Below are 72089 nucleotides of genomic sequence, written 5' to 3'. Positions count from 1 at the left end.
AGATACCCAAATACGCACCTATGACTCGACTCTACTCCCAGAAGCAGAAGGTAAGAGATCAGGTTATGAGTCACGTGGTTGCAGAGAGGAGGAGGAAGGAAAGAGTGTCTCCTGGACAAGTCGCTGCCACAGCCCCCTCTGGGGCAGCCCCCACCCCGGGGCTTACACGGTGCTGCACGGAAGGCTGTGTGGCTGCAACCGCTACCGCGGGCTCCTTGAAGAGCACCCCCTAGTGGCGGGGTCACTCTGGCCCGCCGTCTCCCAATTTCTTGGGATGGGCCCCCTGACGTGGCACACAGCGCAGAGGACGCATCCAGGCCGCCCCAGTCTGAACTAGCCTGCAGCCCGTGGCCCTGCCCTGCCCTCGGCCGCTGGCTCCTGGGTAAGCCCCCCACCCCCACCCCCACCCCGGGCGTTTGGGACACTGCAGAACCCTGCCCCTTCAGCTGTGCTCCCGCACCTCGGCCAGGGTGCCCCCAGCCCGAATGGCCCTGGGCTTACAGGGACCACCCTGTTGCCGCCCCACCCAGCAGGAGGCTCCGGCCTTGAGAGGTAACTCCTTTAGAGGCACCCTCCTCTGGCTCAGTGGGAGGAAGGGGATCCCCTCGACGGAAACACCAGGTTCACACGGGCCGCCACCGCGGGCTTTTCCCTGCCTGCTCCCTCCTCTGCCCCTGGCCTGGAGGGAGCGGCTCAGCGGGAGGGAGGCCACTTGTGCCGCAGGCGCAGTGGTGGTTGTCCTCGGTGGCTCCCCCAGGGTCCCGTGCCCTGTTTGTCTTCAGCTCTAGGCGTTTGGCTCCAGTCTCAGGAGAAGGGGAAAGGGCCCAGCAACTGCCCCTGGGGGCGGGGAAGCCCAGTGAGAGATTCCCGGAAAACACTGCGGACCCTGAGGTCCTGAGTGCCCCAGACAGAGGAAGGGGAGGAGAGCCTCAAGGAGAAGGTCAGTGCCAGAGGGGGGCAAAGCACAGTCCCCTGTGCTGTCCAGGGTATCCGGAAGTGTCCCCAGATTCTTTCTGTGCCTTTTGTCCCGGAGGTGGCCCGTCTCACAGAGAGCACACAGGCGACCCAAGGGCTGTGCTTCACAGGTGAAGACAACGCTGCTGATTTCTGAGCCCAGGGCCCACCCTCAGCAGGAATAGCAAATACGTGCTCCAAAGTCAGAGACTCAAGCCGTCTGACTCCTTGGCCATCCCCACCCCCACCTCATCCCCCCAGCCCCTTGGATAAGAGTTCTGTCCAGAAAGATTGTAAATTGCTTTGAAAGTCCAAGACGTGTATTAATAACCCTATAGTGCTCCCTGGAGCTATATAAATGCTAAGTAGAACAGAAATTACTCTGCAGGATCCTCTCACCCGAAAGATCAGATATAGCTTCTTTTGATAAGTCATCAACACAACTTTCAAAATAAAGCAGCCTCAGCCCTTTCAGTTCTGACCACAAGACAAAGTGTATCGAACCAAAGGTTAAAAACTCCAATTGATGCAGGGCTTTCTCTAGCTTGTCCCTCTTCTACATCCTCTTTATGGCAATGAATGAAGATGAGCCCTGGGCTGCCTTTGTTGAGATGGTCATCACTGTGATTGTTTATGAAGTGGTTGTTGTGGTTGTTGGCACTAGTATTCATCCCCTCACCTATTCCTGGTTGAACAGAAGTGTAAATCCCAGAAGTGGATTTACATTTTTTATTTGAAATGCCAATTGGGCAAATAAAATATAACTCTCACCCACTCATGCTGTCTCTCAGAGTAAATTGGGACATGCAAGTTTCAATTAAGTTTCCTGTGACCTCATGTTGACTAAATATAAGGGTTTTATTTTCCAACTCTACTGGGTCATATATAGTCAGTCTTTGTCCTTAAGATGGTTGTATGCACTTTATTGAAGGGATTTCTATTTTGTTCACTGTGTTGCCATGCCCCTCCCACCCCCACCTACTCCAGTAGCCTGTAGAGCAGACAGGAGTCTGCACAGAGTCCTTTTTGCCCAGGATTTCTTGTGCTCTTGATCTGGTGTTCCTCTTAATACCTCACCCCCTTCCTTTTCACCCTAATTAATCCTCCATCTCTTGCCTCATAGGCCCTGCCTCCTTCCTCATGTTCCCATGGGGTCACATGGTGAAGCCTAGCTGTTGCCATGGCTCCAAGCTGTGCTTTCTCTCTGGTGCCCTGTTGGTGCCTCGTTCTAAGTCTGGACTCTTTACAATGATATCAGACTCTTCATAGTCAAAATGGAATTTCTTTCTCATCTCTTTTTTTCCATTCATCTCTCTCTCCTGAATTCTATCTTGAATGGTAATGGTAATATCTTTAAACTTCATAAACTTAAAGGAAAGGAAATTTGAAACCCCTTAGCTAGTCTTGCTAATGGCTCTAGAAATTGAAGATGTGATCAGAAAAAAAATGCTACCTGAGGCTTACATCTGACAAACAAGAAAAATTGGGTCAATGAAATGGAAATAGCAAGAATCTTAAAAGGAAATGACCATCTAACTTTTAACTAAAATAGTGCTGTTATTGATTTCATGAAATAAACATTGAATCATTATAAAAAATTCAGGCAATAAGGAAAAATAGAAGAAAATAATGAATTACTCAAAATCATAATACCCAGTAATAATCAGTGTTAACATTTGGTGACATCACCACATACACCTCTTTGTGCTTATATAAAAAGGCAGTTTGATGGATAAACAGGTGGATAGACGGTTTGAAGATGCTGTTCCCAAGATGTTAGTTCCTTAAATATCTCATTATACTGAAGAAAAATGACTACAAAAATTGTTTAAAAAGTTAGAGCCATTTTTTTAAACTACATGTTTCAGTTTCAGAGAATATTGATTACCTGCTATGAAAAATAAGACATCCAGTATTCTTAAGCTTCTCTGCAACACCCCTTGCCCCACCCTTCCAAGATCTGTTCTCTGCATTATCATTACTTGCAGAGGCCTCATGACACATGTTCTGATGTGCAATTCTGACCTACCCTCCCACCCCCGCTCCAGTTGCTTAATCTTAGTTCTTAATTAAGCAGCTTAATTGAATGAATTCAGCAGTCAGGATCAGGGTTTGCCTGGTAACCACAACTTTTCCATTTAAAATTTTTAACTTTGGTTCACCTCTCAAGTTGTTGAATTTTATTACTGGGAAATGTTTAATCAAGAAGCTTATGAGGGTCTCATACTGTCAGTGTTTTACATTTGTGAGTGTCCATCTGCTGTCTCTATATTTAAATGACAACTGCTAGAACAGTGTTCTCAAATAGCTCTTTCCTTTAGAATTCTATGGATGTTGTTCCATTTCCTGTCTATGCTCTCCTTTTAAAATGTTTATGTTCTTAAGTTCACATGTAGTTTGAAACACTCATGAAGAAGATGTTTCTGGTTTAAGAATTATGTTTCCCTCCAGGCTGGATTCTTCTTCTGTATTTTGAATGCAGTATAAACACCCTTCTTTTTAATTCTGTGTGTATGGTGGGAGTGTGTCTGCAGAGTTGCCAGACCATTTCTTTTCATCTTGCTCATGCTGAACAAGAAGAGTTCTATCTAGACCTTCTATTTTTTGGAACATTAAATGTGAATTTTCCTTAGTACATGCCTCACCTTATCTGGGACCAGTTTGTTTCTTCTTCCCCATAGAGTCACAATTTCTAGATTGAGTATTGTTTTCTACCCACGTTTCTGAAGCTTGAGGGAACAGGAGTGGGGGGCGCGGAGATACTGCTACTGGGGGACAGAGACTCTACTCTCTTTCAACATCTCACGACATGCCCTGTGTTAAATGCCCACTTCATTAAGTTAGAGATGTGTCCCATATCTATGAGCTCTGCTCATCCCTCCTACTCCACCCGGGTCACTGGGAAGTTTTTGAGCTCTGGCTGCCTACTCACATCATTTTCATGTGTTAAATGACAAGAATGTTAGGCATTTCAGACTAGTTGTATCTTCATACATTCAACGAAAATTTATTAGGTATTTTCCTCTGTAAAAAGACTCCAACGTGCATGACAGAGGGTCCGTAGTTTCTCCATTGCCTTCAATCCTAACCCCTTCTCCCTTTTCCCCCTACATTCCCCACCCTGTGAACCTTGACTGACCAACAAACTGCAAGACTTGCAAAAACAGGTCTTCAAAGTACTGCTCTAACTGGTACCAGGATGAGACCACCCAATCCTGAGCAAGATGCAGGAAAACCAGGGCAGCCGTCAAAGGGCAAATTTCACAGCAGTAAAAGACAGAAACTTTTACCTGACCCAAAAACCAGGTGTGGCCGCCTGTCCTTCCCTCACTATACAGAGTTCCAGCCCTGCTGGGACTGGAGAGTTATGTCAGTGACCTAACATGTACCCGCTGAATAAAGCCTTTGACCTCTGCTATAGTCCCTTGAGATATTTTGTCTAGACAACTCATGGGAGTCCCAATGTCAGGCACTGGATATGCAAGTGTGTATAAGACATACTGTACATGAGGAATACAAACATCAGTGAATAAATACAATACAGAAATAAGGACATAAGCCTTTCCCTTTCTTTGAGAGTTGTCATCTGAATAAGCCAAACAATCAGGAAAATGTGACATCTTCACAAAATAATTTCCAAAACTCACAAAACACACAGGGGAAGACCTCAGAGACAAGGCCTGGGATGCAGCTGGAATCTGGGCCATCCGTGGGCTAAGTCTAAGGCATCCATATGTCCAGGCAAGGTCCCTGGAAATACTCCTAAATTCTGTAATTCCTCATCATTAGAAGAGAAAATACGATCCCTGTTTCTGTCATACACGGAGCACACCATGAGAGAGTTTCCCTATTGAAACAGCATTTCTTTCCAAGGTATCTTACTGAAGTGTCCTCAGAAAGGCAGTAGCATGCTCCTTGGCAGTTCGGCAATCAACCTCGCAGAGAGTCTGCCGCAGTGGACAAGCCACAGTGCTCCTTAGAGGAATTACATACTAAGCAAGAGAATGAGACAAGGTTGATCCTTCTGAAGCCCCATGAGAATTCCCCCAGCTTATTTATGGGTTGACTGGTTTGTTTTAATGGATGGTTCTGCCAGCTGTTGCTCACTTGATGCTGACTTGATCTCAGCTCACAAATCTGCTGAGATTTGCCAACGGGAGTGATTGGCTCACAAGAGGAACAGAGTCTGATTGTGTTTCTGTTGTCATTGATCTCGGTAGACAGAAGCCCTGAACAGGTTTAGAGGTGCAGTGGCTTTGGGCAAAGGAGCAGAATTTGATTTTCTTGTGTAATAAGAAAATAAGCAAAATTTTACCCAAACCAACTCTCAGCAGGCTCACAGTAGAAGGAGCTGTAACTGCTGAAAGAGAGGCTTAGAATTCAGTGACACAACTGGTGAGTGCTCCAGCAGAGAGGAGGCAGGGGCAGAGTCTGCTTTTCTCTGGCAGGGTAACGACTTTGGCCCAATTCCTTTCTATGTAAGAGAGAATGGCAGTTATCTTGGAAACTTTCAGAATAGCTGTGCTAACTAATCTGCTGATACTGGTTTCAGATTGAAAGAAAGAGAACTTAAACACAGAAGTGGAATTAAGACCAGCTGGTGCTTAGAGCTCAGCTGACTTCCATTCAAAACTAAATAATAGCTTGTCCTCCTGCCTCTCAAATGCCATATAACCCACATACGTGAGGTCCCCTGATCACAAAATGAGCCCTACCCGGGGAGCCCACTCATAGAAGCTTCCTACAAATGGCTGCCTACTGTCATTCCCAAGTAATTCCTTGCAAAATATTATTTATGGTGACAAGCAGTGAGGAGGACTTCAGATAGGCATGTGTTGTGGGGGTACTCACACCATCGTGGGGCTCTTACATAGTTTGTCAGCACCCAAGAGAGACCCTGTGCTGTGCTTAGTCGATCATCGTGTCTGACTCTTTGCAACCCCATGGACTGTAGCCCGCCAGGCTCCTCTGTCCATGGGGATTCTTCAGGCAAGAATATTGGAGTGGGTTGCCATGTCCTCCTCCAGGGGATCTTCCCAACCCAGGGATTGAACCAAGGTCTCCTGCATTGCAGGTGGATTCTTTACCATCTGAGCCACCAGGGAAGCCCAATAATACTGGAGTGGTTAGCCTATCCCTTCTCCAGGGAATCTTCCTGATCCAGGAATCAAACCAAGGTCTCCTGCATTGCAGGCAGATTCTTTACCAGCTGAGCTACCAGGGAAGCCCAAGAGAGACCCTGCAGTTCCTCAACTCCTTCCAGACATTGAGCAGAAATTCACCAACCAGTTCAAGCAAAGGAGGCAGGGGTGTCCTTGTGAAGACAAAGAAGGGGCTCTCTGGGGTCCTGTTAATATCAAGACCGTGGGGGTGTCCACATTCCCATCAGCCCAGTGAATACAAGTGACATTATATGGGGCACTCACAGCACTTTGGAGTGTGGGGGAGTTCTGCATGCTGCCTGTGACTCGAGAGCCAACATCTGTGGTGGGAAGAAGGAGAGAGATGTGAAGAAGTCCTGTGTTTGGTGTAGAAGGATGAGCATTGCATCTCTGAACAGAGAAGATGGCTGCTCTCTTTATGAGCTCTAGGGAGCATAGTAAGCGGCAATGGAATCAGCCTGGAAATCTATCTGTAAACTCAGAGATGCTCCAGTGTTCACTCTTCTCCTGGTGGGACATCCCTTTTGTAGGCAACATTCATTCAAAAGTGCGTTCTCTCATGTTGATATTTGGCAGAAAACAGAAAAATTCTGTAAAGCAATTATTCTGCAACTAAAAAAAAATAATTTTTTTAAAAGTACATTCTCCTAGACCTCTCTTCTTTTCCCTTCTTTTTTTCTCTTAGACCTCTTGCTTTCTTATCTTCCTTACTTCTGTTTCTCACTGTTGAAAATTAGTGCTTAGTTTTGAAGGAGACACCAGAAAATATAATGTCATTCCTGTTCTTAATCTTCCTACAACCTGGTTTGGGAATCAAGAGGATTATCCAAGTGAATACATGATTGAGTAATCAGTTTGGGGATTCAGAAGGAAGTGCTACCAAGTATTAGAGAAGGAAGAGGCCACCAGAAATTTGGCTGGAGAAATCAGATCACTTTAACATCACACCCATTTAGCGAGCAATTTACATGTGACAGGGACTTTGCAATGTAATTTTTTTTAAATATAAATCTTCCCAACAACATCTGGAGATAACTATTATGATCCTCCTTTTAAAGAGAAGAATATTGAGACACATGGAGTAGAACTCATCTTGAGCAAGACAGATTTTATTTAGATAAGAGAGAGAGTGGTCACCCCTAGTGGGGAAATTTCTGAGCACTGCATTTACATGCACATGTGCCCACCTAGGTACTCAAACCCCCAGGAATCCAGGGCACTAGACTAGCAGGCCAGCTTGGTCCTGGGCTAGGACATGGGGCCCTGTTAGAGGGAATCAGAGCAAAGGAGCCAGATAGTTAATCCCTAGCCGAAGATCCCCGGGGACCGCTAAGGGATGAACTGGAATACAAAGTTCAGTTAATAAAACCAATGTGTAAAAACAAACAAACAAACAAGAAACAGGAGAAGAGACAGAAACTGGATATAAGACAAAATGGATCAGAGAAAACTGGAATGACGCAGGGGTAAGGTGTGAGCAGGAGATTCACAGTGAAGCTTTTCAAACAGCACAGACGGGTGGATGCTCACAGGATAGGTCACTGGGGAGCAGTCTGCTTGTCTTGAATGTGAAGATGGTCAGAGGGACCCAACAGAGACCAAGACACAAGACCAAGCTGGACCTGGCTGCAAACAGAATAGCCTACATGAGGCAATGTGTGTGTCCACCAGGTGTGAGGTTACAAAGTCAAAGGCAAGGCCAGGTCAGGAGGAGCTTTGAACACTAAGAGTTTGGACCCAAAGCACACAGCTATCAGAAGCCAATGGAGAAAAATAAGGTTTTAATTTCTCAACTTAAAAAAAAAAATCCCACATCTATCTTTTTGATAAAGTAACCCCCAAATGTGAAAAAATTGCTAATACTTTCAGATTGTTTGTTTTGCGATTTGATCGGTGACCATGAGACAGATCATTTATAGGCATCAAAATCCAGTTTCAATGTGACTTACTTCTCCAAGGATTAGAGACAGTCAAGGCTTGGTATTCAGATGAGACTTCCACAGCTAATCACTGTCACTCTAAAAGTAATTGACTCTGAAGTGGATAAAACTCCATATGTTTTCCAGTAGGAATTTAAATTGTCAGATTCTCTCTTTGTATAGTCACTCAAAAACTACTCGTTTCTAATTCCATAATGCCATCTCTACTATCATGAACCAATATTCTATCCTTTCATCCACACAAATACACTCAATGTAAAATATAGAAAATATTAAATATATCCAGGTTCTGGATGAGAAATTCCAAAAAGAAAGACTATGTCTCTCAACCACATAACTGGTGCTGCTGAGAGCTTGTAGCTACATATTTACAAAGAGTCACAGATCTGTCCTGGGTCTCCTTGCAGAGCATTCAAGGATATTAAGATTCATGCCTTTGACCAGAAGTTTGTATTGTGAGAGATGTCCATGTTGGCTTACTGGAGGAAGAAATACTGCTTTTCTTCCTTTCTCCCCCAGAAGAGGAACGTGGAAATGTGGGCTTCGTGACTAGCTAAGGCTCAGATGGCCATTAAACACACCACTAACAAGGTCTTCGTGGCACTGTACTTTATAGCACCCTCCTCCCTACACACAGTTCTCTTTGTTTTTCCCTTCAAAGCATTTCTTAAAATGTAGGCTTTCTGCAAATCTATTTTCTCACCACTTCCTTATGTCTTAATCTGTTCAGTCAGACTTTTGGCCATGATTCAATTGTGCCAGTGAAACTAACTAGCAACCTGTGGTCACCGTGCCACTGTGCCTCCTGCTCCTTCTACTCCCCCCTCCCCCCATCCTTCCCACTTCTCCTCCCCTTCTCCTCCTCCCCACCCTCCTCCCACTCCCTCTCCTCTCTGCTCTCTCTGCAGCATTCGTCACTGTTCACTGCTTCTCCTTTGAGAAACTGTCTCCTCTCCTAGTTTCCTGGACCCCGCCATTCCCTTTGGTGCTCCGTGGCTATTCTCCATCATGCCACCCTAGGTTACTTTATGACCCCCTTTCTTCTCCTGACCTCGTAATTGCCCTGAAGTGATCTCCTTGTCCTTCTCTTGCCACCAAGTTTCACTCTCTGAGTGATTTAATTCCTGCTCATGCCTACAGTTGCTTCCTTCCACGAGGATCTCTCCTGAATCAACACTACTCACCGTCCCCACTTGCAGCAGCTTCCAACTTCCTGAATGACTGCCACATGCCTTGATGTGATCACCTGTGGAGCCTCACATTGGTGACACCAGCATGGACCTGATTACAACCTCTGTGGGGCTCACACTGGTGACTCCCATCTTGACCTGATTACAACACACTCGGTAAGCTCACCTTTGGAGGAAAAAGGGCCCTTCCACAACAAGCATGGCGTGAGGGCTGGGAAGTTGGGTCAGCTTAGACAGGGGTCTTCCTCAAAGAGAATGGGCACTCTTAAATGAGATCAAAGCCAGCACAGAAGACTCAGGTCTGATCCAGACCTGGATTCCTAAACAGGAAGGTCTGTGATGTAACTGATCAACATTCAGTCCATTCAGATCCTAAACCAGGGAGAATTATCTGGGATGAAGTGACAGAGTCCAGAAGCAAAGCCCAGTTCAGGGGAAGTGGGGGTGACAGGAACCCCTCCAGAGGGCCAGGGCTCCATGGAGATCCAGGGCAGAAGAGTCCCAGGTGCTACACAGAGATGAAGGTTTGTATCCACATTAGGACCTGGCACCAGGATCACAGTGTGCAGGGGCAGATCAGTTCTCGGCACAACTCACTGCAGAGGAGTTGCTTCAAGTGGACACCAACCCACTGTGGATTCTCATTGTTCCAGAGCCCAGAGCCCAGAAGCAGGCATTATTTGGGCAGCTGGGATTGGCAGGATCTGGCAGAGCTCACTCTCTTAATGATTCATTTTCAGAGTCATTTCCAGACGGGCCAGAGACCAGTTTTCCTTTCTCCGGTGAAGGCTTGGAATCATTCTGGACCCCAGAGTGGGTCCCATCCATTTTCCAGTCCAATTGGTTCTTAATCTATGACTAATCTATCTGTGCTTCATTCCAAAGAGGAGTTGCAGTAACTTGCAGAAGTTGCTGTTCAGTCGCTCAGTCATGTCTGACTCTTTGTAACTTCACGGACCGCAGCATGCCAGGCTTCATCAAAATAAGATTTAAGTAAATGAGATAAGGAAGGAAAGAAAAAGAGGACAAGAGGATTAAGATAAAACCAAAATATGACACAAAATGTGTGCCGTGATACCCTGCAATAAACTCTATTTCCAAGTATGGCTTCAAGCTCAACAAACTAAAAGAGGAAGCACTACTCAGTGTCACTAATCACAATGACCCAAGACTTGTTCAAGAGAAGCATGGCCATGCCTGGTACCAAGACAAGAAACTATGTGCACTTAAAGTTTCAGACTGAGAGCTTGTGATGCTGTGGGAAGACATGGAAGAATCTCACGGCTGCTTCTGATGTCCCTCAGGGTAGGAGAACTGCATAACACCAGAGCACTGTTTGGTTAAAGCTAGTGCACTTGTAGTCTCCCTTCAAGTTGTCTCTTCCCACCACCTCCACCTTTCATGACTTTCTTCCTCAAACCCCTCCCATAGCCTCCCCCTAGCCTATCCTGCACCAGTACCAATCATCCTCTCCTGTTGCCCCGCTTCCTAAGCCTTGCTTCAAAAGGCACACACTTCCTAAACCTTGCCTCAAAAGGCACACACTTCCTAAACCTTGCCTCAAAAGGCACACACTTCCTAAACCTTGCCCTCAAAAGGCACATCCACCACTCTCCTCCCTTGCAGGCCTGGTCCCCTCACCCCATGCATAGACCACTCTCTCTCCCCACACATGCCCACACTGTCCTGCCTTCCAAATCTGCTTTCTGTGGTTGTTGAGTTTACATGTCAGTGTGATTGGGCCACAGTGCCCAGTTGTTGGGTCAAACATTATTCTGGATATTTCTGTTAAAGAATTTTTTGGGGTAAGGTTTACATTTCAATTGGTGGACTTTGAGTAAAGCAGATTGCCTTCCGTAGTGTGGGTAGGCCCTCTCTAATCAGTTGAAAAATCTTAAGAAAACGATGGGTCTCCCACTGAAGACAGAATTCCACCAGCAGATGGCCTTTGGACTTGAACTTCAACTGTTCCTGGGTCTCCAGCCTGTCGGCCTGCTCTGCTGACTGTGGGCTTCTCAGACCCCACCATCATGTTAGTTAGTTAAACTAACTTTAGTTAGTTAAAGTTAGTCTCTCTCTTCACATATTTACATGCATCCTATTGATTCTCATTCTCTGGAAAACCCTAGTATACTCTCCCGTTCCTTCTTTACCCAAGACTCTCTTCCACCATTCCTGTTGGTCAAAATCTGATCCATACTTCAAGGGTTTTTCTGTGGAGCACCCCAGCTCCACACTTGTGTGGTCACTCCCCTTCTCTCCCCAATTAGCAGCCACACCCTGTGGGTCTTATAGTTTTAAGTATTTTTGGATCTCCACCTCTTTGGATAATCAGCCCCATGAAGGCAGAGATTCTTGGCCTGGACTTAGGCACCCAATAAATATATAAAGACACTTGGAGGATTTTCCCAGCAAGAGTCACTCTGAAATGTGTCTTCCCAGAGTACACATCACTGTATCAGCCACTCCATTTTACAAGGAAATTTAGAGCAAGACAGGGCCATGTACCTATAGTGAATCAGCCACAAAAATGCATACAGGAGCAGAGTTTCTGATGTCTTTTTCTTTAATGCTGGGTCACTATGCGTGTGTGCATACTCAGCCACTCAGTCGTGTCCAACTCTTTGTGATCCTGTGCTGTAGCCCACCAGGCTCCTCTGTCCATGGGACTTCCCAGGCAAGAACTGTGGAATGGGTTCCCATTTCCTCCTCCAAGGGGATCTTCCTGAGCCAGGGATCGAACTTGCATCTCCTGGAGCTACCAACATTGGTAGGAGGATTCCTTACCACTGAGCCAGCTGGGAAGCCCCGGGTCACTATATACATGGGGGCATTTCTTTTCTCATCAATTTGTAAAATCCTATATGGCAAGAAAAAGCTGGGACAATCCACAGCTGACTGCTCCTACCAGCAGCCCAGTCAAGGTCCTGGTGGGGTAATTAAACCTCTTGCAGGTGCAACCATCTAATAGCCCATGACCGCTCAGGTGTGGCCCCAGGAGTGCTTGCTGGGCTGTGCCCTCCACATGCCAACCCTCTCCTGGAGGAGGGGTCCCAAAGCAACACTCAGGCACACAAGTCCTTGAAGCCCCGAGGATTCCAGCCCTGCTCTGAGCTCCTTTGGAAGCGATGACTCGGGCACCTCGTGGAGTGCACAACCTGCCAGCAAGGGAGTAAAATTAACCATGCACACTTAGCATTTAGGTACCACTGTCTGGCAGGCCTCATCAGTAGTCCTCGCATTTCCTGCTTCTCCCAGGAATTGCTTCTCAGAGAAATGATTGTTACCTTGCTAGTGGCATGGGTCACACTCCTGTCTGGCCTTGAGACTAAAACCCAGCCAGAGATCAGCCCCAGAGACACACAGGCCTGCCAAGGATGCAGTTCTTGCCCTGCCACCTCTGGTCCAGCAGCCTTAGCCACTCACGTGGCCTAAGCAGGCCTAAGCTTCTTGCCTGCAAGCGAAGGGAGTGGGCCATAGCATCTCTAAGTCCCCTCCAGCCTAAACATCCTATGCCAGAGGCAGTCTCTTTGGCTGAGAGGCAGGCCCAGGCAGAGGCTGCCAACCTAGAGAACTGTTTTCCATTCCTGGCCATCCTCAGCAGTGGGGTTGCCATGTCCTTCAGGGCTCTGTGTGTCCGCTTCCTGGGGGATACAGAATTCTAGTACAGACTGCACCCTTTAATTTGCTGTCAGCTTGGTAACAGACAAAGTGAACCAACAGTTTTTGATGTTAGTGTTGGTCTAGTGAATGGGCTCTGTTGATTCTTCATTCAGGTCACTGAGCATGTCTCAGCCCCTGAGCTGAGCATGGACATTTAGCTGCTGGAGAGTAGTAGCATTTAGATCCTTTACAGAGGGGGCCATCTGTGATGCCCCATCTGCCATTCAGGGTAAGTTCACACTTCACAGTCTGCACTTGCGGCTTCCACTGCCTCTCACTTTCCAGGTGGAAACAGGTAAGCCTGACAGGTAAGACTCAGCAATGGATGTGCACACACAAGATGCACTCAGTCCTGTTGGGAGAAGGTCTATGGAGTCTTTCCCACATACCCCTTTGCCATCTGAGAGAGAGACAGTCATTACTCAATACCCACAAACTGGCAAACCCCTACCTCATCAGGACCCACAAGGCTCATCCCATGAGTGCGTGTGGTGTGGTGGGGCTGTGAGACTCAGATCGAGGAGTGAGACTTGAGTGCGCTGAGAGGCTTTCTGAGGCTCTGTATGGGACAGGCAGATGGACAGGAAGGCTGCTTTGCCCTTTCCTCTCCCTGGAATGCGCATGGGATGCTGAAGGTCCGGAGGCCCTCTGAACCGTGATGTGACCTGAAGAACAGAAGCCCACGATGAGCCGGCAGGCTGGGGTGGCTGGTATTGCTGGTCAGTCACTCCAGCCCCACTCCGTCCACCCTGCACTTATAGGAGAAGAAAACAAACTTCTTTCCACTTTGAGAAGGTTATTTTTTAATTTTTATTTCTAACTGGAGGATGATCGCTTTACAATCCTGTGCTAGTTTCTGCCATATATGAATCAGCCACAGGTATATATATGTCCCCTCCCTCCAGTCTCCCTCCCCATCCCACCCCTCTAGGTTGTCACAGAGCACTGGGATTGAGCTGCCTGTGTCACACAGCAAACCCCCACTGGCTATCTATTTTACAAACGGTAATTTATATGTTTTGCTGTTGCTCTTGCAATTTGTTCACAGCGCATCTGAGTCTTCTTTTGAACATTGACAGTGTAACCCTAACTGCAGAGCCACCCCAGGCAACAGTCCCAGTTGTGGAGAGGCATGCTGGCCCATGTCTTCTGTGACCTGGAGCAATTTTCAGGGGCAGCTGAAGGGCACCATGGGGGCTGGGGCCGGAGCCACCTCCATCCCTTTCTCACAGGCGGCAGACGCCACCCTGGAGCAGAGCCCGGCCTTTGTGTTTGTCTGTTTTGTCCTCAGCAGGGGGGATTACCAGCCCCTCCTGCAGGTGCTGAGGTCAGAGCTGGGACCAAGGTGTCCCTGAGCTCAATAAGGAGGCCGTGACAAGGGGTGAGATTGATAAATAAAGCACAGAGGCCCTTTCAAGAAAAGGCACTGAGAATGCCAGGAGGGCAAGACTGTTACCATGGCAATGCAGGGCTGGGGCTGGGACAGCAGAGACGCTGCGTGAACAAGCAGCCAGAGGGCCCCGAAGCCGTGGGAAGCCCAGTTCCCTTCTCTCCCAGCTCTGGTTCAGGCGCCTCTGACCTCCAAAGAGGGAATACGCCTTTCAAAGCCAAGCAGGGCACCACACGGCCCTGGCCTTGCCCCTTCAGACAGCCTGCTCTGAAGATCACTGTATGGAACCAGGTCTGCTCCTCTGCTACAGGCAGGGGAGAAAAATCACAGCCTCCTGCCTTCCGGTCCATCTTATTCTCTGTCAGAGCCCCTAATTCAGGAAGATTGTATAGGTGGAGCAGTGAGTAAAAAAAAAAAAAAAAACTGTCTGCCAATGCAGGAGATGCAAGAGATGTAGGTTTGATCCCTGGGTCCAGATGATCCCCTGGAGTAGAAAATGGCAAACTGCTCCAGTATTCTTGCCTGGAAAATTCCAGGGACAGAGGAGCCTGGAGGACTACAGTCCTTAGGCCACAAAGAGTCAGACACGAATGAGTGCACACACACACACACAAGTGTCTGTGTGTGTGTGAGACAGGGTAAAAACTTTCCATACCAACCCCAAGCTCTCTGGGCATATCAGTAAGAAATTCACTTGCCTGAAATGGAAACCTAGTTAAAGGGACTTTAAAAACAAGTGTTTATGGTTCTAACATATCACAATGTCTGAGTCTGGGCAGTCCAGGGCTGGAGAAGCTGTTCAACTACTGGAGGCCAAGCCTCACTCTCCCTCCCTGTCTCACCACTCCCTGCATGTTGGCATCAATCCTTAAGCTGTCCCCTCTTAGAACAAGGTGGCTGCAGCACCTACAGATCTCACACTCATGTTTTGGACAGAAATATGAAAGAAGAAGAAAAAATGAAGGGGAAACATACAAGTCAGCAAAGCAAACATTTCCAGAAACCCTCAAAAAGGTTGTTTCCTTTTTTAAATAAAAGAAACATTTTTATTTGGTCCATTGGAGCTCAAGTCTGGAAACCACCCATGGAGAGTCATCCTAAAGAGATGGGGACTGAAAACTGATGAAATAGAAGAATCAAAAAGAGAAGGAGGCAGTCCTAAGATGGCAGAGGAATAGGATGGGGAGACCACTTTCTCCCCCACAAATTCATCAAAAGATCAATTTGAATGCTTAGCAACTTCCACCAAACAACTTCTGAATGCTGGGGAAGGACACCAGGCACCCAGAAAGGCAGTCCATTCTCTTTGAAAGGAGGTAGGACAAAATATAAAAGACAAAAAGAGAGACAAAAGAGTTAGGGATGGAGACCCATCCAGGGGAGGGAGTCATGAAGGAGGAGAAGTTTCCAAACAGCAGGAAACCCTCTCACCGGCAGGTCTGTGGGGAGTTTTGGAATCTCAGAGGGCAACATAACCAGGAGGGGAAAACAAAACCCCACAGAATATGCATCTAACTGCAACACCCAGCGGAGAAGTAGCCCAGATGCTCGCGTTGGCCAGCAGTGAGCAGGGGCTGGACAGGGAGGCGCGGGCTGCATTGCTTAGGGTAAGCACTGGGCCTGAATGCCCTGAGGGCAATCTGAGGGAGCTAACCTGAGATAGCAACCCAGACTGCGGGATAGCGGGGGGGGGGGGGGGGGGGGGGGGTGCGGGGAGAAAAAGAGAGAGACGAAACTTTGCTGGAAAAGCCCTAACCTAAGGCGCTGCCAGCTCGCTCACAGAACAAAGGACTGAGCGAATACCAGAGGAGAGCTAGCCGGCTATGGACCAGCCCATCCTCCGCCAAAGGCAGAGAGGCAGGCTGGTGACAGCCAGAGCCAGAAGGCAAGGGGCAAACTCAGCCCCAGAGACGGTGTCCTCTATCAAACTGTGAGCAGGCTCCCAGTTGCTAACCAAGTCTTCTTGGTATACTGGATGGTTGACATCTGCTAGGAGGGTCGCAGCCAGAGGTCAGCTCCCCAGAGGAGACACACGGCACAACTGAGATGGTGCTACCGCTGCGCACCCAGGAAACTGAGAGGCTGTGACCGGGGAGGTGATTAAGATGCACGGCCCACTTGGGACAGTGCACTTGCCAAGCACCTGGTCGCCTGAGCTGCTCAGAACTGGGCACAAAATGCACACCCAACTGAGTCTGTGCCACTGTGGAGTACCTGAGAACCTGAACCTGAGCAGCTCGGACCTGGGAAGTGCACAAAACCCAGGGCCTGCTTTGGACAGTGCCCCTGCAGAGCAATCCGGAGCCTGAGCAGTGTAGTCCAGGAAAGCACACACGCCCTGAGCAGGGGCAAACCCAGTGTGGCCCACACACTGCGAGTGCTCCCCACACATGCCAGTGATATTTGTTTACAGTGCTCCTCCCTCCCCGCACCACGACTGAACAAGTGAGTCCAAATAAGTGACCACCTTTGCCCCCTTGTGTCAGGGCAGAAATTAGACACTGAAGAGACCTGCAAACAGAAGAAGCCAAAGGAAAAAAAAAAAAGAAAGAAAGAAAGAAAGAAGAGAATACCACTCTGGCAGTGACAGGTGCAACAGATTAAAACCCTGTAGTTAGCATTGACTAAGCATTGGAAGAGGCCTATAGACCTTGAGAAGAAATATAAGCTGGAACAAGGAACTATCTGAAACTGAACTGACCCCACACTGCCCTCAACAGCTCCAGAGAAATTCCAAGATATATTTTACTATTATCATTTTTTACTTAAAAAATTTTTTTTATTTTTAAGTTCTTTATTACTCCTTTAATTTTCATCTTTATAGCCTACTATTACCTTGCCCAAAAAAGACCCTATTTTTTAAGCAAATTTCATATATATTTTTAAAATAATTTTTGTGATTGATTTTGTTTTGAATTTTTTTTTTTTTTTGTATTGTATTTTTCAAAGTCTAACCTCTACTCTAGATTTTTAATCTTTGCTTTTTGGTATTTGTTACCAATTTTGTACCTTTAAGAATCTAATCTTCAGTACCCAATTTTGCTTAGGGGTGTGATTACCAGCTTGATTGCTCTCTTCCCTTTTGACTCCCCCTCTTCTCCTCCTGGTCACCTCTGTCTCCCTCCTGCTTCTTCTCTTCTCCATGTAACTCTGTGAACCTCTCTGGGTGTCCCTCACTGTTAAGAATCTTTTCACCATTAACCTAGATGTTTTATCATCAGTGCTGTATAGATAGTGAATCTTGAGGCTACTGTAAGAATAAGACTGAAAGCCAGAGGCAGGAGGCTTATATTCAAAACTTGCGAACACCAGAAAACTCCTGACTCCTGGGGACATTAATTGACAAGAGCTCAATCAAAGTCCTCCATACCTACACTGAAACCAAGCTCCACCCAGAGCCAACAAGTTCCAGAGCAAGACATACCAAGCTGATTCTCCACCAACTCAGGAACATAGCCCTGAGCATTAAAATACAGGCTGCCCAAAGTCACACCAACCCCACAGACACTTCAAAACTCAATACTAGACACTTCATTGCACACCAGAGAGAAGAGATCCAGCTCCACCCACCAAAACTCCAACGCAAGCTTCCCTAACCAGGAAACCTAGACAAACCACTCATCCAACCCCACCCACAGGGAGGAACCTCCACAAAAAAGAGGAACCACAAGCTTCCAGCATACAGAAAGGCCATGCCAAACACAGCAATCTAAACAAAATGAAAAGGCAGAGAAATATTCAGTAGGTAAAGGTACAAAATAAATGCCCACCAAACCAAACAAAAGAAGAGGAGATAGGGAGTCTACCGGAAAAAGAATTCAGAATAATGATAGTAAAGATGATCCAAAATCTTGAAAACAAAATGGAGTTACAGATAAATAGACTGGAGACAAGGATTGAGAAGATGCAAGAAATGCTTAACAAGGATCTAGAAGAAATAAAAAAGAGTCAATCAATAATGAATAATGAAATAACTAAGATGAAAAACACTCTGGAGGGAACGAAAAGTAAAGTAACTGGGGCAGAAGATAGGATAAGTGAGGTAGAAAATAGAATGGTGGAAATAAATGAAGCAGAGAGGAAAAAGAAAAAAAAAAGAAATGAGGACAACTTCAGAGACCTCTGGGACAATGTTAAATGCCCCAACATTTGAATCATAGGTGTCCCAGAAGAAAAAGACAAAAAGAAAGGCCATGAGAAAATACTTGAGAAGATAATAATGGAAAACTTCCCTAAAATGGGGAAGGAAATAGCCACCCAAGTCCAAGAAACCCAGAGAGTCCTAAACAGGATAAACCCATGGTGAAACACCCCAACACACATATTAATCAAATTAACAAAGATCAAACACAAAGAACAAATATTAAAAGCAGTAAGGGAAAAACAACAAATAACATACAAGGGGATTCCCATAAGGATAACAGCTGATCTTGCAATAGAAACTCTTCAGGCCAGAAGGGAATGGCAGGACATACTTAAAGTGATGAAAGAGAAAAACCTACGACCCAGATTGCTATGCCCAGCAAGGATCTCATTCAAATATGAAGGAGAAATCAAAAGCTTTACAGACAAGCAAAAGCTGAGAGAATTCAGCACCACCAAACCAGCTCTTCCACAAATGCTTAAGGATCTTTTCTAGACAGGAAACAGGGCAAAGATTAATAAACTCAAACCCAAAACAACAAAGTAAATGGCAATGGGATCATACTTATCAATAATTACCTTAACTGTAAATGGGTTGAATGCCCCAACCAAAAGACAAAGACTGACTGAATGAATACAAAAACAAGACCCCTATATATGCTTTTACAAGAGACCTACCTCAAAACAAGGGACACATACAGACTGAAAGTGAAGGTCTAGAAAAAGATATTTCATGGAAATGGAGACCAAAAGAAAGCAGGACTAGCAATACTCATATCAGACAAAATAGACTTTGAAATAAAGGCCGTGAAAAGAGACAAAGAAGCACACTACATCATGATCAAGGGATCAATCCAAGAAGAAGATATAACGATTATAAATATATATGCACCCAACATAGGAGCACCGCAATATGTAAGGCAAAGGCTAACAAGTATGAAAGGGGAAATTAACAGTAACACAATAATATGTATCTGTAATACACCTATGGATATATCAACTAAACAGAAAATTAGCAAGGAAACACAAACTTTATTTTTTTTTTCTTTTTTTTTTTTTTTTTATTAGTTGGAGGCTAATTACTTCACAACATTTCAGTGGGTTTTGTCATACATTGACATGAATCAGCCATAGAGTTACACGTATTCCCCATCCCAATCCCCCCTCCCACCTCCCTCTCCACCTAATTCCTCTGGGTCTTCCCAGTGCACCAGGCCCGAGCACTTGTCTCATGCATCCCACCTGGGCTGGTGATCTGTTTCACCATAGATAATATACATGCTATTCTTTCGAAACATCCCACCCTCACCTTCTCGCACAGAGTTCAAAAGTCTGTTTTGTACTTCTGGGAAACACAAACTTTAAATCATGCAATGGATCAGTTAGACCTAATTGATATCTATAGGACATTTCACCCCAAAACAATGAATTTCGCCTTTTTCTCAAGTGCACACAGAACATTCTCCAGGATAGATCACATCCTAGGCCATAAACTTAGCCTTGATAAATTCAAAAAACTGAAATCATTTCAAGCATCTTTTCTGATCAGAATGCAGTAAGATTAGATGTCAACTACAGGGGAAAAAAACTATTAAAATTATAAACATATGGAGGCTAAATCACACTTCTGAATAACCAAAAAATCACAGAAGAAATAAAAAAAATAAATCAAAATATGCATAGAAATGAATAAAAATGAAAACACAAAAACCAAAAACCTATGGGATTCAGTAAAAGCAGTGCTAAGGGGAAGGTTCATAGCAATACAAGCTTACCTCAAGAAACAAGAGAAACATCAAATAAATAACCTAACTCTACACCTAAAGCAACTAGAAAAAGAAAAAATGAAGAACCCCACAGTTAGTAGAAGGAAGGAAATCCTAAAAATTAGGCGGAAATAAATGAAAAAGAAACAAAGGAGACTATAGCAAAAATCAACAAAACTAGAAGCTGGTTCTTCGAGAAGGTAAATGAAATAGACAAACAATTAGCCAGATTCATCAAGCAAAAAAGGGAGCAGAATCAAATCAACAAAATCAGAAATGAAAAATGGAGAAATCAAAACAGACAACCCAGAAATACAAAGGATCATAAGAGACTACTATCAGCAACTATATGCCAATAAAATGGACAATGTGGAAGAAATGGACACATTCTTAGAAAAGTATAACCTTCCAAAACTGAACCAAGAAGAAATAGAAAGTCTTAACAGACCCATCACAAGCATGGAAATCAAAACTGTAATAAAAAATCTTACAACAACCAAAAGCCCAGATGGCTTCACGGCTGAATAATACCAAAAATTTAGAGAAAAGCTAACACCTATCCTACTCAAACTCTTTCAGAAAATTGCAGAGGGAGGTAAACTTCCAAATCCATTATATGAGGCCACCATCACCCTAATACGAAAACCAGACAAAGATGCCACAAAAAAAGAAAACGACAGGCCAATATCACTGATGAACATAGATGCGAAAATCCTCAACAAAATTCTAGCAAACAGAATCCAACAACATATTTAAAAGATCATACATCATGACCAAGAGGGCTTTATCCCAGGGATGCAAGTATTCTTCAATATTCACAAATCAATCAATGTGATACACTACATTAACAAATTGAAAGATAAAAACCATATGATTATCTCAATAGATGCAGAGAAATCCATTGACAAAATTCAACATTCATTTATGATAAAAACCCACCAGAACAGGCATGGAAGGATCATACCTCAACATAATAAAAAGCCACATGTGATAAACCCACAGCAAACACTATCCTCAATGGTGAAAAATTGGAAGCATTTCCCCTAAAGTCAGGAACAAGACAAGGGTGCCCACTCACACCACTACTATTCAACATAGTTTTGGAAGTTTTGGCCATAGCAATCAGAGCAGAAAAAGAAATAAAAGGAATCCAGATTGGAAAAGAAGAAGTAAAACTCTCACTGTTTGCAGATGACATGATCCTCTACATAGAAAACCCTAAAGACTCCACCAGAAAATTACTAGAACTAATCAATGACTATAGTAAAGTTTCAGGATTTAAAATTAACACGCAGAAATCCCTTGCATTCCTATACAGTAACAATGAGAAAACAGCAAGAGAAATTAAGGAAACAATTCCATTCACCATTGCAATGAAAAGAATAAAATACTTAGGAAAATATCTACCTAAAGAAACAAAAGACCTATATATAGAAAACTATAAAACACTGATGAAAGGAATCAAAGAACACAAATAGATGGAGAAATATACCATGTTCATGGATCAGAAGAATCAATAGAGTGAAAATGATTGTACTACTCCAAGCAATCTATGGATTCAATGCAATTCCTATCAAGCTACCAACGGTATTTTTCAGAGAACTAGAACAAATGCTTTCACAACTTGTATGGAAATACAAAAGACCTCAAATAGCCAAAGCAATCTTGAGAAAGAAGAATGGAACTGGAGGAATCAACCTACCTGACTTCAGATTATACTACAAAGTTATAGTCATCAAGACAGTATGGTACTGGCATAAAGACAGACATATAGATCAATGGAACAAAATAGAAAGCCCAGAGACAAATCCATGCACATATGGACATCTTATCTTTGACAAAGGAGGCAAGAAAATACAGGGGAGAAAAGACAATCTCTTTAACAAGTGGTGCTGGAAAAACTGGTCAACCACTTGTAAAAGAATGAAACTAGAACACTTTCTAACACCATACACAAAAATAAACTCAAAATGGATTAAAGATCTAAATGTAAGACCAGAAACTATAAAACTCCTAGAGGAAAACATAGGCAAAACACTCTCTGGTGTAAATCACAGCAGGATCCTCTATGACACACCTCCCAGAGGAATGGAAAGAAAAGCAAAAATAAACAAATGGGACCTAATTAAAATTAAAAGCTTTTGCACAACGAAAGAAACTATAAGCAAGGTGAAAAGACAGCCTTCAGAATGGGAGAAAATAATAACAAATGAAGCAACAGGCAAAGAATTAATCTCACAAATATACAAGCAGCTCCTGCAACTCAATTCCAGAAAAATAAGCGACCCAATCAAAAAATGGGCCAAAGAACTAAACAGACATTTCTCCAGAGAAGACATACAGATGGCTAACAAACACATGAAAAGATGCTCAACATCACTCATTATCAGAGAAATGCAAATCAAAACCACAATTAGGTAACCTACATCTCACGCTGGTCAGAATGGCTGCTATCAAAAAGTCCACAAACAATAAATGCTGGAGAGTGTGCAGAGAAAAGGGAACCCTCTTACACTGTTGGTGGGAATGCAAACTAGTACAGCCACTATGGAGAATAGTGTGGAGATTCCTTAAAACACTGGAAATAGAACTGCCATATGACCCAGCAATCCTGCTGCTGGGCATACACACTGAGGAAACAAGAACTGAAAGAGACATGTGCACCCCAATGTTCATCGCAGCACTGTTTATAATAGCCAGGACATGGAAGCAACCTAGATGTCCACCAGCAGACGAATGGATAAAAAAGCTGTAGTACATATACACAATGGAATATTACTCAGCTATTAAAAAGAATGCATTTGAATCAGTTCTAATAAGGTGGATGAAACTGGAGCCTATTATACAGAGTGAAGTAAGCCAGAAAGAAAAACACCAATACAGTATATTAATGCATCTATATGGAATTTAGAAAGGTGGTACCTGATGCTGGGAGGGATTGGGGGCAGAAGGAGAAGGGGACGACAGAGGATGAGATGGCTGGATGGCATCACCAACTCGATGGGCATAAGTTTGTGTAAACTCCGGGAGGTGGTGATGGGCAGGGAGCCCTGGTGGGCTGTGGTTCATGGGGCCGCAAAGAGTCGGACATGACTGAGCGACTGAACTGAAGTGAACTGAACTGAATGATGACTCTATATGCAAGACCTCAAAAGAGACACAGATGTAAAGAACAGACTTTTGGACTCTGTGGGAGAAGGTGAGAGTGGGACAATTTGAGAGAATAGCACTGAAACATGTATATTATTATATGTGAAACAAATCACCAGTCCAGGTTCGATGCATGAGACAGGGTGCTCAGGGCTGGTGCACTGGGATGACCCTGAGGGATGGGATGGGGAGGGAGAGAGGTTCAGGATGGGGAACACATGTACACCCATGGCTGATTCATGTGAATAATGGCAAAAACCACTACAGTGTTGTAAATTAGTTAGCCTCCAATTAAATAAATAAATTAATTTTAAAAATGAAGTTGCAACAAAATTCAAACATAAAGAATAAACAAAATAATTAATTAATTAATTTACAAAAAAGGAAAAAAGAGGAGCTTCCCATATTTATAGGGCTAAAAATATCTATAGCTCAAATAAAAGAGAAAATAAAAAGGGGATTTCAGGAGAGAGTGTAGCATCTCTCAGTGTTTCTCTAAGTGTAGCCTCCTGCAAGCCCCACAGGGAGTGAGGGGCTCTGGGCTGGGCCACTGGGCAGAACTGTATTGAGTGGCTGTTCCTAAATACAAGGGAATCTAAGAAGACAAGCATTTTCAGCTGAGCACATCATTGCCCTGAACATAGCCCAGGTTATGTAGCAAAAAAAAAAAAAAAAGAGGGGGCGGGGGGTAGAGGGATGGAAATGAGTGTTGGTTGAGAGTTAACACTGTCCTCCAAGCCAGGGGATCAAGACAAGGTCTTTAATCTTTCTGGCTTCAGTTTCTTCACTCATAAAATGAGTATTGGACTAGATACAATAATTCCAAACTTTTTAATATTAAGAGCCTCTAATAGCAGATGATAGTCAACTCCTTACCTTATTTCCATTTCAGAGGCCCACAAGATCTCATTGAAGTCTCATATTTAATCTCCTGTTTTTCATGGAAAGTCATAATATGTTTGGTTTCATGTAAAAATAACTTTTTTAAATCTACAAGTAAAATGCCTACATGTTTGTCCTGTGTCCTTCCCCACACCCGCTCCTCAGGGTGTGTGTTCCTCAGTTTGAGAAACTCTTAAATTCAGTGCTGAGCACTGAACTTCTAGCTTCCACAGCAGAAGGACATGCTGTGAGGACCGATCAGTACCGGTGGTTAGGGCAGTGTCCAGTCTTACTGAAGCCTGAGTTTGCACTTTCTTGAAAGACAGGCCAGTTAGACCTGCTGGACATGCGCCGACAGAGCACAGCTGTCCTCTGCACCCAAGAACTTGGAACTCTGCCTCCTAATCACAGTCGCTTTGGCTAATGTGCTATTGGCTGGGGAGTCCTTGAGTGAATACTGGAAATAATCATTGGCCTGGTCACCTGATAATGTAGGAGGATCAAGGGGCTCCTGGGGTCTGTTTCTTCCCAAGCTCCATGGGCAATGCCCAAGAAACAGACATGCCTACAGGTCATCAAGCCAAGGGTCAAACAAGCCAGCCTGCAGCAGCAGCCTCTGCAGCGGCCTCCTTAGTTCCCACCTCTTTATCCACATATCCTGTAAGAAGAGAGACTGTGCTCCTCCCACCTACATTCCTCACTAGACGTGTCTACATCAAAACTTCATCCCCTTTGCCCAAGGCTAAAGTTTTCAAACACCCCTTTTCTGTATTGGTGATGATAGAAAACCATAGATTTTGAAGAGAGGTGTCAATGGATAAACATTCCTTTACACTGTTACACAGAATATTCTGAAGATGCTAAGTGAATGGTGGGGTGGGTTGTGAGGTGCTCATTGAGGAGACACAGTGTCTATGCCCCTCCCCAGGCAGATTCTCAGTGGGTACCTTCTAGAGGAAGCAGACCTATTTAACGGCATCAGGCCCTGAATCTCCTAAACACATATGCATGTAGAACTGGCTTTCATCCCTCACCTGTTAACCACAAAAAGGTGTTGTTTCCTACAAGGGGGTTTGAGGAGATGCACCCCAGACTGACTGACCTATGGACAGTCACCCAGTGGCAATCATTTCTCACCAGGGCTATCAGAAAACTTCCTTGCCTCATCTTCCTGCACCCATGGGGCTTCCCTCCTTCCACAGTGAACAATGTAGCCACAATGAGCTGATCAGGACATAAACTGATTATACTTTACACACAAACACACATATAGAAAGGCTCCTTTTTTAAAAAAATTGACATGCAATTGACATATTAAAGTAGTTTCAGATGTACAATATGATGACTTGATATGTGTATATATTGTGAAATGGTCAGCACAGTAAGTGTAGTTAATATCCAGTCACCATACATAGTTACCAAAAACTTTCTTGTGGTGAGAACTTCCAAGATTTACTCTCTTAGCAACTTTTGAAGGTACAATACAGTATCATCAACTTAGTCACTGTGCTGTGCATCACATCCCCAGGACTTATTTTATAACCATCTTTTGGTGTATCTTTTGATTCCACCTATTTCGCCAGCTTCCTCCGTTACCCCTACTTACACCTCTGGCAACCACCAGCCTTTCTCTGTATCTGAAACTCAGTTTTTGTGTGTTTTGTTGTTGTTTTTGTTGCACATATAAGTGAGATCACATGGTATTTCTTTCTCTGTCTGACTTATTTCACTTAGCATAATACTCCTGAGGTCTATCCATGTTTATACAAACGGCAAGGTTTCATTTTAAGATCAATCTTTATTCCAATAGCAATAGGTTCTGATTATCAGAAAAATTCCTAACAGGGCCTGAAGAGTTCAGTCCCTGGAAGCACAGACCCTTCCTTGGGATTTCTTTCTCACCATGCCCCTAACCTTTGGCACTGTGCACCCAGTGGGCTCCTTTCAGCTCCTCCAACCAGGAGTGTCGTTTCCCAACTCGTTGTGTTCGCACCTGTTTCTTCTCCCACCTACACAGCATTCTCCCCACCTTCATACCCTTAACTGAGGCTGCCCTTCCCTCCCGGATCCCTGAGGAAGCCCTCCCCATCTCCTAGATGGGTTCAATTACTCCGTTTTATACTCTTCCATGGGCTTACCTTCATTCTTTCTGGAGTTATTTCTTCACTGATCTCCAGTAGCATATTTGGCACCTCCTGATCTGGGGAGTTCATCTTTCAGTGTCCTATCTTTTTCCCTTCTCATACTGTTCATGGGGTTCTGAAGGCAAGAATACTGAAGTGGTTTGCCATTCCCTTCTCCAGAGGACCACATTTTGTCAGTGGAGATCAGTGGAGAAATAACCCCAGAAAGAATGAAGAGACGGAACAAAAGCAAAAACAACACCCAGTTGTATGTGACTGGTGATGGAAGCACGGTTTGATGCTGTAAAGAGCAATATTGCACAGGAACCTAGAATGCTAGGTCCATGCATCAAGGCAAATTGGAAGTGTTCAAACAGGAGATGGCAAGAGTGAACATCAACATTCTAGGAATCAGTGAACTAAGATGGACTGGAAAGGGTGAATTTAACTCAGATGACCATTATATCTACTACTGTGGGTAGGAATCCCTTAGAAGAAATGGAGTAGCCATCATAATCAACAAAAGACTCCAAAATGGAATACTTGGATGCAATCTCAAAAACAACAGAATGATCTCTATTCGTTTCCATGGCAAATCATTCAATATCACGGTAATCCAAGTCTATGCCCCGACCACCAACGTTGAAGAAGCTGAAAGTGAACAGTTCTATGAAGACCTAAAAGACCTTCTAGAACTAATACCCAAAAAAGATGTCCTTTTCATTATAAGGGACTGGAATGCAAAAGTAGGAAGAGAAGAAATACCTGGAGTAACAGGAAAATTTGGCCTTGGAGTACAAAATGAAGCACAGCAAAGGCTATTAGAGTTCTGCCAAGAGGACGCACTGGTCATAGCAAACACCCTCCTCCAACAACACAAGAGAAGACTCTACACATGGGCATCATCAGATGGTCAACACCGAAATCAGATTGATTATCTTCTTTGCAGCCAAAGATGGGGAAGCTCTATACAGTCAGCAAAAACAAGACCGGGAGCTGACTGTGGCTTGGATCGTGAACTCCTTATTGCCAAATTCAGACTGAAATTGAAGAAAGTGGAGAAAAACCACTAGACCATTCAGATAAGATGTAAATCAAATCCTTTATGACTATACAGTGGAAGTGAGAAATACATTTAACGGACTAGATCTGATAGACAGAATGCCTGATGAACTATGGATGGAGGTTCATGACATTGTACAGGAGACAGGAATCAAGACCATCCCCAAGAAAACAGAAATGCAAAAAAGCATAATGGTTGTCTGAGGAGGCCTTACAAATAGCTGTGAAAAGAAGAGAAGCGAAAAGCAAAGGAGAAAAGGAAAGATATACCCATTTGAATGCAGAGTTCCAAAGAATAGCAAGGAGAGATAAGAAAGCCTTCCTCAGCGATCAATGCAAAGAAATAGAGGAAAACAATAGAATGGGAAAGACTAGAGATCCCTTCAAGAAAATTAGAGATACCAAGGGAATATTTCATGCAAAGATGGGCTCAATAAAGGACAGAAATGGTATGGACCTAACAGAAGCAGAAGATATTAAGAAGGGGTGGCAAGAATACACAGAAGAACTGTACAAAAAAGATCTTCATGACCCAGATAATCACGATGGTGTGATCACTCACCTAGAGCCAGACATTCTGGAATGTGAAGTCAAGTGGGCCTTAGGAAGCATCACTATGAACAAAGCTAGTGGAGGTGATGGAATTCCAGTTGAGCTACTTCAAATCCTGAAAGATGATTCTGTGAAAGTGCTGCACTCGAAATGTCAACAAATTTGGAAAACTCAGCAATGTTTTCCACTGGACTGGAAATGGTCAGGACTGGACCGGAAAAGGTCTGAACTGGACTGGTCAGGACTGGACCGGAAACAAGAAAAGGTCTGGACTGGAAACGGTCAGGACTGGGCCAGAAACAGGACTGGAAAAGGTCAGTTTTCATTTCAATCCCAAAGAAAGGCAATGCCAAAGAATACTCAAACTACCACACAATTGCACTCATCTCACATGCTAGTAAAGTAATGCTTAAAATTCTCCAAGCCAGGCTTCAGCAATATGTGAACTGTGAACTTCCAGATGTTCAAGCTGGTTTTAGAAAGGCAGAGGAACCAGAGATCAAATTGCCAACATCCGCTGGATCATCGAAAAAGCAAGAGAGTTCCAGAAAAACATCTATTTCTGCTTTATTGACTATGCCAAAACCTTTGTGGATCACAATAAATTATGGGAAACTCTGAAAAAGATGGGAATACCAGACCACCTGACCTGCCTCTTGAAAAGCCTGTATGCAGGTCAGGAAGCAACAGTTAGAACTGGATATGGAACAACAGACTGGTTCCAAATAGGAAAAGGAGTCAATGCTGTAAATTGTTACCCTGCTTAGTTAACTTATATGCAGAGTATATCATGAGAAACACTGGGCTGGAGGAAGAACAAGCTGGAATCAAGATTGCTGGGAGAAATATCAATAATCTCACATACGCAGATGACACTACCCTTATGGCAGAAAGTGAAGAAGAACTAAAGAGCCTCTTGATGAAAGTGAAAGAGGAGAGTGAAAATGTTGACTTAAAGCTCAATATTCAGAAAACTAAGATCATGGCATCTGGTCCCTCACTTCATGGGAAATAGTAGGGGAAACAGTGAAGACAGTGGCTGACTTTATTTTTCTGGGCTCCAAAATCACTGCAGATGGTGATCGCAGCCATGAAATTAAAAGACGCTTACTCCTTGGAAGGAAAGTTGTGACCAACCTGGGTATGGTTCAGCATATTAAAAAGCAGAGACATTGCTTTGTCAACAAAGGTCCGTCTAGTCAAGGCTATGGTTTTTCCAGTAGTCATGTATGGATGTAAGAGTTGGACTATAAAGAAAGCTGAGCACCGAAGAATTGATGCTTTTGAAATGTGGTGTTGGAGAAGACTCTTGAGAGTCCCTTGGGCTGCAAGGAGATCCAACCAGTCCATCCTAAAGGAGACCAGTCCTGGGTGTTCATTGAAGGACTGGTGCTGAAGCTGAGACTCCAATACTTTAGCCACCTGATGCAAAGAGCTGACTCATTTGAAAAGACCCTGATGCTGGGAAAGATTGAGGGCAGGAGGAGAAGGGGATGACAGAGGATGAGATGGTTGGATGGCATCCCCCTCTTGATGGACATGGGTTTGAGTAAACTCCAGGAGTTGGTGATGGACAGGGAGGCCTGGCATGCTGCGCTTCGTGGGGTCACAAAGAGTAGGACACGACTGAGTGAGTGAACTGAACTGAACTGAATGGGCTTACCTGGTGGCTCAACAGTAAAGAATCCTCCTGCGATGCAGGGGTCACAGGAGATGCAGGTTCAATCCCTGGGTTGGGAAGATCTCCTGGAGGAGGGCCGGGCAACCCACTCCCGTATTCTTGCTGGAGAATCCCATGGACAAAGGAGACTGGCAGGCTACAGTCCAGAGGGTTGCAAAGAGTCAGATATGACTGAAGCCACTTAGCATGCACACATGCTGTCCCAGCTACTTGTGCTTCCTTTGATACCAATTACAGTTGTAATTGGGCTTCCCAGGTGGCTTGTGGCAAAGAGTCCATCTGCCAGTGCAAGAGACACAGGAGATGTGGGTTTGATCCCTGGGTCAGGAGGATCCCCTGGAGAAGGAAATGGCAACCCACTCCAGTATTCTTCCTGGAAAATCCCATGGACAGAGGAACTTGGCAGTCCACAGGGTCACAAAGAGTCGGACAGACAGGACTGAGTGACTGAGCACACACATACAGTTGTAATTCTGCTTTTACTTGAGTGTTTGTAACTATTGTCCATTGTCCAGACTGTGAACTTCCTGAGCACCAAGATTGTGTTTTCTCTTTTCCTGCTCTTCCTGATGCTTGGCACAGGCTGCCACAGGGCAACACCAATGGCAGTTGTTTCCAAAGGGGTTGCATGGTCTTGGGAAGACACCTGTAGCTGGGACTCCATTTTTCTTCTATAAAATGGGCATGGTAACAATGTTTCACACAGGCTGTAGTCATAAAAGATACAAAGATCTGTTGTTCATATTTGCTTGTGCAAAAGTTCACACAACGAACCTGAACCCTTTAAATATATTGTTTTTGCTTTCTGCATTCAGTGTCTTAGCTATATATTTTTCTTTTTTAACCTTATCAATATTTCTGAGTACAGTACCAACAGTGCATCCAGAATTGTCCAAGATATAATGATCGTGATCTGTATTCAGGGAACTTATTATTGTGTGTAAGTGATATTAATCTTGATGGAATCAAATAACAGTATGGGTTTTCTGAGGTGTGTACTCACTTATTACCTCTCCTGTTAAGGTCCTAACCTGGATAAGCAGCCTCTGTTATCTCTCCTTTACAGGTGGAGACCTGGAGGCAAATAGATGTGGCTTAACTTGCCCAAGGTCAGAAAGCAAGGAAGAAAGGAAGGAAGGATAACCATGGCTTGCATTTGTAAAGGGCTTTCCCTACTGAAAAATTCAAAGCTCTTAGCAATGCACAATTTAATTCATCATTTCAACAATGCTGTGGAGTTTAACAAAAAGTACTGATTTCCGTAAGAGGGAAAGGTTTTGATATATAATTGTGTAGCTAACTTCATAACCTTCTAGAAAGATCAGATTTTAAAAGTCATATTTTCATAACACTCAAATAGGGACTATTATGAACTTAGTGAGAGTTCCAGGTCAAAGCAATTACTCAGGGCAGGATTCTCCCAGCCAAATTTCTTACTCCCTGCTCCTCAAGTTTAAATCAGAGCAGAAGACACAAGATGGACATTTAAAGGGGATGAATAAAATAAATAAATAAATAAACAAAGGGGATGAGTATGAATCTGGAGTCCCTCATACATGATTCTCATCTATACTTAGCACTATGACCTTAGGTAAGAAATTTGACCATGAATAAGCCTGTTTTCTCATTATTCAAATAGGGATAATAACTCAACTGTAGCTTAGTATGTAAATATTAAAAAGAAATCAGGTGCCCAGCATTGTGTCTGGACCAAATAGCTGTTTAATAGTGGCTGACATTAGTATTTATATCTGCTAATAATAATAAATGGTTTCTTCAGCTTTTAAAGTTGTAAACAGATGGCCAAGTTAGGCAAGAAATTCTAAAGATGCATGGAGTTTAGTTAAAAGTGAAGAGGAGGGTCAGTCAAGACTGGATGGCAAGGTCTGTCCTCTGGCTGGAGTCCCAGTTTTTCATTCAAGGGCCTGCCCCTTCCCCTCTCCAGCTCCTATGGGTTCATGCAGGTGAATCTGGTGCCAAAGCTAAAGAAGGCTTTCTCCAGGTTGGGCCTGAGGTATAGGGAGCAAATGTGGAGAAAGATGAACCCTGGAAAGATTTCTCTGTTATCTTAAGCCACAAATAGATCAAAGAACAAAACAAAAACAAGGCAAGTTCTAACTTTGGGAATCTGCAGGAGATGCACGTAAGGGAATATTCCTGGGAATATGCTTTTCTGAGAACACCAAAGCCAAACCTTCCTGGAACAACCAGGAAACTTCCACACTGCCCAAGATGTGGCATGTTGTCTGAAAGCCCATCTGTTAAGGAAATTCTTACTAGGCAGATAAGATGTTTCTTCTAACACAAGTGGACACTCAACAGTCTACTGCTTAGTATCAAATGGTTCAGTCCCATCTCTTGTCCTAATATCCAGCTGGAATGAAAGTTCCAAAAAGTCGAGTCTAGGAGGGAGGATCACTTTGGAAGTGATGGCATCATTTGGTGGGAACTCTTGGAGCCTGTCCACTGGAAGCATGAAGGAGGAGGCAGTGAAAACCCAGGAGGCTGTGCTGATTGAAAGATGGGCAAAAGAATTGAATCAATTACTATTTCACCAAAGAAGATAAACAGATGATGAACAGATGCTCTGGTGTATTTTTAAGTGGTTCCCTTCCTCCAGCTCCTGCCACAACACAAAGGGATTTTTCTCCTGTATTTACTGTGAGGAACTGATGAACTTATGGAGGTAAAACCCACAAAAGTGTTAGTGGTTCCCTCTGGAGTTTTAAACTAATGCGACTTGCCCACAAGTGGCCTCCAGTGATTTGTCAATTACAGATAAAGTTTCCATACCTCACCACTGGTTTCTGTGGAGGATTTCAACTCCTGAGTTTCTACTCTATAAGCTGAAATCTTCAGTTTGTTCAGGAACTGAGAGGAAATTCTTATCTTCAAGAAGGCAGGACCCTCTTCCAGCACAAAGGAGTGAATTACAACTGGGATAAGAAAGTCACAGTAACCTAACTCTAAGGCCATGGAAATACCTAAATGAAAAGTCCTGGTCCCTAAGCTGTGACCTGGGGTGACTTACATCATAGACCTGGCAACAGCATTAGAAAAGGCACGACAGTGGTGATTTGTCACAATACCCTTATTAAGATCAAGCCCTGAGCCATTAGAGTGGGAGCACTGACTCCAAGACCCTAGACTACCAGAGAACTAACCCTCAGTTCAGTTCAGTCGCTCAGTCATGTCCGACTCTTTGCAACCCCATGAATCGCAGCACATCAGGCCTCCCTGTCCATCACAAACTCCCGGAGTTTATTCAAACTCATGCCCATCAAGTCGGTGATGCCATCCAGCCATGTCATCCTCTGTCGTCCCCTTCTCCTCCTGCCCTCAATCCCTCCCAGCATCAGGGTCTTTCCCAATGAGTCAACTCTTCCCATGAGGTGGCCAAAGTATTGGAGTTTCCGCTTCAGCATCAGTCCTTCCAATGAACACCCAGGGCTGATCTCCTTTAGGATGGACTGGTTGGATCTCCTTGCAGTCCAAGGGACTCTCAAGAGTCTTCTCCAACACCACAGTTCAAAAGCATCATTTTTTGGCACTCAGCTTTCTTTACAGTCCAATCCTCACATCCATGCATGACCACTGGAAAAACCATAGCCTTGACCAGATGGACCTTTGTTGGCAAAGTAATGTCTCTGCTTTTTAATATGCTATCTAGGTTGGTCATAACTTTCCTTCCAAGGAGTAAGTGTCTTTTAATTTCATGGCTGCAGTCACCATCTGCAGTGATTTTGGAGCCCCAAAAAATAAAGTCTGACACTGTTTCCACTGTCTCCCCATCTATTTGCCATAAAGTGAGGGGACCAGATGCCATGATCTTAGTTTTCTGAATGATGAGCTTTAAGCCAACTTTTTATATTTAAATTTTTTTTATTATTATTATTTTTTTTTTCCAGTGGGTTTTGTCATACATTGATATGAATCAGCCACGGATTTACATGTATTCCCAATCCCGATCCCCCCTCCCACCTCCCTCTCCACCCGATTCCTCTGGGTCTTCCCAGTGCACCAGGCCGGAGCACTTGTCTCGTGCATCCCACCTGGGCTGGTGATCTGTTTCACCACAGATAGTATACATGCTGTTCTTTTGAAATATCCCACCCTCACATTCTCCCACAAAGTTCAAAAGTCTGTTCTGTATTTCTGTGTCTCTTTTTCTGTTCTGCATATAGGGTTATCGTTATCACCTTTCTAAATTCCATATACATGTGTCAGTATGCTGTAATGTTCTTTATCTTTCTGGCTTACTTCACTCTGTATAAGGGGCTCCAGCTTCATCCATCTCATTAGGACTGGTTCAAATGAATTCTTTTTAATGGCTGAGTAATATTCCATGGTGTATATGTACCACAGCTTCCTTATCCATTCATCTGCTGATGGGCATCTAGGTTGCTTCCATGTCCTGGCTATTATAAACAGTGCTGCGATGAACATTGGGGTGCACGTGTCTCTTTCAGATCTAGTTTCCTCAGTGTGTATGCCCAGAAGTGGGATTGCTGGGTCATATGGCAGTTCTATTTCCAGTTTTTTAAGAAATCTCCACACTGTTTTCCATAGCGGCTGTACTAGTTTGCATTCCCACCAACAGTGTAAGAGGGTTCCCTTTTCTCCACACCCTCTCCAGCATTTATTGCTTGTAGACTTTTGGATAGCAGCCATCCTGACTGGTGTGTAATGGTACCTCATTGTGGTTTTGATTTGCATTTCTCTAATAATGAGTGATGTTGAGCATCTTTTCATGTGTTTGTTAGCCATCTGTATGTCTTCTTTGGAGAAATGTCTGTTTAGTTCTTTGGCCCATTTTTGATTGGGTCATTTATTTTTCTGGAATTGAGCATCAGGAGTTTAAGCCAACTTTTTCACTCTCCTCTTTCACTTTCATCAAGAGGCTTTTTAGTTCCTCTTCACTTTCTGCTGTAACGGTGGTGTCATCTGCATATCTGAGGTTATTGATATTTCTCCCGGCAATCTTGATTCCAGCTTGTGCTTCCTCCAGCCTAGGGTTTCTCATGATGTACTCTGCATATAAGTTAAACAAGTAGGGTGACAATATACAGCCTTGATGTACTCCTTTTCCTATTTGGAACCAGTCTGTTGTTCCATGTCCAGTTCTAACTGTTGCTTCCTGACCTGCATACAGGCTTTTCAAGAGGCAGGTCAGGTGGTCTGGTATTCCCATCTCCTTCAGAATTTTCCACAGTTTATTGTGATCCACACAGTCGAAGGCTTTGGCATACATAGTCAATAAAGCAGAAATAGATGTTTTTCTGGAACTCTCTTGCTTTTTCAATGATCCAGTGGATATTGGCAATTTGATCTCTGGTTCCTCTGCCTTTTCTAAAACCAGCTTGAACATCTGGAAGTTCTCGGTTCACGTATTGCTAAGGAGTGTCAAATAGTGAGAACTCACACAGAGGAAACCACTTGAATACAAGACCCGGCATGACCCAACCACCAGTAGCAGCCTGTGCAGGGCACCTCATCTAAACAACAAACAAAACAAAATTACAAACCCAGTCATCAGCAGACAGGATTACCACCCCACTCAGCCTTTCCCAACAGAGGAAAAACAAACAAGCAAACAGCAACAGTAACAACAACGACAAAAAATGAAGCCTTGGTGGCTCAGACGGTAAAGGCATCTGCCTACAGTGCGGGAGGCCGGGGTTCAATCCCTGAGTTGGGAAGATCCCCTGGAGAAGGAAATGGCAGCCCACTCCAGTACTCTTGCCTGGAAAATCCCATGGACGGAGGAGCCTGGTGGCCTGCAGTCCATGGGGTCACAAAGAATCGGACATGGCTGAGCGACTTCACTTTCACTTTTCTTTCATAGGAAGCTTACACAAACCACTGGACCAACCTTAGGAAAGCAGAAACCAAAAGGAAGAAAGAATTGAACCTTGAAGGATGGGAAAAGGAGGCCTCAACAATAAGTTAAAAGAAAATAGTGAAAAGGCAGAGAGGTACTGCACAAACGAAGGAACACATTAGAAACACAGAAGTCCAAATAAATGAAGAGGAAATAGGCAAACTACCTGAAAAAGAATTCAGAATAATGATAGAAAAGATGATCAAAAACCTTGAAAACAGAATGGAGGAAATGTAAGAATCCATTAACAAAGACCTAGAAGAATTAAAGAATAAACATACAGACAATCAACACAATTACTGAAATTAAAAATACTCTGGGGGCCGTCCTAAGATGGTGGATGAGTAGGACAGGGAGACTACTTTCTCCCCCACAAATTCATGGAAAGAACATTTGAACACAGAGCAAATTCCACAAAACAACTTCTGAATGCTGGTAGAGGACATCAGGCACCCAGAAAGGCAGCCCATTGTCTTCGAAAGGAGGTAGGACAAAATATAAAAGATAAAAACAGAGACAAAAGAGGTGGGAATGGAAATCCATCCCAGGAAGGGAGTCTTAAAAAAGAGAAAAGTTTCCAAACACCAGGAAACACTCTCTCCGGTGGGTCTGCGGCGAGCCTTGGAATCTCAGAAGTCAAAATAATTGGGAGGGAAAATAAATAAATAATTAAAACCCACAGATTACTTGTGCCTATCAGCAACTCCCAGCAGAGCAGCAGCCCAGACCCTCCCACCCCCCACTAGCAAGCGGGGGCTGGACAGAGAGGCACAGGCTGCTTTGCTTAGGGTAAGGACCGGGCCTGAATGCCCTGAGGGCAATCTGAGGGAACTAGCTTGAGATAGCAGCGCACACTGTGGGATAGCTATCCCGCAAAAAGCCCTAACCTAAGACACCTCCAGGCCCGCTCACAGAACAAAGGACTGAGCAGAGCTAGCCTTCTGTGGACCGGCCCATCCCCCGCTGGAGGCAGGCAGGCGGGGGCAGCCAGAGCCGGGAGGGGGCAATCGCGGCCCCAGAGAGGCATCCTCTACCAAACTACAAGCAGGCTTTGCTGCTAACCAAGACTTCTTGGGATTCTGGAAGGTCGACATCTGCCAGGAGGGTTGCAGCCAGAGATCAGCTCCCCAGAAGAGACACACGGCACACCTGAGAAAGCACGCTGATTGTACACCCAGAAAACCGAGCGGCTGGGATGGGGGAGGCGATAAGTCGCAGCCTCCAACTGGGGGCGACTGTGCTTGCCAAGCACCTGGTCACCTGAGCTGCTCGGACCTGGGACGGGAACAAAATTCAGGCCCAACTGAGTCTGCGCCTTTGTGGAGCACCCGAGAACCTGAACCTGAGTGACTGTTTGTGGGAATGCAAACTAGTACAGCCATTACGGAGAATACTGGAGATTCCTTAAAAAACTGGAAATGGAACTACCATATGACCCAGCAATCCCACTCCTGGGCATACACACGGAGGAAACGAGATCTGAAAGAGACATGTGTACCCCAATGTTCATCACAGCACTGTTTATAATAGCCAGGACATGGAAGCAACCTAGATGCCCATCAGCAGATGAATGGATAAGGAAGCTGTGGTCCATATACACAATGGAATATTACTCAGCCATTAAAAAGAATACATTTGAATCAGTTTTAATGTGGTGGAGGAAACTGGAGCCTATTATACAGAGTGAAGTAAGCCAGAAAGAAAAACATCAATACAGTATACTAAACCATATATATGGAATTTAGAATGATGGTAGCGATAACCCTGTATGTGAGACAGCAAAAGAGACACAGATGTATAGAACAGTCTTTTGGACACTGTCGCAGAGGGCGAGGGTGGGATGATATGGGAGAATGGCATTAAAACATGTAAATTGTCATATGTGAAACAAATCACCAGTCCAAGTTCGATGCATGATACAGGGTGCTTGGGGCTGGTGCACTGGGATGACCCAGAGGGATGGGATAGGGAGGGAGATGGGAGGGGCCTCGGGACAGGGAACACATGTTCACCCATGGCAGATTCATGTCAACGTATGGCAAAACCAATACAATATTGTAAAGTAAAAAAAAAAAAAAAAAAAGCAACAACAACAAAATACTCTGGAAGGAATCAATATCAGAATATCTGAAGCAGAGGAACGAATCAGTGAGCTGGAAGATAAAGTGGTGGAAATAACTTCTGAAGAGCAGAATAAAGGAAAAAGAATGAAAAGAACTAAGGACAGTCTCAGAGACCTCTGGGACAATATCAAATGCACCAACATTCAAATTATAGGGATCTGAGAAGAAGAAGAGAAAAAGAAAGTGTATGAGAAAATTTTTGAAGATATTATAGTTTAAAATTTCCCCAACATGGAAAAGGAAATAGTCAATCAAGTCCAAGAGGCACAAAGGGTCCCATAAAAAATAAATCCAAGGAGAAACATGCCAAGACACATACTAATCAAACTAACAAAGACTAAATGCAAAGAAAGAACTTTAAAAACAGCAAGGGAGGAGCAACAAGTAACATACAAGGGGAAACCCCATACACTTAACAGCTGATCTATCAGCAGAAACTCTGCAGGCCAGAAGGGAATGGCAGGATATATTTAAAGTACTCAAAGGGAAAAATCTACAACCAAGATTACAGTACCTGGCAAGGATCTCATTGAAAATTAATGGAGAAAAAAAAAAAAAAAAGCTTTTCAGACAAGCAAAAGTTAAGAGAATTCAGTACCACCAAACCAGCTTTACAAAAAAATCTTAAAGGGACTTATATAGTCAACAAACAGAAGAGAAGAAAAAGATCAACAAAATCAACCCCAAACAATTAAGAAAATAGCAATAGGAACATATATATCAATAATTACTTTAAATGTAAACAGATTAAATACTCCAACCAAAAGACACAGGCTGGCTGAATGAATATAAAAACAAGACATATATATATGCTGTCTATGAGAAGCCCACTTTAGATGTCAAGACACATATAGACTGAAAGTGAGAGGATGGAAAAATATATTCCATGCAAATGGAAAGCAAAAGAAAGCTGGAGTAGCAATCCTCATATAAGACAAAATAGACCTTAAAATAAAGAAGATTACAAGAGATAAGAAAGGACACTACACAATGATCAAAGGATCAATCCAAGAGAAAGACATAACAATTGTAAATTCCTATGCACCCAACATATGAGCACCTCAATACATAAGACAAACACTAACAGACATAAAGGGAGAAATTGACAGTAACACAATAATAGTAGGAGACTTTAACACCCCACTCACACAAATGGACAGATCGTCAAAACAGAACAGTAATAAGGAAACACAAGTCTTAAGTGATACATTAAATGAGATGGATCTCATTGATATCTTCAGGACATTCCATCCAAATGCAGAAGAATACACCTTCTCCTCAAGTGCATGTGGAACATTCTCCAGGATAGACCACCTCTTGGGTCACAAATCAAGCCTCAGTAAGTTTAATAAAATTGAAATCATATCAAGCATCTTCTCTGACCACAACACTATGACACTAAATATCAATTACAAGGAAAAAAAACTGTAAGAAACACAAGCACACGGAGATTAAGCAACACATTTCTAAATAACCAACAGGTTACTGAAGAAATCAAAAGGGAAATCAAAAAATTTCTAGGAACAAATAACAATGAAAACACCATAACTCAAAACCTATGGGATGCAGCAAACTCAATTCTAGGAGGGAAGTTTATAGCAATAAAATTCTACCTCAAGAAACAAGAAAACCATTGAATAGACAGCCTAACTTTACACCTAAAACAACTGGAAGAAGAAGAACAAAATATCCCAAAATTAGTAGAAGGAAGGAAATAATAAAGATATGAGCAGAAATAAATGGAAAAGAAATTAAAGAGACAATAGTAAAGATTAATAAAACTAAAATCTAGTTGTTTGAGAAGATAAAAAAATTTGACAAACATTTAGCCAGACTCATCAAGAAAAAAAGAGAGAAGAATTAAGTCAACAAAATTAGAAATAAAAAAGGAGAGGTTACAACAGACAATGCAGAAATACAAAGGATTATAGGAGACTATAATGAACAACAATGTGGCAATAAAATGGATAACCTGGAAGAAATGGACAGATTCTTAGAAAAGTTCAATCTTCTAAGATCGAACCAGGAAGAATTAGAAATTATGAACAACCCAATTTCAAGCCCTGAAATTGAAGCTGTGATCAAAAATCTCCCAAAAACAAAAGCCCAGGACCAGATGGTTTCACAGGAGAATTCTATCAAACATTTAGAAAGGAGCTAATGCCTATCCTTGTAAAACTTTCAAAAAATTGCCGAGGAAGGAAGACATCCAAACTCATTCTATGAAACCATCATCACCCTGATACCAAAACCAGACAAAGACAGCACAAAAAAAGAAAACTACAGGCCAATATCACTGATGAACATAGATGCAAAAATCCTCAACAAAATTTTAGCAAACAGAATTCAACAACACATCAAAAAGTTCATACACCATGATCAACTTGGGTTTATTCCAGGGATGCAAGGATTTTTCAATATATGCAAATCAATCAATGTGATCCACCATAATAACAAATTGAAAAATAAAAACCATATGATAATCTCAAGAGATACAGAAAAGGCCTTGACAACATTCAGCACCCAATTATGATTAAAACTCTTCAAAAAGTGGTCATAAAAGGAACCTACCTCAACATAGTAAAGGCCATACATGATGAGTCCACAGCAAACATTATTCTCAACTGTGAAAACCTGAAAGGATTCTCCTAAGATCAGGAACAAGACAAGGGTGTCCACTTTCACCACTACTATTCAACATAGTTTGGAAGTCCTAGCTACAGAAATCAGAGAAGAAAAAGAAATAAAAGGAATCCAGATTGGAAAAGAAGAAATAAAGCTCTCACCGTTTGCAGATGACATGATACTGTACATAGAAAACCAAAAGATACTATCAGAAAATTACTAGAGCTAATCAGTGAATTTAGCAAAGTTGCAGGATACAAAATCAAAATGCAGAAGTCACTTTAATTTATACTAACAATGAAACTTCAGAAAGAGAAACTAAGAAATCATTCCCATTCACCATTGCAACAAAAAGAAAATAAATATCTAGGAATAAACTTACCTAAGGAGACAAAAGAACCATACACAGAAAATATAAGACATTAATGAAAGATATCAAAGATGACATAAACAGATGGAAAGATATTCCACGTTCCTGGGTAGGAAGAATAAATGTGAAAATGACCATATTACCAAATGCAATCTACATATTCAGTGTGATCCCTATTAAATTATCAATGACATTTTTCACAGAACTAGAACAAAAAATGCCACAATTCATATGGAAACACAAAAGACCCTGAATAGCCAAATCAGTCTTGAGAAAGAAGAAAGGAGCTGGAGGAATCAACCTTCCTGACTTCAGATTATACTACAAAGCTACAGTCATCAAGACAGTATGGTACTGGCACTGGCACAAAAACAGAAATATAGACAAATGGAACAAGATAGAAAGCCCAGAAATAAGCCCATGCACCTAGGGTACCTTATTTTTGTCAAAGGAGGCAAAAATATACAATGGGGCAAAGACAGCCTCTTCAATAAATGGTGCTGGGAAAACTGGACAGCTACATGTAAAAGAATGAAATTAGGACACTTCCTAACACTATACACAAAGATAAACTCAAAATGGATTAAAGGACTAAATGTAAGCCTAGAAACTATAAAAGTCTTAGAGGAAAACACAGGCAGAACACTCCACATAAATCTAAGCAAGATCCTCTATGATCCACTTCCTAGAATAATGGGAATAAAAACAAAAGTAAGCAAGTGGGACCTGGTTAAACTTAAAAGCTTTTGCTCAGCAAAGAAACCTGTAAGCAAGGTGAAAAGACAACTCTCAGAATGGGAGAAAACAATCGCGAATGAAACAACTGATAGAGAATTAATTTGCAAAATATACAAGCAGCTCATACAACTCAATAGCAGAAGAACAAAGAACCCAATCACAAAGTGGAGAAAAGATCTAAACCCACATTTCTCCAAAGAAGACATACAGATGGCTAACAAACACATGAAAAGATGGTCAACATCGCTCATTATTAGAGAAATGCAAATCAAAACTACAATGAGATAACACCTCACACCAGTCAGAATGGCCATCATCAAAAAGTCTACAAACAATAAATGCTGGAGAGGGTGTAGAGAAAAGGGAACACTCTTGCACTGTTGATGGGAATGTAAATTGATTCAGCCAATATGGAAGATGTTATGGAGAATCCTTAAAAAACTAGGAATAAAACCACCATATGACCCAGCAATCCTACTCCTCAGCATATACCCTGAGGAAACCAAAATTGAAAAAGACACATGTATCCCATTGTTCATTGCAGAACTATTTACAACAGCTAGAACATGGAAGCAACATTGAGAGATGAATGGATACATCATACATATATCATACATATATGATATATGTATCATACATATCATGTACATAATACATACATCATACATGTACATATACATCTCTCCGTTGAGAGATGAATGGATAAAGAAGCTGTGATACGTACACACAACGGAATATTACTCGGCCATAAAAAAGAATGCCTTTGAGTCAGTTCTGATGAGGTGAATGAACCTAGAGCCTATTATACAGAGTGAAATAAGTCAGAAAGAGCAAGGTAAATATCATATTCTAACACATATATACAGAATCTAGAAAAATGGTACTGAGGAACTTCATTACAGGGCAGAAATGGAGAAACAGACATAGAGAATAGACTTATGGACATGGGGAGAGGGCAGGAGAGGGTGAGATGTATGGAAAAAGTAACATGGAAACTTACATTACCAAGTGTAAAATACATGGCCAACAGGAATTTGTTGCATGCCTCAGGAAACTCAAACACGGTGAGGAAACTCTATGTCAATTGGGAGGTATAGGATGGGGAGGAAGATGGGAGGGGGATACAGGAGGGAGGGGATATATATATATATATATATACCTATGGCTGATTCATGTTGAGGTTTGACAGAAAACAACAAAATTCTGTGAAGTAATTATCCTTCAATAAAGAAATCAATTAATTGAAAAAAAAAAAGAAGATAAACAAATGGTAAATAAGCACATGACAAACCACCTGAGCCACCCATCCAGCCTGACCCCTACCCTCACCCCATGTGAAGAACATGCTTGTCCCCACTTGGGGAATAAGCAAGCAAGGAAATCTGTTGCTTGTTCTCACTTCTTCCCTGCACCCAACTGCTTCAGGGGCCTCAGAATTTCCTTGCCAGAATTTCTTGCCTTGCCAGAATTTCTTGTCTGTCCTCTAGTCCATTTCTATTGATTAAGGAGGCAAAGAATCCTAGTCAGTAACATTACCTATCAGAGTGACTTTGTAAAAAATTAGTGATAACACCAAGTGATGGTGAGGATGTGGAGAAACTGGGTCATGCATCATTGCTGGTGAGAATGTAAAATGGTACAGCTACTCTGAAAAACCATTTGGATACCTCTCAGACTACTAGTGAGAAAAGAGTTGTCATGAATAGTGCGTGAGTGGATAGGCTAGGTTATGCTGCAGTAACAAAAACACAAAAATGTCAATGGCTTAAACAATAAAATAGGCTTTGTTAGTGGAAGTTAGTCAGACGTGGTGGCTGAGAGAGGCCATGTCGTCACACATACTTTTCCAGTTACCATGGCAAGACAGTGGGGACTCCACAAGCTACACCAACTCTGAAAGCCCCTGCCCTGAAACTGCCCACATCTTCACATCCTCACTGCCACTCACATTTTTAGGGCCAAACAAGGATGTATCCACCTACTTCAGGAGGGGAACAGGAAGTTTGGAGTCAGAATAGAAGTCACTATGGTGTCATCAAGCACAACTGTCTCAGCTACAAAGGAGAGGACCTGGGTTTGAAGCTCTATCAGGATCTCAGAGCTGAAACCTGGACCCAACTCGAGATCTATCTTCCCACAGGAAGGGTCTCCATGGTCCAGTGTTTGTAACTCCTCACAAAGGGCTGCAGGAGAGCTCGGGTGATAACTGATTATGACTCAAACTTGTCTTGACCAGGAAATGGAAGGCACATGGGGGAAATTCTTTTGCTGTAATACCTGTCAAATATTCCTGAGTTTTGGGCTCTTTGCTTTAGAAAGGTCTTCCCTGGTAGCTCAGCTGCTAAAGAATCCACCTGCAATGCAGGAGATCCCAGTTTGATTCCCGGGTCAGGAAGATCCCCTAAAGAAGGGATAGGCTACCCACTGCAGTATTCTTGCCTGGAGAATTCCATGGACAGAGGAGCCTGGCAGGCTATAGTCCATGGAGTCATAAAGAATTAATTAGAGTCAGCAAGGAGATGGGTATCTTCTCTGGTCAGCATCCTCTGTGACAGTCTTCATTCAAACACAGCAACTCATTCTTTCTGCAAAACAGCTCTCCTGGCACCACATGCAATCAGATGCTTAGAAAGTGATTTCTGGTGAAGTCAGTGATCAGAAAAAGGTGCAGTGGAGGGTTTGAGTATATGGTTGCAAAAGAAGACTAGCAGTTTCCCTAAACAATTGAATCCAGGAGACTAGAACGCTGTTTCAGCTTGATCAGATACTAAAAATAGCTGTGCTGGAGACTATTCCTCCCTGGAAGTAGTGCTAAAGCAGCCTGTAACGAGTGCTAAAACAGCAGCCCCTCCATATTCCCACTTCCCTTTGTGGCCCCTCCCACCCTGGGGGTCACGGCTAAGAAGTCCAGGTGGGCACCATCCATGACAGCCATTTTTCAGGCCAATGACCTTCAACCTGCAACCTGATTGAAAGAGGAGCTGATTCTAACCCATAACTTATCTCGGGAATCTGAATTAAAAGTGCTTAAGGAAGAAGAAATTACAAGAGAAATAAAAGCTAAAAGGTCAAGATGATTAAAGAGCTGGGGCAGCCATTGTTGGCCATGAGCAAGCCAAAGTTACTGGGAAAGAAAAGTCAGGCAGAGCTGAGGAAGCCGGGGGAGGAGGGGTAGAGTGGAGCAGATGGGCTGAGAGGAGAGGGGATACAAGAGGGTGCCCCAACCCTGGAGACCCAGGGCCTCTCAAACAGCCTCACCACCAGCCCAGAGCCCTGGGCCCTCCTTCCAGCACTGTTGGTTTCTCAGCACATCTTCCTAAGCAAAGGTGGTTCTCTACTAAGGGCAATCTGGTGCCAGGTGTCCACACACCTCTTTCTTACTCTGCTGCAAACTAAAGCACAGCCTACACTCTGCCTCTGAGTCAATCAAAGGGAGCAGAAATCTCTGCCCATCACCAATGCGAACAAAATCAACAACAAGGGTCAATTTAGTCTGATCCCAGTGCTCACAGACCCTTTGGACAAAGAATGACGCCTGTTGTGATCCACAGGATGTCTCAGTCACATGTGAACATGTCAGCACACCATTAGGGCCTCACTGGTCTCAGAACTCTGCCAGTGAGGCCTGGGAGCCCCAGCACCACACACACCAACCAGGACAAAGCCAGCCTGCCTCTAGCTCGGTCCAGGGCACAACTTCCTTGGGACTCCGTGTTCTCATCAGCAAAACAAGAGACATGGATTAGAATAGCTGATCTGGACAAGGCACCAGAGGGCCCACGGGGTTCAATGCAGTGGCCTGGAAACCTGCACGGAAGGTGGGGGGCAGCAGACCCCCATCTTTAATAGAAGCATCTCACCTCTGATCCCTCTTCCCATGGGGCTGTGGGTTCAGAATGCAGTTGAAGAAATGTTCCCATTGCTGAAGAACACTTGCAAATCATCTGCTTCCATCTCACCCACAGCCTCAGTTTGTCCACAGCAAAGCACCCATTATTACACAAGCAACTGCTTCTGTGACACTTAGCAGACCACGTGACTTCAAGGCAAAATTTCTTTCAAGGTGATCCACTCCTGCAGCCAAAGAGCAGGGAAAGGGATTCCCTTGGGGCCACGCTGATGCACACCCAGGTCCACTTCAGGCATGCCCAGCATGGATCCTCTACTGAGAGGATGGCCCAGCCCAGGATTAGGGGGCTGCTAAGTTGCTCTTTGGAAGGAAAGCTATGACAAATCTAGACAGCATATTAAAAGGCAGAGACATCACTTTGCTGACAAAGGTCCATATAGTCAAAGCTATGGATTTTCCAGTAGTCATGTATGGATGTGAGAGTTGGACTGTATAAAAGGCCAAGCTCCCAAGAATTGATGCTTTCAAATTGTGGTGCTAGAGAAGACTCTTGAGAATCTGTTGGATTGCAAAAAGATCAACCCAATCAATCCTAAAGGAAATCAACTGAATATTCATTGGAAGGACTGACACTGAAGCTGAACTCCAATACTTTGACCACGTAATACAAAGAGCCAACTCATTGGAAAAGACCCTGCCTGAGGCTTAGAAAGATTGAAGGCAAAAGGAGAGGGGGGAGGAGGTGGATGAGATGGTTAGATAGCAACACTAACTCAATGGACACAAATTTGAGCAAGCTACAGGAGATAGTGGAGGATGGAGGAGCCTGGTGTGCTGTAGTCCATGAGGTCACAAAGAGTCAGAAATAACTTAGCGACTGAACAACAACAAAAGCAAAGTTGGATGGGGCTGGTCTCACTCCTGAGACTGAGAGTTGGTTGTCTGTCCATATGTATCCTCTTCTTCAGCAGCAGAATCCTATTATTGCATCTCAGCATATATCACTTGGGGTGAGACCATTTCCCAGCCTCCTTGCAGCCACATGTGGCCACAAAGTCCAGAAAATGAAATATAAGCAGAAGTGCTATCTGGGATGCCTGGGGAAGTTCATCAGGGGACAGTGTCTAATGCTCAGTAGCCATCGTATGTCATGAAAGCCAGGCTAGAAAAGTGTCTGGGTTACTGGTGACCTTAGAGCCACCATATTAGCTGGGACTGTATTTCTAGATTCTTTCTGTGAGAGAAACATAACCTTTCGTTTTATTAAACCACTGTCATTTTAAATTTGAGATCACATTTAGTTCGACGCAACGTGGCAAATAAGTGGTACCTGGAGTGGCATGGTGCAAGAGGTAGAGCCTGAAATGTAAGTGTGGTTAATGTAATATCGGCTGGCAGGTGACAAGGGCTCAAACTCTAAGCCGAGCAGTGGGTCAGCGTGTTACATAGCGATCATGCATTTGGTAAAACGGTCACCTATTGACCCTTGGATGAGAAACCGAACCTGAGGTTCAGAAACTGAAATCTGGGCAGGGAGACTGGGTGGGGAGATTTCAGGATGTTAGCAGGTGGGACCTGCAACAACGCGTTAACAGTCGACTTGCTAAGGCCAGACTACCTTCCAGGAGGCCCTTTCCTGCAGGCACCCATGAGGTAGGCCACATGAGAACCTCCTTTGAGACCTGGAGGCCGGGGGAGCAGCAGGCTTTGTGTGGTTCCCCTCACATCCCCCAGCATCACTGACCTGCTGGCTCGCCTTTTTGGTGGGAAGCTGCAGTTGACCCGTCTCTGCCCCATTCTCTGCAGCCTTCTACAGATGTGTGTTCCTGGCTGCGCAGGTGTACAATCCATGAAGGATCCCACCTCTAAGCACCCTGCCTTCAGTGAATGGTGTGCTGTCGCCTTGTTGACATTCAGAACTTTGGAATAAGTCTGGAACAAGTATTACTGAACCCAAGTTCAGCTGTTTGCCACTCAGAAGCCAATAGCCTAAGAGGTGTGTGTCAGTAGAAAGGACTTTTAAAGTGTTTTAATCAGAAAGCCAGCAATCTGGGGAGAAGAAGGACTTGTGTTCAGAGACCAACTCCGAAGATTCTGCTCACCTAGGACAGTTTTTAAAGGGGAAAATGGGGTGGGAGGAAGAATCTGAATGAATCATCAAGGCAGGAAGTTGGGTTCTGCATCCTTCTCCACTGAGTGTGAACTGGCCTACTCTCTCCTCAGAAATGATCTGCCTGCAGTATTGCTAAGGAAGCCGTTGCAGTTATAGAGCTGGACATTCTTTAACTATTTAATTCTTTATTCTTCCTTCTTTTCATCTAGGAAAAGAATTAAGAAGGTAGACACGGCATGATGTGCATTCAGGAGCACATAAGTCAGGGGTTAGGTTAAATTGCCTAGTGATCTCATTCCTACAAGTAGGTTCTTTTATGGTTAGAGGGGACAGAAATGGGCAAATGGGAAGGGGAAAAAAAGAAAAAGGCATCCCTTTCACAAGGGACTCTGCATTGTCACTTTGCATTGGGTCCAGCAATTTAAGTAGCCAGTCCTGCATAGTGATTCAGCATCTCTGTTCACAAAGTTTTGTATGCAAATGTGTGTGTGACAGAGAGAGAGAGGGCAAGCTTGAGCTCAGCACAGTGATTAAGGCCCTGGGCAGAGAAGGTAAGGAGACTGCAGAGCTGAGGGAGGGACTGTCTGCCCACAGCCCCTGCTTTTGCATCCTAGCAGAGCTAGAAAGCAGCCATTTAGAGGAAATGAGATGGTGATCTCCACATAGAGGCAGTGAGACTGCTGGCAAGGAGATTAGCCTTCATGACAAAGCCCATTGTTTAGATGGCCTCAAACAGAGGCACCAAGCTGAGGACAGAGCAAACAGTAAAAGACGAGAATCTTCAGGCTGGAAAACCATGTACAGACAAGATCTTTAATTGATTTTTTTAATTTTTTATTTTATATTGGAGTATAGTTGATTTATAATGCTGTGTTAGTTTCAGGTGTTACAGCAAAGTGATTTAATTATGCATATTCATATATCTATTCCTTTCCAGATTCTTTTCCCATATAGGTTATTGACAGAATATTGAGTAAGTTTCCCTGTGCTATACAGTAGGTCCTTGTTGATTATCTATTTTGTACATAGTAGTGAATACATGTTAATCCCAACCTCCTAACTTATCCCTCACCCCAACTTTCCCCTTTGGTAACTGCAAATTTGTTTTCTAAGTTTATGAGTCTGTTTCTGTTTTGTAAATAAGTTCATTTGTGTCCTTTTTTTAGATTCCACATATAGGGATATCATCTGATATTTGTCTTTCTTTGACTTACTTCACTTAGTATGATGATCCTTAGTTGATTATTTACACATAGAACCAGATGAAAGAAGATGAACTTAAAAGCTACCAAGTTTTTCAGGAAAATGTCATTCTAAAGAAATCCCAACCTCGCTGGTAGCAGTCTGCAGGTTGAAACCCAAAAGCAGAGCACTGGGCCACAAAAAAAAAGAGATGACAAAGAATCCCCAGAGGTCAAAGTGAGGTCCAGAAAGCAGAAGCACAGCTGCCTGGGAGGCTGAGGCAGGAAACCTGGTTCACTGCCCAATAGGGCTTTGTAACAACAATCAACTGCAGATGCGAAATATCTGCTGGCCTGCGGTGTATCCCCCACGTGCCCCTCTTTTCTGAATACACATTTATGTTTTCCTGTTGCTTCTCCACCATTGCTGGCTTGACAAAGGCAGACATTTGTCTGTTAGTTTGTGGCAACATTTCGAGCTGACAGAACAAACTGAACAGCAATCAGTGTCCAGGGGAAGGAGCTGGTGGGTGTGTGGGGCTGCGTACCTCCCAGAGACCCAAGAGTGAAAGTCGCTCAGTCCTGTCCAACTCTTTGAGACCCCAGGGCCTGTAGCCCACAAGGCTGCTCTGTCCATGGGATTGTCCAGGCAAGAATACTGTACTGAGTGGGTTGCCATTTTCTTCTCTAGGGGATCTTCCTGATCCAGGGATCAAAGCTGGATATCCCACATTCCGGGCAGATTCTTTACCCTCTGAGCCACTTCAGGGATACCATGGAGTATTGTTCTGTGTATGGCTGACACTGCACTGTGGCTCACTTTCCTTTACTCCTTTGTCAGCAGATCTTCCCGACCCAGGAATCGAACCAGGATCTCCTGCAGTGCAGGCAGATTCTTTACCAGACCCAGGCATACTGCAAATAAAGAAAGGCCTGTAGGCATGCAGTTAGCCCTCCAACCTCCTCTACTTTCTTAGCAATAAAATCTCAATGTTGGCTTAGCATACCAGACCCACAATAAAAGGTCTCTTTTGTCAGCTTTCTAGTGAGGAAGTATGGACATATGACTGAATTCTGGGTACTGACATGTGAGCAGAAGGGTTGGGGAGAGTGTGGTGTCCGATGCTCAAGCAGCCATTTTGCACCATGAGGACACATGCTAGGTTGGAGGAACAGCAAAGAAGAAGGAGTATGGGGACCTGGGGTCTGTGGAACCACTTTACTAGACCTGGGCAGCTGAACTCCTGACTCATGTGTGAGAGAAATCCTCTTACCTGTCCAAAGGATAATTAGCTCTTTCACAGTGGCCTAGGCTAATTCTAACTAATTCAATCCCAGTGGTCCAGAATTCTATCTGTTTATCAGAATCAAAGCTTTCCTTATCTATTTGAGCACATAGCCAAACTCCATTTTCCACCTCCTTTGCAATTAGAGATGGCCATGGGTAACAAATTCTAGTCCGTGGGAATCTGAGTGGCTTTCAGGATATGGCAGTGACTCCTCCCTTTTCTTGGTCCTCTTCTTCTGAGTATAGACAGTGATCATACCCTAGATGTTGGTGGAACAACAAACTTAAAGGAGTCAGAATCCCTGAATAACTACAGGAGCAGAACCCCCTAACAACCAAAACCACCACTGGGCTTAACTCTTTGAAGGTGAAATAAACTTCCAATGTGCTCGATCTGCTGTGCATTTGGAAACTATTTGTTATGGGGGTTCTATATAGACCCACAGGGAGGAGGCTAAGACACTAATGAGGGTGCCCTAGGCCCCAGGTGTGGGAGCTTACGTTCTGAGCTCTAGTTTGAGCAGAGAAATTTGGAAGAGGAACTCTAATTAAGAAACTTGACCCTAAATGCTGCCCTGAAGCCCAGGTTGGGGGAAGTTCCATTCTAACGGACTTGTAGATAAGTTTGACTCACATGTTGGATTGAAAATGAATAAACAGCCACAGGGACTGTGTTTTGGGGGTTAAGCTAGAACAAACCTGTACCTACACACAGGGCCCCATCTGAGCACCAAGCATGGCCAATAAACAAAAGCAAAATGGAAAACGTTCCACTCACAACTTTTTAGTTCAGAAACTCATATCATAAACAAAAGCAGTGTGTAGTGATTAAGTCCCCAAACTAGCTGCCGCCATTCCAGTCCCGACCCTGTGGCTTGCCAGCCGCTAAGCGGCTGCACCACTCACCTCCCTGAGCTTAAGTTTTCTTGGCTGTAAGATGGGTGTTATTACAGCACCTTCAGACAGTTGTTGGGTTAAAGGACGTAACACAGATAAAGCACCAGCGTGAATGCTGGCATGTGGTAAGAATGCCAAATTTGTTACATGTTAATATCAGCAAAAACGCATCATCTCCACCATCACTGTTGCTTGTGTCATCCCATTTTGGACAAAGAAAGAGACCTATAGACAGCCTTTGAAACCCAACCCTTTGTAAGCAGGGTGGCTTCTGGAACTAGCCTACACATGTTTATCCAACAATATTCCAAATAAATCTACAAGCTATAGTGATTATAAAATGCAAGTCCTAAAAAAAACTGAATTTGTGATCATGTGGCATTACACTATTCCCTCAAGAAATACTCTCATTTATCCAATAGCTATTTGAGAAGGACTCACCAGGTGCCAGGCTCTAGGCTGGGCTCTGGGGACACAACAGAGAACAAGCCAGCAGGGCTCTCACCCTCCCACTCTTTCAACCCCAAGGACTGTAGCCCGCCAGGCTCCTCTGTCCATGGGATTCTCCAGGCAAGAATACAGGAGTGCCTTGCTGTTCCCTTCTCCAGGGGATCTTCCCAACCCAGAGATCGAATTTGGGTCTCCTATATTGTAGGCAGATTCTTTACCGACTGAGCCACCAGGGAAGCCCACCGATGTCATAGCTGTTAGAAATTTAGATACTTGCTTTTCATTCTGTATGTGAGGGGACAGTTTCAGCCTTCTTTGGCAGGATAGTTAGATTTACGGAATCCACATTTATTGGTCAAAGAGTGGGCAAAGCTGTACTTGTCAACTTGTGTGAACCAGTGTCTGTCCACTGGGCACACTGCAGCCCTGCTGCTCCATCTTTTTCCACCTTTCCTTGCATCCAGGGGTTAAATGGAGGCTCCTATCAAAACTGTTCTTGCTATGCAGACTTTCAACTGATTAGCTTTTACAGAAGCTTATATCCAAGGGGCAATTCAAGATGTCATGTTGGCATCAGTTCTGTGCTGGAAGCTGTTTCCTTCTCCCTTATGTGTGCAATAAAAACTTTTATACTACGCATCCAGAAGTGGAAAAAATAAACTACCCATAATAGGAAATTAAGAGGAATTGCCATGGAATTGCCATCATAAATTAGATAGGCTGTCAGGAAAATATGACAGAATGGGCTGCTATAGAAAGGCTTATTTCTCTGAGCACATTTATTTTTCATGAGTTTTTATTATTCAGTAGCTTTAGATTTAATCAATGTGCTTCCATCTGTCATATGTGACCAGGGTCTTTTCCAGAGAAGAAGAGGGGGAGGCTCCCCCTCGTGTTCTGCCTGAAATCATGAAGGAATTTGTAGAAGAATATTTCAAGAGACCAAGAAAGCATTTGCCTCCAAGGAGCTGGTGCATAGGCAGTTGAATGAACTTCTCAATGAGCACAGATGAAATCTGAAAACTTAGAGAAACTTAGAGTAAGCTTGTCAATACAAACACTTCTGTCAGACCTCTTCACCATGAGGTCTTAAAGTATATGTCTAGATACTTCAGACTTCTAGATTATTCCAGGTACTTTAGATTTTAAAACATCACCAACAAAGTGTTAAACAAGGATCTAAAAAATCCTGCCAAGCCAAATAGTTTTCCCTGAGTGAATCAGGCTCCCCTCAACAAGGGCAAGCTTGTGCCTAGAAGCCTGGAGAGAGAGGCAATGGGAGGCAGAGGGAGGTCTCTCGCCAGCCTTGACTGGACTCCTCACATTTTCCTGTCCTGCTTGGGAGACATGACCACAGGGACTGGGTATGCTATACTCAAGAAGGTTCTTCACCCCATCTTAAAGAAGATCTATCATTTCTGGGTCAGAAGGACTGAAAGCAGAAGGCTAAAGATGGGGAAATGGGTTATCGGAGCATAACTCTTCCTTCTTCAATGGAAGTTGTCTGAATTACTGAGTTCATGGGAAGTGTTATTCTCAGGTAATCTAACACCCTGACTTTCAAAGATCTTGAAAATTTTTATAGGGCATTATACCTGGTGTTAATTGGGACAAAAAAATGATAATGTTACCACTGCCCTTTTTTTTACAGGGAAGAAGATATTTTAATATTCTCCTTTATTTTCCAGGTGTATCAGAGTCACTGCCTTTTTCAATCAATTTTTCATTGAAGTAGAGTTGATTTACAATGTTGTGTTAATTTCTGCTGTAGAGCAAAGTGATTCAGTTATATCTGAAGATATATTTATATCATCCCTTTTAATATTCTTTTCCATCATGGTTTGTCTTAGGACAGTAATACAACTCCCTGTGTTGTTTATCCATCCTATGTACACTAGTTTACATACGCTAATAAAAACCCCCTCCCTCTTGGCAACCACAAGTCTGCTTGCCATTGCCTTTAAAGGTCTTTGGTACAGAAGAAAGTTTTAGATAAAATTCCAGGGTTTGAAAAGAGTAGGAAATGAGCTCCCCAGACCCATGTATTTTGTAGTTCTCCCCACCTCATCCCCAGTCTCGTGCCTTTCTAACCTATTCCTGGCCTTGACTTTAAGTCTGGGAGAATTATCTGACAACAGTACACGGACAACAGGAATGAGAAGACCAGCTTATTAAGCAGGAGTTCCAGGTGCTAGTCCCAGCTATACCCACGACAGGCTTCCCAAGTCCTGAGTCAGAGAGAGCTCATTCTGTAACTCTGGGATCAATTCTGGGAGTTTTTAACATTCCGTGTACATAAATTTAAAATCTGCCCTTGCATTGGGCCCCATAAACAGACTTAACCATTAATTCATCCACTCAACAAATATTTGTTAAGCATCATTATGGGGGTTTTTTTGATCTGGGATTTTTTTAATTATGAAAGTATAATAACATATTTACAGGAGACTTTAAAAATATAGAAAAAAGATACATATAGTTCTATTGTATAATACAATTACTTAAGTAGATAAATATTTTTTGCTGGAGTTTCAATATCATACTCTCAAAAGTTAATGGAATGAATAGGCAGAAGGGTATTGAAGTCTTAGAGTCTATTCTCTTACCACTGTGAAATTGTTAGAAATCAATATCAAGAGATATTTGAAAATAAGCCAGGTATTTTCAAGAGCAATGTGACAATTACCAAGAGAAATTTTGGCTTAGCCATTGAAAGCCTCAATAAAGTTAAAAGATTGAAAAACACAAGAGGGTGATTGCAGAGAAGAAAGTATTTAAATTAGAAATTAATATTAAAATGAGAAATTAATATCAAAGATACTTTGGAGGAAAAAACAATACCTGTACATTTGTGTTTATCAAAAATTTCCAAGATAATTCTACTGTGTATTTGGATTTTAGAAAGTGATTACAGGTTTTTCTATTAAATGGTAGTTTTAGTGACATAGAATTCTATTACTTTCTGTTGGCCAATCATGATACAATGGTATTGAGTGAATAATAGCTGCATAATCACAATAATAAAATATCTTTATCAGTTTTCACAGTAAATAGCCAGACAATAATTAAAAGATAATTACAATTGCAAGCCATAATGAAAACATGATTAGCCTAACATTATAAAACAATAAAATAATTACATACAGTTTTAATGGGTTAAGTAGAGTGATGTGGTAAGTGGAAGTGCATACATGCACATGTTTTCATCAGTCCAGCCAGTCTGTGTCTTTTGCTTGGTGCATTTAATCCATTTACATTTAAGATAATCATTGATATGGATGATCCTTTTACCATTTTCTTAATTGTTCTGGGTTTATCTTGTGTAGGTGTGTTCCTTTCCTTGTGTTTCCTGCATAGAGAAGTTCCTTTAGTATTTGTCATAAAGTTGGTTTGGTGGTGCTGAATTCTCTTAACTTTTGCTTGTCTGGGAAGATTTTAATTTCTCCATCAAATCTGAATGAGGAATCTTGCTGGTGGAGTAAACATTTCTTGCATCTTTTCCATTTTTTTTTTTTTTTTTTCTGAGATCCTGGATTATCTTCACTATCAATATTCTGAATTCTTTTTCTGGAAGGTTGCCTATCTCTACTTCATTTAGTTGTTTTTCTGAAGTTTTATCTTGTCCCTTCATCTGGGACATAAGTCTCTACTTTTTCATTCTGATTAACTTTTTGTGATGTGGTTTTCATTCTAGCTGCTGTGGGAGTGTAGTTCTTGCTTCTTCTGCCTATCTCTGGTGAATGAAGCTAAGAGGCTTGTGTAAGCTTCCTGATGGGAGGGACTGGTGGTAGGAAAAACTGGATCTTCCTCTGGTAGGCAGAGCTGTTCTCAGTAAAACTTTAAACTAATTGTCTGCTGATGGATGGGCTTGTGCTCCCTCCCTGCAAGTTGTTTGACCTGAGGCAACCCAGCCCTGGGGTCTACAGGATCTGTGGTAGGGTTAATGGTGGCCTCCAAGAGGACTTATGCCAAGGAGCACCTTTCAGGACTGCTGCTGCCAGCCCCCCCTCCCCACAGTGAACCACTGCCGACCTCCACCACCACAGGAGCCCCTCCAACACGAGCAGGTGGGTCTGGTTCAGTCTCCTATGGGATCACTACTCCTTTCTCTTGGGTCCTGGTGTGAACAAGCTTTTGTTTGTGCCCTCCAAGAGGGGAGACTCTGTTTCCCCCAGTCCTATGGCAGTCCTGTAATCAAATCCTCCTGGCCATCAATCAAAGTCAGATTCCCTGGGGATTCCTAGTCCCTTTGCCAGATCTCCAGACTGGGAAGCCTGACATGGGGCTCAAGACCTTCACAACAGTGGGAGAACTTCTTTGATATTACTGTTCTCCAGTTTATAGATTGCCCACCTGGCCAGTATGGGATTTGATTTTATCTTAATTGTGACCCTCCTACTATCTCATTGGAGCTCCTTCCTTGTCTTTAGATGTGGGGTATCTTCTTTTTTTTTTGGTGGTTTCCAGCATCCTCCTGTCGATGGTTGTTCAGTAACTAGTTGTGATTTGGGTGCTCTCATGGAAGGAGCTGAGTGCATATCCTACTCTGCCACCTTGAATCAATCCAGAATCATGTTTTAAATGGAAAAAAAATGATAAGGAAAAGAAAGATAGTAGCTATTATAATCACCTAAAGATAATGTACAGCAGTATTCATAGTTGCAAATAAAAGTATCTGCTGAGTCTGGTTTAAAAGAAAAGGATTTACTAGAGTATGTGAGAGGTTTACAGACACTGCCTCTGGAAACAAGACCCGCCCCCCCCACCCAAGGGCAGCTCCAGCAAAGCCCCACCTCTTTTCCTGGCAGCAGCACAGTGGGTTCCAGGGCCCACTCATGCTGATGGAGCATGGGTCAAATGCCAGGAGCTACTCCAGAAAGCGAACCTCCACTGGCCCACTGGCCACATGGTGGTGGAGCCCACATGCCCCTCTCTCCTGCCACTCCCATCTCCAACCCCCACCTCCCCGGGCTTGTTCAGTGGCAGAGCCTGGGTTTCACACCCACTCACCAGCTACAAAGGAGGCTGGGAAGTTGAGTCTTGACTTTTATTTTGGAAAAGGGGGGCTATGGAATTTTCCTTGAAATAGAAGAGATATATAAGAGATGCTGACCAATAAATAAATCAGACAAACGTGCATGAAAATGTCTTTGAAATATCTTTCCTCAAGAGGTGGTCATCTATTTTCTTTGGAATTCAATTGGGAAGATAGAGAAATTGTGACGCAGTCTATACCTTTAAAAAAATTTCTATAACAATACATTGCTAAAAAAATATCAAACAGAAGAGAATTATAAGAAGTGAAAAAGAAAACTACCTATTTCCTATTCTACCATTGCCATTCCCACTCCTAACAGTTTTGTCTTTTCTATTATACACATTTGTATGCATATACATATATATATATGTGTGTATATAGACTTTTTTTACTCAAATGGAATTATGACATACCATTTTGAAACTTTATTCATTTAACAACGTATCATGAAAATATTTTTTATGTCATCAAATATAGCTTTACCTTATTTTTTAAATATTTCATTATGAAAAGTTTCAAAAACAAGTGAAAGTGGAGAGAACAGTATAATGAATTAAAATTCAACATGGTCCGTTTAGATTCATCTATATCATCACCCATTCTCCCATCCCTGGAATATTTTAAAGCAAATCCCAGGCATCACCCCTCTTCAATAGGTATCTCTTTTCATCAGGAGGTATCTCTAAGACAGGGGTTGGCTGGGAAAGGTCAGATGAGGTCTCTGTAGTAACTACTCAGCTCTGCCGCTATGGTGCACAAGCAGCCACAGACAAACGGGGCTGACTGAGTCCCAATAAGCTTTACTTACACAACAAGCAGTGGCCAGAGTGGCCAGCAGGGCTTAGAGTGCCCACCTCTGCTCTGAAAGAGAAGAACTTTTTCCTTTAACTCATGATAGTTCTCTTCAATACTATTTTTAAAGTTAGTAAAGATCTTTCTTCAATGTCATTAGATCTAAAAATGTTAACAATTTTTTTTTTAATGTTAACAATTTCTTAATAGCCAATATGCTCAGTTTCTTTTCCTGACCTTATTACAATCTTGTTTATAGTTTATTTAAATCAGAATCAAAATAAGAATAATAATTGCTTGGAATTGGAATTGCTCCAATCTTCTAAGTCTCTTTTATCCCACATATTTTTCTCCATCTCTTCCTTCACACTTAAAATATTTTTTGAAGAAACAGGATCTCATTTATAAAGTTTTACAGTCTGAGATTTGTTGATTATGTCTCTGTCTATCATTCAGTATGTTCCTCTGTCCCTGGTGGTTCTGTAAATCAGTTATAGGATCTAGAGTCTTGACCAGATTTAGGTTAACTTTTTTCTTTCTTGACAGGATTACTACTTTAGGAGGTACCTGATGTCTGATAATCTATCTCTGCAATGCCATCAATCACTAGTCATCATTGCCTGATGATATCTTACTTACAAGGAGTAAGTAAGACTTACTCCTTGGAAGAAAAGTGATAGCCAACCTAGACAGCATATTAAAAAGCAGAGACATTACTTTGTCAACAAAGGCCTGTCTAGTCAAGGCTATGGTTTTTCCAGTAGTCTTATATGAATGTGAGAGTTGTACTATAAAGAAAGCTGAGCGCCAAAGAATTGACACTTTTGAACTGTGGTGTTGGAGAAGACTCTTGAGAGTCACTTGGATTGCAAGGAGATCCAACCAGTCCATCCTAAGGCAGATCAGTCCTGGGTGTTTATTGGAAGGACTGATGTTGTAGCTGAAACTCTAATACTTTGGCCACCTGATGGAAGAGTTGACTCATTGGAAAAGACCCTGATGGTGGGAAAGACTGAGGGCAGGAGGAGAAGGGGATGACAGAGGATGAGATTGTTGGATGGCATCACCGACTCAATGGACATGGGTTTGGGTGGACTCCAGCAGTTGGTAATGGACAGGGAGGCCTGGCATGCTGTGGTTCATGGGGTTGCAAAGAGTCGGACACAAATGAGTGAACTGAATTGATGATATCTCGTTTGCTATTTCTTCATTTAACAGTTAACTTCCTTTAAAGAGAAATTTTTCTTTATCTATTTTTGGTTACCCTGAGATACAAAAAGCCAAAATAAACTTCTGATTCTTTTCTTTAATTCACTCTTTTTTTTTTTAATGAGACGGTTTTCTAAAATGCTCTAAGGATATCCAATGGAGGTTTTCATTTTTTGTTTCATTGTGAACCTTTGCATGTAAACATTGCATTGATTATCCTTACTGATGCTGAAAGCATCCCATCTTTGGTCAAGGAGAACTTATTCAGGTAACTGTTCAGTGTTTTGACAGCATTCTGGTAGTATTTAATGGCTCCTTTTCTTTCTGGCATGACAAAGTTTTCAGGTTTTTTGGTGTCACAAACCTGGAAGCAACCATTTCTCCAAAGAGTCCTGGTTCCTTTAGTGGCAAGTGACATTTAGAAAACATAGTCTAGGTTGTGGGGGTGCTTATTGCTACTGGGTTGGTCATTGTTTCTAGGCATTTTTGGTGGATGGGACTAAAAAATAACTGTTGCTTTGTTGAAGATAAAATACATCATGAGTTCATATTAATATTTCCAATTCAATTTCAGTTCTATGAACTTTTAACATAACCTCATCAATTTTACATTGTATTTCTTTTCAACCATGACAAAAATCTCAATTCTTAACACCACAAACGTAATTACTTTTCCTATAATAACACACACAAAAGTCTCCAAATAACAACATCAAGACTATTATCAGCAATATGATTACTAAAAACAGTTTCATAACTTTGGGGTTTTCTCATTTGGTTGGGTGGTTTGGTTTGTTTTGGTTTACATGCTAAGGATATATCCCAACATGGGACATACAGTTACATGATTCTGTTTTAAAGTCAATTAAAGGGATTTCCCTGGTGGCCCAGTGGTTAAGAATCAACCTTGCAATGGAGGGATATGAGTTCGATCCCTGGTTAGGGAGCTAACACCCCACATGCCGAGGAGCAACTGAGCCCATGCACCACTACCACTAAGCTTGTGTCTGACAACTAGAGTGTCAGTGCATGGCAACGACCCACATCAATCAATGAAAGTCCATGTGTCACACCTAAAACCCAAGTGAGCCAAACAAATAACTATTTCTTTAATAAAGCCAATCAGAATAATTCCTTTTTAGAACTATGTCCTACCTAGGAAAAAGTTCATTTGCTTTATTTTACTTTCAATTTTCAGTGGTTTCTTTTTAAAATTTGTTTAGCTTTGTTTTAAAATTCTCCATAATATCTACATGAGTCTGAGATTAAATATACAAAAGGATGTATATTTAGGTAAGTCTAATTTCTATCTACGCTCCCTTTACCTTACTGCCTCCCTCTCCTATTGATGTTGTTCAGCTGCTAAGTCACGTTCAACTCTCTGTGACCCCATGGACTGCAGAATGCCAGGCTTCCCTGTCCTTTACCCTCTCCCAGAAGTTGCTCAAACTCATGTCCCTTGAGTCAATGATACCATCCAACCATCTCATCCTCTGTTATCTCCTTCTTCTCCTGTCTTCAATCTTTTCCAGCATCAGCGTCTTTTCCAGTGATTCTGCTCTTCACATCAGGTGACCAAAGTGCAGGAGCTTCAGCTTCAGCATCAGTCCTTCCAGTGAATGTTCAGGGTTGATTTCCTTTATGATTGACTGGTTTGATCTCCTTGTGGTCCAAGGGATGCTCAAGAGCCTACTCCAGCACCACAGTTCGAAAGCATCAATCCAGTATTCAGCCTCCTTTATGGTTCAACTCTCACATCTGTACATGACTACTGGAAAAACCATGTTTTGACTATATGGACCTTTGTCAGCAAAGTAATGTCTCTGCTTTTTAATATGCTGTCTAGGTTTGTCATAGCTTTTCTTCCAAGGAGCAATCATCTTAATTTCATGGCTGCAGTCACTGTCCACAGTGATTTTGGAGCCCAAGAAAATAAAATCTGTCACTGTTTCCATTTTTTCTCCATCTATTTACCATGAAGTGATGGCATTGGATGCCATGATCTTAGTTTTTTGAATGTTGAATTTTAAGCCAGCTTTTTCACTCTCCTCTTTCACTCTCATCAAGAGGCTCTTTAGTTCCTCTTCACTTTCGGCCATTAGGACAGTATCATCTGCATATCTGAGGTTGTTGATATTTCTCCTAGCAATCTTGCTTCTAGCTTGTGATTCACCCAGTCTGGCATTTCACATGATGTACACTCTGCATAGAAGTTAAATAAGCAGCGTGACAATATACAGCCTTGATGTACTCCTTTCCCAGTTTTGAACTGGTCCATTGTTCCATGTCTAGTTCTGTTGCTTCTTGACCTACATACCATTTTTAATGCTTTATCCTTCGATTTTTTAAAAAATATAAGCAAACATGTATATATTTTTTATTTCTCCTTTTTTTTAATTGAATAGCCTTCTGTACATTCCACAAGAATGTTATAGTAGGCAGTGTTTTCCCAAAATTTGACCATGAAACTCTTTTTCTATGAGGCACCCCAATAGGTGAATATTGGGCAAAACACATTTGGAAAATGCTGCTACAATTCATAGAAGAAAAATAATCTGTGGATTCTTAATTAGGATACACTAGCTGAAACAGTTTTTTTTCTCCACAAAATGAAGAGGTCTTTCTGTTCTTTATTTAGTCAAGTCTCTTTCTAAATTTGTCAGTCCTTTCCTAGAATAAGATTTCTGTGACTATTCTTGTGAGAACACCCACCATGGAACTGTGATTGACAGTTTGCGACTGTGGTTGCAAAGTCCTACAACATTGCAGTCTCCTGACTCCTCACACAACAGGTTAATGCCAGTCCCCTCTGGACAGGATCACTTCCTGGCCTTATGAGCTGTCTGCAATCACCGAAGGTCATAAAATAAGTCACAAAGACATTTTCCTGATGTTTTCCCTCCTCTCTCAGCTTCCTGGTGTCATTAACGTGAAAGTCCAATGTCTTCTCCCTGCTCACAGGTCCAAGTGCACATCCTGCTCTAAAGAAGCTACATAGTGGGCCTGTTTGTCGGAATGTGCATTGTTTGTCCCTGAAGACTCCTTTTATGTGGTTCCTTTATCTGTAGTTGAAAGACTTCTCTTTTTATTCCAAGCACCAGTGGTGGTTAGTGGATTTTGATGGAAGATAGGAAGATTTGACTCTCACAGGTGATACATCAATAGAAAGTTAATAAAGGATTCTGAGCTGCACTCAGTGTACCTGAATTTTTAAACTCCTACTGAGACAGGTCTTTTAGGAACCTTGATGATGAGATCAACCCCACTTCCTCTGTTTGTACTCAGCTCTGCGATAAAGCACTAAGGCAATTTGAGCTGCATAACAACCTAGCATGAATCACTACAAAGCTAAAATTGTGTCCCTAGAGAGCTCATGGAAATGGAGAGGAGCATCTCGTGAAATAGGCCACACCACTGCAGAGGCAAAAGTTCATCTAAATCAGTGTTTGTCGTTGCCAGCAAAGCAAGGTTTTCTTGCTGCTTTGACTTTAGCTGTCTTCCTTCTGGGCTGCTCTTGTGTTTGAACCTTCCTGTGTGGGATGGCTTCAGCCCCTTTATCCTGAAGAGCACCTTCCATACACAGTCTATGCAGCCTGTGGAGGGAAAGCAATTCTGGATCTGAATGCCTTCTTACCTCCTGCTCACACTCTCCCATCCCTCGACATTCTATCTGGCTGGGAAGGCTAGCTCTTTCTTATTGGCCCTTTGTTACCCTATTCTTGCTCCCCTGCTGGTCTCTTACCCATGTGGAGGCCCACTCATGTGCCCGAGATGGATTTCTATAGTAACACCAATACACCACAACTGGGATCCTTAGCTGAGGTTTTTCCAACAAATGTCCACAGACCACCTGCATCAAAATCATCTTAGAGTGCCTATTAAAAACAAAGTATGAGGTCCCACCCTAGACCTTGTGAACAGGATCTTTTATAGGAAACCTAGAATCTGCCCTTTTAACACCCAAATGCTTCTTTTTGTTATTAGTTCAAGAACCACTGACCCAGACCTTGTAGGTCTGGCTCTTTCTTTAGAAAAACTTTTATCTATTTGCAGAGAAGACCCACTTGCCTCACATCCATAGGCCTATACTGTTAAACACATTGTTTTCATTTCATTTTACACCTCACTGTCAAAGTCCCATGAACTTAGCGCCTTGTATGTCTATGGTCTTTTTTAGTTCTAGTCAAAAGAAAGAAGCAAAAAAAATGAGAGAGTCTAAAATTACCTCCTGAGACACAAAGGGGTCAGGGCACAACCTTTAAAAGAATGACTTCGCCCAATGACACAACATAAACCGAGTAGGTCCAAGATGGCGGACTAGTCAACTTCTACTCGACCTTGAGCTTCAGTGTACGCCCACGGCAGCACATCAGCACACTAAACGCCATATTCCAGGTGCCATGTTGGCTCCAAGGACGACCACAAGAGGTCAAAAGGGAGGGTGGTGGCCCAATTTCTGGAACTTCCCAGTGAAAAGTGAAAGTGAAAGTCTCTCAGTCGTGTCCAACCCTTTATAGTCCATGGAACTCTCCAGGCCAGAATATTGGAGTGGATAGTCTTTCCCTTCTCCAGGGGATCTTCCCAACCCAAGGATTGAACCCAAGTCTCCCACATTGCAGGCAGATTCTTTACTAGCTGAGCCACAATGGAAGCCCAAGAATACTGGAGTCAGTAGCCTATCCCTTCTCCAGTGGATCTTCCCGACCCAGGAATCAAACCAGGGTCTTCTGCATTGCAGGCAGATTCTTTATCAACTGAGCTATGAGGGAAGCCTGGAAATCCCCACCCTCCCCCCAAAATAACTGGAATACTCCTCCCACTCATTAGCCTATGAAATTACCCATCCCTTATAAAAACTGACAAGCCCATATCCTGGTTCCACTCTTGCCTCTCTGGCCTTCTTAGATGGCCCATACTCTGTCTAGGGAGTGTTTTTTGCTCCCTGAATAAACCTTCTTTCACTTTACTATGGCTCACTCTTGAATTCTTTCCTGCATGAAGCCAATATCCTACGCTTAGAGGCCATCCCAGGGACTCAAATGTGACTTGCAATGTGACCATCCTCTCGTGCCTCAGTCTCTTTCCTGCATCACTTCTACCATTTAAAAAAAGCAGAAAACAGAGCAAACTGCTTTCAGACAATGGACAGCAGGCAGTACAGGACTGTGATCACTGAGGAAAAGGGACAAGTGATGAGTTATATAGCCCTCTGGCCCACCTGCCTGGAGGCGATTCCTGAACTGCTATTCAGGCTGAGGGAGAACTCAGATCCCAGCAGTCTTATCAAATTTAGACCACAGAGATAAGAGTTCAGAGAGGCCAAGGCAGCTAGAATTTAGGGGAGAGTACAGATAGAAGGAGATACACAGAGAAAGAGCTCCAGAAATCTGAATGATGTCCCCTTCCGTCTCTGACTGAAAAAACCACCTGCACATGCTTAGGATAAAGCTCCACAAGGAGGCAAAGAGAACTTCCAAGAAAAGAGCATTACAAGGTGTTTCAAGCTAAGTAATTCCCAGAGCTCACATACAGCTTGGAATCATACGAGTATCTACCTGCCAGAGTGAAGGGAACACCACTGAATACATTTAGCATAAACTCCAAAGAGTCACATCTTAAAATGGGACTAAACTACCCTTAAAGTAAAGGCTACTCTAGACTAGTTTATATAAGCTTTAAAAACAAGCTTTGAAAGAGTCAAACTAATCCATAAGTAATTTAATTGCATGTCAAACTCAAACACACCATAAAGGAATAAGACAATATCTAGCACCCAACAATGAAAAAAAATGCAATGTCCTATATCCAAAAAATTAGTAGACTTCCAAGAAGCAGGAGAAGTGTGTTACATAACTAGTATAAAAATCAGTTGATTAAAAAGGACCCAGAAAAATGTAAATCAGTGCAGTCACTATGGAGAACAGTTTCCTCAAAAATCTAAAAAATGAGTTACCATATGACCCAGCATTCCTGGGTCATATTCCTGGTCATATTCCCATTCCTAGGCGTATACCCAGAAGAACTTATAATTTGAAAAGATATATATACCACAATGTTCACTGCAGCACTATTTACAATAGCCAAGACATCAAAGCAACCTAAATGTTGATTGACAGATGTATAGATGAATAAGATGTGATATATATACAGTGGAATATTACTGAGCCATAAAAAAGAATGAAATAATGCCATTTGCAGCAACATGAAAGGACTTAGAAATTATCATACTAAGTGAACTAGGTCAGACAAAGACAAATATCATATGATATCAATTATATGTGGAATCTAAAAAAATGATGCAATAAAACTCCCAAACAGAGATTCACAGATATACACAACAAACTCATGGTTACCAAAGGGGAAAGAGTTGGGGAATGGGACAAGTTAGGAGTGTGGGACTAACAGATACACACCGCTATATATAAGCTACGCAAACAAGGACCTACTGCATAGCAAGGGAATTATATTCAATATCTTGTAAAAATCTACAAGGAAAAGTTATCTGAAAAGGGATAGATATATAAACATACATGTAAGTATTACAACTGAGTCACTTGGCTGCACATCTGAAACTAGTATAACATTATAAATCAACTATACTTCAATAAAAAGTTTTTAAATAAAGTAAATAGAGCAAAAATGTCAGAATAAAATCTAGTTTATTGCTTATGTGCAATAAAAATAGACACAAATATTCCTCAAAAATTACAAGGACCTGGAAATAATAGAGAAACTGAATTATCAGAAAAACATTCAAATAAATGTGATGTGCTCAAAAATAAATGTGTGGTATACTCAAAGATTCAAAGAAAAATACAAATATAATGGGAGAAAAGTGAACAGTTTAAAAAAGAAGCAAATGAGAAATACAACATAAAAATTGCATTTCTACAATTTTTACAGTGTAGAATTTACAGACTAGATATCCCAGAATAAAAGAACAATGAACTTGAATTCAAAATGAAACACAGAGGGAAAAATCATAGGAAAAAAAAAAAAGGAACCTCAGTGGTCTTTGGGACATTATCAAATAATCTAGGATAAATACAATTAGAAAGAGAAGGAAAATAGAAAAAAATACTTGCATAAATGATGCCTGAAAAATTTCCAAAATTGATGAAAACTCTAAACCCAAAGATCCAGAAATTCTCTGGATGGGTGGCCCAGTGGTTTGGACTCTGTGGGTTCAATCACTGGTCAAGGACCCAAGATTCTATAAGCCACACAGTGCAGCCAAAAAAAATTTTTAATTAAAATTAAAGAAAAAAAGAAAAGATCCAAGAAACGTAACAAATCCCAACTAGCACAATAGTCAACAAGGAAAACTATACAAAAGAACATCATGATCAAACTGGTGAAAATGTGTAATAAAGAGAAAAACCTTAAAAGTAGCCAGAGAAAAAAGCATATTATAGACAAAGGAAGAAAGATACAAATTACTATGAACTTGTTGATTGAGATTACAGAAGCCTGAAGACAACGGAGTTCTGAGAAGGGGGAAAAAATATCACTAGAATTTTATACCCAGTGTAAAACTAAAAGCAGAGTAAAAATTTCCGATGGGAAAAAGCTGAAATAATTTCCCAGCAGCAGACACATCCTATAAGAAATATAATTTTGAGAGGTAGCCAGATGGCAGAATAGGAAGATCCTGGCTCACCTCCTGCCACCGAAACCAGAACTACAACTATCATGGAGCCACCATAAAGGGGAATCGACAACTGAAGGTATAAAGAAAGATCCACAACAAGCGGGTAAGGGGGCATGATGAGGTCAAGAGCCACACCCCCAGACGGGCTACCCACAAGCAGGAGTATAGTCACAATAGTAGACTTCTCCCCAAGAAGGAAGGGGTCCAAGCCCCGCCTTGGGTACCCCAGCACCAGGGAGATGAGCCTCTAGAACATGTAGCTTTAAGGCCAGTGGGGCTCGTACATAGGAGAGCCAAGGGCTATAGGAAACAAAGACTCTGCTCCTAAAGGGTACATACAAAACTTCACATGATCCAAGACCCAGAGCAGAGGCAGTGATCTTTAAGCAGCCTGGATACCACCCACTTGCTGAACTTAAAGAGCTGCATAGAGAGGCAGGAGGCAGCTGGTGCTTCCCCTTGGGGATAGGGACACTGGGGGCAGCAATTACTGAAAGCTCATAAAACAGTGAAGACACTGGTGCTGATGAGGGCAATTTGGAGTCCTCCCTCTCGCCTACTAGCACCTGGGGTTTAACTGCTTATCAGCTGGTCAGCACTGGCTATAGACCACTCCCCTAACTCCCCCAGCCAGCAGCCCCAGGACCCAGTCCCAACCATAAGCAGGTCCAGGACCTGACCTTACCCATGAGCAGGCTGGAGCCAGTTCTAGGAAAACCAAGGTCCCAGTCCTGCCCACTAGTGAGCTGGCACCAGCCCTTAAGACTCCAGGCAATAGTGTTAGCTATACCAGTACACTGCCCTGCCCATCAGTAGCCAGAAACCTCCATACCAGGAAATCCTGGCAGCCAACGGGATGGGGACCCTACCTTGCCAACCACTATGCCCACAGTGGCTGGCTCAGCCACAACAGAAGAACACAGACTGTCCACATGGCGGGGGGCGCCCCTAGAGCACGCAGTTCTGGTGACCACAGCATATGTGCTGCTGGGCCTGCCAGGACACCTCCTACATAAGGGCAGTTTTTCAAAACTGGGAAAGTAACTGACCTATTAAATACATAGAAACAAAACAGGATTAGGTAACATGAGGCAACAGAGGAATATACCCCAAATGAAGGAACAAGATAAACTCCTAAAGAACTAAGTGAAGTGGAGTTAAACAACCTACCTGATAAAAACTTCAAGGTAATAATCATAAAGATGTTCAATGTACTCAAAAGAATGGATGCTCACAGTGAGAACTCACACTTCTATGGTCAATTTGTCCATGACAAAGGAGGTAAGAATAGACAAGAAGGAAAAGACCACCTCTTCAATGAAGGGTGTTAGGAAAACTAGAGAGCTACATGCAAAAAATCAAACTGGAGAAGGGAGTTCGAAGATAACAAAGTAGAAGGATGTGAGCTCACCTCTTCTTACAAAAACACCAAAATCACAACTAACTGCTTAGCAGCCATCAGTAACAGCAACAACAACAAAATACTGGAACCTACCCCCAAAAAATTTTCCAGTTTGTTGTGATCCACACAGTCAAAATCTTTTGTGTATTCAATGAAGCAGAAGTAGATGTTCTTCTGGAATTGTCTTGCTTTTTCTATGATCCAGCGAATGTTGGCAATTTGATCTATACTTCCTCTGCCTTTTCTAATCCAGCTTGAACATCTGGAATTTCTTGGTTTACATACTGTTGAAGCCTAGCTGGAAGAATTTTGAGCATTACTTTGCTAACGTGTGAGATGAGTGCAATTGTGCAGTAGTTTGAACATTCTTTGGCATCACTTTTCTTTGGGATTGGAATGAAAACTGATCTTTTCCAGTCCTGTGTCCACTGCTGAGTTTTCCAAATTTGCGGGCATATTGAGTGCAGCACTTTCACAGCATCATCTTTTAGGATTTGAAACAGCTCAGCTGGAATTCCATCACCTCCACTAGCTTTGTTTGCAGAGATGCTTTCTAAGACCCACTTGACTTCACACTCCAGGATGTCTGGCTCTAGATGAGTGATCATACCATCATGATTATCTAGGTCATGAAGATCTTTTTTGTATAGTTCTTCTATGTATTCTTCCACCTCTCCTTAATATCTTCTGCTTCTGTTAGGTCCATACCATTTCTGTCCTTTATTGAGTCCATCTTTCCATGAAATGTTCCCTTGGTATCTGTAATTTTCTTAAAGAAATCTCTAGTCTTTCCCATTCTGTTATTTTCCTCTATCTCTTTGCATTGATCACTTAGGAAGGCTTTCTTATCGCTCCTTGCTATTCCTTGGAACTCTGTATTCAGATGGATATATCTTTCCTTTTCTCCTTTGCCTTTCACTTCTCTTCTTTTCTCAGCTATTTGTAAGGCCTCCTCAGACAAACACTTTGCCTTTTTGCATTTCTTCTCCTTGGGGATGGTCTTGATCACTGCCTTCTGTACAATATTATGAACCTCTGCCCATAGTTCTTCAGACACTCTATGCAAAAAAGTGAAGAGGAACTAAAGAGCCTCTTGATGAGGATGATAGAGGAGAGTGAAAAAGTTGGCTTAAAACTCAACATTCAAAAAACTAAGAACATGGCATCCAATCCCATCACTTCATGGCAACTGGGTGGGGAAACATTGGAAACAGTGACAGACTTTTAATTTTCTTGGGCTCAAAAATTACTGCAGATGGTGACTGCAGCCATGAAGTAAAATATGCTTTCTCCTTGGAAGAAAAGCTATGACAAATCTAGCCAGCATATTTAAAAGCAGAGACATTAATTTACCAAAACAGGTCTGTCTATGGTTTTTCCAAAGCTATGGTTTTTCCAGTAGTCATCTGTGGATGTGAGACTTAGACCATAAAGAAGGCTGAATGTTGAAGAATTGATGCTTTTGAACTGTGGTATTGAAGAAGACTCTTGAGAGTCCCTTGGACTGCAAGAAGAGCAAACCACTCAATCCTAAAGGAAATCAGTCCTGAATATTCACTGGAAGGACTGATGCTGAAGGTGAAACTCCAATACTCTGGCCACCTGATGTGAAGAACTGACTCTTTGGAAAAGACCCTGATGCTGGGAAAGATTGAAGTCAGGAGGAGAAGGGGATGACAGAGGATGAGATGGTTGGATGGCATCACCAACTCAATGGACATGCATTTGAGCAAGCTCCGGGAGTTGGTGATGGACAGGGCAGCCTGGCATGTTGTAGTCCATGGGTTTGCCAAGGGTCGGACATGACTGAGTGACTGAAATGACTGACCCAAAATATTATCCTGTATCCAATGACAAAGAAGAAGCCACAACAAGACAGTAGGAGGACAGTAATAAACTCAAGTCCTATACCCACTAGGTGGGTGACCCATGAACTGGAGAAAAATCATAACACAGAAGTTTTCCCACAGGAGTGAAAGTCCTGAGCCCCATGGGAAGTTTCCCGGTTTGGGGGCCTGGAAATGGGAGGAGGAGTCCCCAGAGAATCTGGCTTTGAAGACAAATGGGGTTTGACTGAAGGAATTCCACAGAATTGAGAAAAACAGAAACTCCACTCTTGGAGGGCACACAAAGGATCTCATGCACACCAGAATGCAGGGAAGAAAGCAATGATATCCCAGGAGACTGGGCCAGACTTACCTGCTAGTATTGGAGAGTCTCCTGTTGTGGTGGAGGGTAGCTGTGGTTCACTGCAGGTACAAAGACACTGGCAGAGGCAATTCTAGCAAACTGCTAGAAACAAGAAAATTATGAATGAAAAAGCTCATTGGCAAGGGCAAACATACAGTAAATGTAGGACATCATTCACAGACAAATGTGATATCAAAACCAGCAATTTTGAGGAAAGTACAAATGGAGGATATTGTAAATGCATTTGAAATTAAAAGACCAGCAACCTAAAATAGTCTTGTTAATATACAGACTGCTATATCAAAACCTCATGATAACCACAAACCAAAAGTTTGTAATAAATACACACATGAAAAAGAAAAAGGAATCCAAACACAACGCTAAAGTCAGTCATCAAATCACAAGAGAAGAATACAAAAGGGAAAGGGAAGAAAAAAGACCTACAGAAACAAAGACAAAACAATTAAGAAAATAGCAATAGGAACATGTGTATTGACAATTTCCTCAAATGTAAATAGATTAAATGCTCCAACCAAAGAATACAGACTGGCTAAACAGATTCAAAATCAAGACTCATACATATGCTATCTATAAGAGACCCACTTCAGGTCCAGAGACACATGCAAACTGAAAGTGAGTGGATGGAAAAAGGTACACCATGTAAATGGAAATCAAAAGAAAGCTGGAGCAGCAATACTAATGTCAGACAAAATAGACTTTAAAATAAAGACTGGTAACAAGAGAAAAGAAGGACACTATATAATGATCAAGGGACCAGTCAAGAAGAAGATATAATAATTGTGATTATATGTGCACACATATATACAATAACACCCCAGGATATATGGCAAAAACTAACAGTCATAAAATGACATATCAAGAGTAACACAATAATAGTGGGGGAATTTAACACCCCACTCTCATCAATGGACAGATCATAAAGACAGAAAATTAATAAAGAAACACAGGCCTTAAAAGACACATCAGATCAGGTGAACTTAATTGATATCGATAGAGCATTCTATACAAAAGCAGCTGAATATACATTCTTCCCAAGGTCACAGTGAAACATTCTCCAGGTAGTTAAATGTTGGGCCACAAGGCAAGCCTCCATAAATTTAAGAAAATTGAAATCATATCAACGCTTAGAGATTAGAAATCAACTATGAAGAAAAAAAGTGTAAAAATAAAAACATGTTAATGCTAAGCAACATGCTGCTCAACAACCAATAGATTGCTGAAGAAATCAAAGAGGAAATTAAAAAAACACCTTGGGACAAGTGAAAACGAAGGCACAAGCCAAAATGCAAAATCATTTCTAATATGGAAGTTTTTAGCGATACAATCTTACCTCAGGAAACAAGAAAAATCACAAGCAGCCTAATCTTATACCTAAAGCAACTAAACAAAGAAGAACAAATAAAAAAGTTGATTCAGTTCAGTTCAGTCACTCAGTCAATGTCCAACTCTTTGTGACCCCATGGACTGCAGCATGCCAGGCCTCCCTGTCCATCACCAACTCCTGGAGTATACTCAAACTCATGTCCATTGATGACTTCCCTGGTGGCCAGATGGTAAAGCATCTGTCTACAATGCGGGAGACCTGGGTTCGATCCCTGGGTCAGGAAGATCCCCTGGAGAAGGAAATGGCAATCCACTCTAGTACTAATGCCTGGAAAATCCCATGGACAGAGAGACTGGTAGGCTACAGTCCATGGGGTCACAAAGAGTCAGACACGACTGAGCCACTTCACTTTCTTTCTTTCATGTCCATTGAGTCAGTGATGCCATCCAACCATCTCATCCTCTGTCATCCCCTTCTCCTCCTGCCTTCAATCTTTCCCAGTATCAGGGTCTTTTCAAATCACGGCTCTTCGCATCAGGTGGCTAAAGTATTGGAGTTTCAGCATCAGCATCAGTTTTTCCAATGAACATTCAGGACTGATTTCCTTTAGGAAGGACTGGTTGGATCTCCTTGCAGGCCAAGGGACTCTCAACAGTCTTCTCCAACACCACAGTTCAAAAGCATCAATTCTTCAACCATCAACCTTCTTTATGGTCCAACTCTCACATTTGTACATAACTACAGTAAAACCATAGGTTTGACTAGATGGATATTTGTTGGCAAAGTAATGTTTCTGCTCTTTAATATGCTGTCTAGGTTGGTCATAACTTTCCTTCCAAGGAGCAAACATCTTTTAATTTCACGGCTTCTGTCTCCATCTGCAATGATTTTGGAGCCCAAGAAAATAAAGTCTGTCACTGTTTCCATTGAGTCCCCATCTATTTGCCATGAAGTGATGGGACCAGATGCCATGATCTTAGTTTTCTGAATATTGAGTTTTAAGCCAACCTTTTCACTCCTCTATCACTTTCATCAAGAGGTTCTTTAGTTCTTCTTCACTTTCTGCCATAAGGGTGGTGTTATCTGCATATCTGAGGTTATTGATATTTCTCCCAGCAATCTTTTTTTTTTTTCATTTATTTTTATTAGTTGGAGGCTAATTACTTTACAATATTGAAGTGGGTTTTGTCATACATTGACATGAATCAGCCATGGAGTTACATGTATTCCCCATCCCGATCCACCCTCCCACCTCCCTCTCCACCCGATCCCTCTGGGCCTTCCCAAT

The sequence above is a fragment of the Dama dama genome, chromosome 15 (genome assembly GCF_033118175.1).
Source record: "Dama dama isolate Ldn47 chromosome 15, ASM3311817v1, whole genome shotgun sequence".
Classification (NCBI taxonomy): Eukaryota; Metazoa; Chordata; class Mammalia; order Artiodactyla; family Cervidae; genus Dama; species Dama dama.
The sequence above is the reverse complement of the archived record's forward strand: the minus strand, read 5'-3'. Positions refer to the sequence as shown.